The following is a 60,948-nucleotide window of genomic DNA, read 5'->3' on the forward strand; positions in this document are numbered from 1 at the left end:
AGCCGCCTACATGCCTGAGCAGGACACTGTGTCCGTTCATTCAACACACAGACATCTCTTTCTTTTAAGGAGTAATGTTTTCTTTAATCTTTTCCTGATATAAAAAGTAAAGCATGCTCATTGTAAAGCATTTAGGAAACCAAACAAATATAAAAGTAGAAAAACATCATTTAGGTTGGCACCAGAGGGTGGCTTGGGGGGCTTTACCGCAACCTCCATTAGCACCCCCAAAGTCACTCCAAATATGCATGCAACTTGAGGGAAACCTCTGCGTGCCTAGCAGAGCAGCTTGCAGTTTGAGGAGAAAGTCCCTAGCCCCTCTTCGAATGGCTTCTAAAGCATCCATTATAGACTTCCCGCAGGGCCCACTGGCCACAGTGCCACCAAACCTGGAGGTGACTACTGTCTGCCATTTTTGTGCCTGTGTGTTATCTTTTCTTAAATTTATTTTTTATTGAGATACAATTAACAGATAACTATATTGGTTTCAGGTGTACAACATAATGATTCAAGGTTTGTATATATTATGAAATGATCACAATAAGCCTCCTTAGCATCCATTGCTGCACACGGGACTTCCCTGGTGGTCCAGTGGTTAAGACTCCACGTCTAAGATCGTACCTGCCGAGTGCACCCCCCCCCACTGCAAAAAAAATCCACTGGTGCACAGAGTTCCTTTTTTTTTTTCCTGTGATGACTGACAACTTTTAAGACCTAGTCTCTTAGCTACTTTCAAATATACAATGCAGTATTGTTCACTGTGGTCATCATGATGTACATTATATATCTTATCTTTATGTACTATCTTTATATCTGATTTTTTAAAATTTAGGACATTTAGGACATACCTGCTTATATTTTATTTTCCACTCAATGGCACATCTTAACATGTTTCCATGTCACCATTCCTCTGAAACATTATTTATAAAGGCTGCATAGTATTTTATCCATATAAATCTGCAATGTGTAGATCCACCTTCCAGTTTGGAAGTTTATGTAACTTGCTTCCAGGTTTTGCCCTGACGGAAAATGCTGGAATGAACTTCCATGGATCTATGTCTGTGTGCTCCTCTAGGATCTTTTTTTTTTAAAAAATATTTAATTAACCTATGAATTAATTTTTTTTAATTTATTTGTCTTCATTGGGTCTTAGCTGAGGCAGAGGGGGATCTTCACTGCAGTGCACAGACTCTAGTTGTATCTTGCAGGCTTCAGAGCATGTGGGCTTAGTCGTTGTAGCACACAGGCTTAGTTGCACCTTGGCATGTGGGATCTTCCTGGACCAGGGATCGAACCCATGTCGCCTGCATTGGAAAGTGAATTCTTAACCACTGAACCACCAGGATCATTTCTTAAAACAGGAATTACCATCGATAGTACAGATGCTTCCAGGCTCTTTGATATACATGGCCATATTTCTTCTAGCAAGTTGAGGCTCCTTCACCCTTTGGCAAACAATAGACGTGTGGATTTTCCCTCGCCTGTGCCTATGCTAGACGTAAGCAACTGGGTGCCAAACAGTAGGCTGCATGCTGGAGACACCTTAGCAAGAAAATTAAAAAAAAAAGAACTTGGTGTCTGCCTCCCCAGATTTCCTGACTTAGCGGGAGAAAGCAACCCTGATCAAATAATGAATGTAGAATTACAAACTGGGAGGAGTTATCTGGGAGAGAGGAAAGGGTGTGAGGAGAGTGCAGTGTGTGGCGGGGGGGGGGGGGGGGGGGGGCGGGGGGTTGCGGGGTGGCGCGGGGAGCTGGCTTTGGAGTGAGGGAGGCAGAGAGCAGTCAAAGACAAGTTCCGTGTGGCTGAAGCCAAGAGAATCTGGTGGCCGGTGGCCGAATGTGGGTCGAGGCTGCAGGCAAGCTGCTCAGACCAGCTGGGCCATGTATTGACAGATCCCAGGAAAAATTCCAGAGTACTACTAAATAGTTTTAAACACCAGGGTGGTGTGGTCAAAATTGCCTTTTGAGAGTCACTATTTTTAAAATAAAAAATTTAAATAGTGGTTAAAAGAAAAACAACTAACATAAAATTTATCACTATTGGTTAATTTTATTTTTTTCCCTTTTGAGTGGTTATGGTTCAGTAGTGTGCAACAGATTCCCCAAATTTTTCATCTTGCAAGACTGAAACTCTGTCTCCATTAAATATCAACTTCCCATTTCTCCCGCCCCTCAGCCCCTGGCCATCACCTTTCTACTTTCCATGTCTATAAAGCTGACTAGGCATCTCAGGTAAGTGTGATTATGTAGTGTTTGTCTCTTTGTGGCTGGCTTCCTTCACTTGGCACAATGACCTCAAGGGTCATTTATATTGTACCATGTGTCAGAATTTCTTTCCTTTTAAAGGCTGAATAATATTCCATTGCATGCGTATATCACGTTTTGTTTCTCTGTTCATCTGTCAGTGCACACTTGGGTTGCTTCTGTGTTCTGGCCATTGTGAATAATGGGTGTGCAAATATGTGTTTAAGCTCTGTTTTCAATTCTTTTGGATCTATTCCCAGAAGTGGGATTGCTAGATCATATGACTGCCAGGGAAATCCCTCCTATGTTAGCTCTATTTTTAAATTTTTGAGGAACTTTGAGAACTCTCAGGAAGCAAATTCAGCAAGGCTAATTCTCTTGTCTACAAAACAATAGAAAATAGTACTGGATATTGCTGAAAGCTATCAACTTCTTGTATTACATTAGTATACTTTACTAACTATACACACACATGAGTGTCTCCAAAGTTAAAAGAGCTCAATATGAATAATTAAATGTTTACACATTTCAAGAACACCTATTGTATAGACTTGTGTCTTTAAGTGCTTTGAGGGACAATATTTGTTAACCAAATGTTGTTGAGTTCTCGGTCTCTGTGAGGCATCATGGGGAAACCCGAAATATGCCTAGCTTGGGTTTCTGGGAAACCCCACTCTCACAAAGGTGGCAACACCACCCTTTGTTACGTGGTGTGATAGAAATAGAGGTACAAAGGAAAGGTTCTAAGAGTTCAAGGGAGGCAGGAGTCATGGGGAAAGGCTTCCAGGGCGAGGTGACAGTGGCTGTGGTGGGGTTTGGGCAGGTGGAGGGGTAGGGGCTGGAGGGTTCTAGGTGGCTGACACAGGCATGAGAAGATCAATAGGGGGGGATTCTGTGGGTGAGATGGGCGGAAGAGACCCAGAGCTTTAATGCCAGGCTGAAGAATTGGCACTTCTGTGGTAAGCGGGGGTGAGGGGCCCAGAGGGGTTTAGGGGAATGACATCAAGCTGTGCAGTGATGTGTGTAGAGCAGACTGAAAGGGAGAGCTACGGGCAGCTGAGAAATTAGTTAGAAAGGGATTAGGTAATGAGGGTTTGAGTTCAGTGGTATGGCACAGGAGGTGGGGAGTGACAAGGAGGGGCCGGATGGATACTGTGAATGACTTGACCTTAGCTTGTTTTCTGTGGATGTCCCATCCCACCTTTTCTTCCTTCCTCTCTGCTCTCCTCTCCTCCTTCCCTCTTTCCTTTCTCCCTCTCTCCTTCCTTGAGAAAAGTATCACATATATCTTACCTTAAGATAATCAGTCTTCCTTATTTAGGTTTCCTTCTGAACCTTGCATAGTGGCCTACGCTTACCAGAAACTGAATACTTGTTGGATTGCCATTGTTTACTGATTAGAAGTGGGACAGGTGCCAAGGCATGGAGTCAAGTCTGAGTGGTGGGAGAGAGCAGGATGCCAGGGGAAGCTGCTCAGGGTCAATGTCAGGTTGAATCTGAGCTACTGGCAGGTTATGCAGCTGACTTGAAATCTTGCGCTGTGCTGGGAAAGATTGAATGCGAAAGGGAAAAAGGGGTGGCCGAGGATGAGATGGTTGGATGGCATCACTGACTCGATGGACATGAGTTTGAGCAAACCCCAGGAGATAGTGACAGACAGGGAAGCCTGGTGTGCCGAGTCAGACTGAACAACAACAAGAAGCTAGAAAAGAGAGAGATTTTAAGGAACATCCCTGCCTTCACAGACTGAACAACAACAAGAAGCTAGAAAAGAGAGAGATTTTAAGGAACATCCCTGCCTTCACCCCCACTCCAGCTGGGGTGATAGTATCTGTGTTTTAGAGCACAAATTTTGGTCTGGGGTCATATTTTGGTCTGCCACTATCCGAGTACCAAATTAGGTAGTCTTTCTGAGCCTCTGGTGGCTCAGATGGTAAAGCATCTGCCTACAATGTGGGAGACCCGGGTTCAATCCCTGGGTCGGGAAGATCTCCTGGAGAAGGCAATGGCAACCCACTCCAGTACTCTTGCCTGGAAAATCCCATGGACGGAAGAACCTGGTAGGCTACAGTCCATGAGGTCGCAGAGTCGGACATGACTGAGCGACTTCACTTTCACTTTTCACTTTCTGAGCCTCAGGTTTTTTTTCACCTGTGAAAGTGGGATAAAGTGGTATCCTATAAGGTGGTTTTCAAGGCTAAGGTGAGGTTAAATGTATTCATTCAGCACTTGGGGCAAAGAATAGCTATAGTTATGAGTTATTATGATTATTAAGGTTTGGAGAGGGAACATAAATCACATGACCCCTGAGTAACACTATCACGGCTTCCCACTGCACGGCGAATAAGACAGCCTCCTTCCTGGGCTCTGCACTTGGTCAGGTCCCTGCCTGCCTCTTGTCCAACCCCTCAGCTGTGTTCTGCCTGCCTGCCCCCTGAACTCAGCAAGCTCTCTGCTGCCTTAGGACCTTTGCATTTGCTCCTTCCTTGCTTGGAAGGTTCTTTGCCAGATCTTGTGCAGCTAGCTTTTTTCTGGGACAAGGGAGTATGTCTGCTCTGTAATCCTCATTCAAATCGAGATACGGGATCTTCTGGCTTCCTGAGATTTAGATCTCAGCTCAGACATCATGACTTCAAAGCAAATGTCCCTCAGCAAGTCCCCTTGCCATGCCCTCTGGCACACCATCCTGCTTTATTCTCTCTACAGCTCTCACCGTGATCTCCAGTTACCTTGCACACAGTTTATTTCTATAAGACTCTGCTCTGCCTCACCCTCCTGGAGAAAGTACCACAAGAGCAGCCACTTTACTGTGTTTACTTCTCTATCCTCAGCACCTTGAACAGCACCTGGTGCAAGGGAGAGACTCAGCAAATACTTGAATGAATGGCTGGTGTAGAAGATGAGAAAGGAGGGGTGATGGTGACAGGAACAAGGTCAGTGAGGGTGGAGGAGGTGGGGAGGAGGAGTGGCCTGGGCAGGGGAGATCACTTACTTCCAAGACAGGAGGGAAGGGGGAGGGATGAGGGGACCCTGGAGACATTTTGATATGCAGTACAGGGCTTCAAGTGCACTGCTTCGGCTGACCGCTTTGACATTTTCACAAAGGAAAGGGTGCAGTCACCTGCTGAGAGCTGAAGGGCAGCAAAAGAGGGGTCTGGGCTCTGAGGCTAGTGGAGGGTTTTGGAATAATTGTACTCGTTGCATTTATTTAGCACTTATGCACCAGGCACTGTTCCAAGCCCCTCAGACTAGTTAATTTCATCTCATGACAATCCTATGAGGAAAGGCATTATCATTACTTCTATTTTAAGATCTGGAAAGTGAGGTCCAGAGAGGTCAATTCACTTTTTCCCAAGGTCAGACATTTAGGACATGGCAGTCTGGCTGTTGGAGCCTGTGTGAAGAACCTCTGCAGTTCCCTGCCTCCCTGGTCCCCAAGGCATGGGTATATGAAGGATCAGGAGGATATGAAGAGGACTGTGGCCTAAGTGGCACATGGCAGGCCCAGAGGCAGGCAGCCAGCCAGTATGCTGTGCCAGGAACCTAGGAATGGGAGCACAGAGTGAAGGGGACCACGGGGTGGGGCAGGTGGTGACTCAGGGTTAAGCATGGCAAAGATGGAGGCTGAGGCTTTCTGAAGTGAATGAGGGAGGGGGTTTCTGGGCAGAGAAAACAGCATCTGCAAAGGCCCTGGGGTGGGAAAGAGCTTACTTAGCTCATTGGGAGGAGTGAAAGGACAGAGTCACAGTAGAGTGGCAGGGACGGGGGATGGTGACTGGTTGGCATGCAAACAGTCCAAAATGGAGCCCAGGCATTGGTATTTTTTAAAGTACCCCAGGTTATGCAGTCAGTGTTGAGAACCACTGATTTAGACCTGTTTCTAGGTGTTAGTGGTTGGGGGCCTGATTGTAGATGGCAGGGATTATATTTATTGAATTCATTTCAGTGCTCAGCATGGAGGTTTGGGGCCCACACTTTGAGAAACATGGTCTAGATGATTCTAGTAGCCAAGATGGGGTCATTGACCAGCACAGAGCCATGGCTTCAAAGTGTGACCTCATCTCCTCCCAGGGAACCAGGACCGAGGTGAGGAAGAAGGCAGCATCAGTTGGGAAAGGATCAACTTAGGTGAGCAGCAAAGGTGGTAACTGGGCAAGGGGGGCACTTTATCCCAGGCACAGGCAGAGGAAGTAGGGCTAGAAGCCAGGCACTGGGGGTGGGCAGCGCAGGAAGGAGCAAAAGGAAGCTGGCGGTGGGCATGGGCAGAGCCATGGGTGGGGTTCCAAGGTTCAGGGCTCACCGCAATCAGGTGTGACATGCTGGTGATGGCACCTCATTATTCATCCTTTAACTGACACTTCAGTCCCACTCCCAAAAAGATGTGTGGTGAAACTGAAATATGGAAGTATGGAAGGGGACTGGATGGTGTGTCTGTGGTGGGGGTAGGAGGGCAGCAGAGCAGGTGTCAGATTTTACCGAGCCAAGGTTGTTAACATCACATGACAGCGAGAGTGAGAAAGCCCTGGGTAGGGCAGCAGAGCCAGCATCGTGCTGTCTGGCGCAGAGCTTGGGGAGGGGGGATGGGTAGCATCCACACAGCACCCACTATGTGCCAGGCACCACGTTTGCCACTTTGTTTCTTTCTCACTTAATAACGCAAGGCCTGGTGGGCCATAGGAAAGTCTGGCCTTTTTTCTTAAATGCACTGGGAAGTAACTGAAGGGTTTTCAAGAGGGAAGTGATGGGAGTGATGTAGTTAAGTCATACAACACTGGTACTCTGCCCATTCTATTTGATAGGCCAGGAAACTAGAGGTTAGTTAGTCCAGGACCATGCACAAGGAGGTGGTGGCCAAACCCAGATTGAAACCAGGCCCCTCTGAGATAAAGCAGTTAGGGCAGAATGTTAACAGTTGGTGAGCACAGGTTAGGGGTCTAGGGTGTTCATGTTCTCTTCTTCCAGCTTTTCTATATGTTTGAAAAGTTTTGTGAAAAAAAAAAAATTAGAAAAAAGAACTAGGTCTAACTCCAAAGCTGGAGCTCTTTTTTCCCCCAGTATGCCATGCCCTGTCACTAACCTAAGTGACATTAAGTCACTCACTGTCCCCTCTGAGCCTGACTTAGACCATGAGAAAAAACAGGATTGGATTAGACCACCACCAAGGTTCTCTAACACTTAGCAGGAATCTTGCCAGGGCAACATGTAGCTTTACGTTGCTGCTGCTGCTGCTGCTAAGTCGCTTCAGTCGTGTCCCATTCTGTGTGACCCCATAGATGGCAGCCCACCAGGCTCCCCCGTCCCTGGGATTCTCCAGGCAAGAACACTGGAGTGAGTTGCCATTTCCTTCTCCAATGCATGAAAGGGAAAAGGGAAAGTGAAGTCGCTCAGTCGTGTCTGACCCTCAGCGACCCCATGCACTGCAGCCTTCCAGGCTCCTCCGTCCATGGGATTTTCCAGGCAAGAGTACCGGAGTGGGGTGCCGTTGCCTTCTCCGTTAGGTTGCTAGGCTACACTAAGAGACAGGGCTTCCACCTGCCCTGCACTCAGGAAGGCCGCCATGGGTCTCCTGTAGCAGCAGCTGGCAGGCAGTTTCTAACCTCCAGGAGGGTAGTCACTGAGGCTGCCCTGTCACTGCCTGCTGCTCCATCCACTGTGGGGAATCACTTGCGAAAGGAAACACCTTCTTGTGCCAAGGCTTTGGGTGGGGCTACAAAAACCGTTCATGACAACACTGAATCAGCACACACATTTGGGTCAAGTTCACAGAGCAGACTGGAAGAGAGCCCTGATTGAAAAGCAGCCTCCAGCTGAGGCCTCTTGAGTCCTGAAGGGAAAGGAATCAGAATGCCCAAATCCATACCAGAGATTGGAGGCAGGGGAAATAAAGGCACTATGTTCAAATGAGGGGCTTTCTCTTCCAAGTGATAGAGCTCAGATTCAAGTTCAAAAAAGCACAACTAACTTTATGGGCTTTGTCACCCCAAGAGGTACTACAAGTTCAAAACAGATTTTTTTAAAAGTTGCAAATGAACGATGTGAAAACAGGCTCTTTGGGAGGCAAGTGTAAACTACTGAGGCTATGGTGCCAAGGCCAAAGCGGTTCTCCAAAAATGTGTATGACAGAGCCTGTCAGATTCCTGGGGCTGGCGCAATCATGGGTCTGACTCAGTGTGACATTTGTGGCCATCAAGAATCAACATCTTTTCTTCTAACAGTGTTATTTTGTTGCCTGAATCCCCAGGGTCAAAATAAGGATCCTTGGCTGACTTCTGAAAGCACTGTGACTGCTTTGTTCATTTTTGATAATATGTGGTTTCTTCTCCTCTCCAACGGCAAGTACACTGAGAATTCTGATGCTGTTTCAAGATAGGAAATGCCACTCCAAGCATAGCTGGGGGGATGGCAGCAGTCATGTGGGACCTGGCGACATAAGCCTCCTCAGTTCTTCCTAAGATCACACTTTGGTTTTTCACACAACATATATTTATTCAGAAAAAATTTGCAATAAATTATAATAAAAAAGATGACACGAAATACAGAATCCCACTAGCAGCTTTGCTTAGTGACCAAGACATTTTTGGGAAATGTAACAAACCATTCATTACAGGGTAAAAATTAGGAAACAGTGAAAGGGAGACTAACGTGACATCATCACGAGGGGTTAAACCATTTCTTCCCTAAAACGATAGCTGCAGAGTCCTTCCTACCAGCTGGATCTAAACTCCTTACTTCAGAGGCGCTAGGAAGTAGTGCGTTAGAGGCACCTAGGGGTTAGAGAGTCGGGTGCTGGAGTACACAGGGAAACAGATTTCTTATGTCTGCTCTGTTTCTGATCTCCCATCCCGAGAGATTGTCTAAAACCCTTGACCCTGTGTACATCCCAGGACCAGAGCTGGACAGAAGGTGGAGGCAGTGAAGCAACCGAGTGCACCTGCCTTTCGGAGAGTGAGCTGGATGCTGCCCACGGCCCCCACCAACCACAGCCCTGACCACATGAAGGCCCCAGGTGGTAGCTGACCGGGAAATGTGTCTAGGACAGGCACTTCCCTGTCTCTGTGTGACCACCTTGCCCCAGCGTCTATCTATTACCTGCCTCTCCTCAGATCCTTTTCTGACCTACTGGACATGACAAAAGGGTTGTGCTCAGTCGGCCAGCAACTAAGTTCAGCACCCAGCCCCTGACTTATTAGGTCTGCAGCTATTTGGTACCAATAACTTGATTCCTACTTCCATAATTCTCAATCAGGAAAGGCTTTAGGCAGAATATCACAGGATACATACCTTTTCTTCCCCCAAAGAACTCAATGCACGGGAGACAGGGGAGTTGAAGAACCACTCAGTGGCAGTGCTTTCCTGGCTCTCTGCTTCGATGCTCTAGAAGAGTCAGGAGTCAATGCCTAAAACCTTGCACACAGCCTATACACACAGCTCTGGGGTTTCCATGTGAACATGTGACAATGAGTCAACTCAGGGTGGTTTTAATGAAAGAAAACCAGGAGGAAGTCAATTACATCAGGCAGTTTTGCAGTCAGTGGCTGGTTTGCCAACCAACATAGATTAATTTTTTTAAAAAGGGCTGCCCCACAGGAGCTTGAGTAAATGACAAGCTCAGAGGGTTGTCTTGGGAGGGAGAGAAGGTGCTTGCTTTGTCCCACTGCACAGTCTCTTTTACGCAGCACTGGACAGGTGACTGGGAGCTGAGGGCAGCTGGCTGCAGAGCCCCAGTCAGTCCTGATGTGGGAGGGGGTTGACGGTACGTCAGGAGAGCAGAGAGGGGATTCTTGGGGTTATCCTCAATTCCCCTGCTGGGGGAAGGAACAGTTTCTGTAGAGAGGCCCACTTGGAGTGCAGCCTCCATTTTTGACTGTGGTACAAGCGTTGCTCTGGAGCTGGATTTCTAAGTGGGGTATGGGCCCCACAGACACCCAGGGTTGGTTCTCGTGTACAATTTGCATAAGAACCAAAAGGGATAGTAGGAAGCAGGACCTGTCGAACATGAATATTCTCACTCCTGAAACACTCAAGAGTGCTTCCATTCTGTGAGTCTCTCACATCAATGAGATGTCATCTCTAATAGTCCCTAATGTTCTGCTACTAAGTGTGGTCTGAGACGAGAATGTGCTTCCACTCATCATAGATCCATAGAAGGCCAATGTCAGGGATGGGGACAGATACCATTGTGGTAGGAATGCACAAATGCATGTAAAAACCACATGGAGATGGTTAACTCACTGTTGGAGACACCCAAGGAATCACTAGCCTCACCGACTTTCTTCGTCATGGTAGTATTAGTGGAGTAGAGCACAAAGGGGTGACATGGGGAGGCGGTAGGGCCAAAGTGCTTTAGACCAAGGACTACGGACAAGTCTGAGCTACGGCGAGTAGTGTTTGTGGGCCTAGAATAGGTACACCTCAGAATCTAGGTCTCAGGTGCTAAGGACAATCATGATGGCTGGGCTGGAGGGCAACACACACATCCCCAGGTAAAGGAGTGTAAATACAGGTCTCTTTGCCTTATGAAGAGAGAACACAAAAACACCAAAATATGGTTAACTTTGGCTTGGCAATATAAGTCTAAAAGTATCTTGCTGCGTAGAATATGGCAAGGGAGGGGTTAGGAGACTCTTTTCCTTTCACACTAGAAACAGAACTTTTTCATGCCAACAGCCTCGAAATTCTGCAACGGACCCTTCCTGTGGCATGACTTTTGAAATCATTCTGAAATACTCGAGGCCCAAGATCTTCTGCCTCTAGAACCTCGGAGAGTAGTAAGAGGAAAAGGCTTATCATTAGTCTTCATCACTCCCAAGTAGAAAAGTCAGAAGGAACTGGGTAGCACGCTGGCGGTCACTTGGAGTCTGTCTTGCCATAAGGTTGGGTGGAGGCCTTAGAAGGAGACTAGTGAAGAGAGTAGCTAGAGGGAGAGAGAAAGAAAAGGGGAAAACACTCAGTCAGACACAACCTAAGCAAAACCTCAGGGATGGGGGCCAGGGGATGAGGGCAGTGGGAGGAAGTGACTGTTACACGCCTGGACACGAAGAAGGGAATACATGTGTCCACCATCCACAGACAGTCCTGACCAATGCTCCCATGTGGCCATTCCTAGGAAGTGTTCTTACCGATCATGTTGGCGTTGACATTGTTGTACTCGGAGAATTTTAAGAGTTCTCGAAGGAATGCCATCAAATAACGAAAAACGTTTCTATGGCATCCTGGAAGCTGGGAAATCACCTGTTTTTTTTAAAAAAAGGGGGTGGGCAGTGAGGATAACATGGAGGAAGGGAGTAAGAAGAGCTCACAGCTGCCATGAAAGTAGTTTATAATTCAGCCCTTACAGGACCCCTCCCTTATTGACTCATGACCAATATTACCTGTTGAATGGTAACTCACACGGCAGAATGGTCATCCTGTTTGGCCCCTGTCCACTCAATGAGCAGGCCATGTTAACACATAGTCATACGCACGCCCTGCCTCAGGAGCAGATGGGTGTCAGCCTGGTCTCTCCCAACCTCCCCAGGCAGGTGGTGGTGGCATCTGCCAAGCTGAATGGCTTTCTGTGCAATGCCATTTGGCATGGGTGGGAGCACCTCCCGATACTCACTAGTCTGATTCAGAGGTATTCTCAGTTATTGTGCCTCAAAAGCATTTCAAGATTAAAAACAAACACTGAGAAGATAAAAAGAAAGGCTCACGAGTGTCACCCACCCTTCCTGGTCACGTTGGCTAGAATGCCGCATGTGATCAGTTTTACCAATCTTACCCTGGAGAAGAGGTGTGCACCCTACTCAATGGGCTAACTGGAAAAGGGTGGCAAATATAATAGGAATAACACAGCCTACAGTTGAAGGGTCCCAACTCTCAGTGCTGGTTTCCTGCTCTGAACAGATCAAGACCTGTCCTAGCATACAGCTGGTTGTCCAGCTGGCTTTGTAAAAATGAGTGATTTCTCTGTTGGGGAACTTGCCTCAAACACATTCTCAGAGCAACAAGACTCACCTGTCGGCAGATCCGGGGATCCTGAGCAGAGTCGAGGCATCGCTGATAGAGCTCATAACAGATGACAGGTTCCGGCAGGGCTTCTAGGAAAATGAGCAGTGCCTCAGCCACTGAGTGGTTACTGCCAGCTGGATGGCCTTCTGTCAAGGGAAAGAGGCTCCAGGAAAAAGGCCACACTTAGACGCAATGTGCTCCCTCCCTCAAGCTCCCTCAGGGGAGGTTTTCTTCCTCTTATTCAGGGCACCCTGATCCTAATTGGGGTTTGATATTTTAGTGGTCCAGGTGTGCTGCAGCTGAGTTGTTAGAGAATTGATCGAACACTCTTGGGAGGTTTGGCCTGACTCGAGAGTCAAGGGAATGTGGCCTGCAGAATGACAGTTCACACTGGAAACTCATCATCAAGATTTCCCATCCTCCTCCCTGTTGTGTGGTGGCAGGAGTGATCACTTGGCCTAAAGCAGAGCAGCACCACGGCTGTTGGTCATACGTCCCATGCAAATTACAATTCATGGTTATCTACCCTTTGATTCCTTTTAGTAAGCATCTCATACAGAGAAAGCGTGAAAGTTCCTAAAGGGAATTGAGAACTGTATAGTCAAAAGACAGTTACGAATAAAATAAATACGGAAAACACAAAAATCACACGCAGGTGGGAAGAAGAGTTTGGGCGAGTGCACATCCAGCTTCCTAAGCCTTTGTTGAAAAGGATACGGATTGTCTTGGGAATGCTGGTGTCCAGACAATCAATGATCTGCTGTAACTCCTCCTGCATTCCAGGGGTTTGGAACAGATCCTCCTACCAAAGAGGTTATAATGAATGAACAATGCAAAATGACCAGCCCTAAGGTTCTGATGATTACCCAGCGATCAGGAGAGTACCAGGAAGCGAGGGGAAGGAAGAGGCATCATTCATGATGAGGAACAGAGGTGTGACAATGGCACCTTTTCCCTTTATCATCTCTGTAATCCATGTGAAATTTTCTTTCAAACTAGGAGATTATCATCAAAGGTTTCAGCCTGCACCTGACAAGGCAGGGGACTGGATGACTTGATGGGGACATCAGGCATTCCCACTTCCAGGCTCCTGACAGGTACAGAAGGTGGAGTCCAAACAGGGGATCATATCCAAATATTGACACACAGACTGCTAGGGCAGGAGTCAAGGGTATGTCCACACCAAATCTTGTTTTCAAGTTCTGTTACTTTTCAGTAGGTAAGACAACATTATCTTTCAATGTAGTGCCAAGAAAATTTTCTTTTTCGGGAGAATGGGTTGGGGATGGTAGGTATTGTAGATGGGACTGAAAAGTAAGGACAATTTTTTAAAAAATGGGATGGAAGTTTGCTTTGGACTTTGAAATCTGTGATGCCAAGGTGACAGCTGAAGCAGGTGCTCCGGACTCAGGTGCTGAGTGGTCCAGGGGAAAGCGTGTGTGGCCAGGGGACAGGGGAGCTCAGTTGGGCTCTACTCTGCCACTACACTTATGCCATAGTCTTAGGTAAATCCCCTAGCCTGCCTGCTTCAGCTCTCACAGCTATACATGGGAATACTTCCACTTGCCCAGGTGCTCTCATGTGACAGTGCTGTTCTGCAGAAGTGGCTTGGGAAAGTTAAAAGCACTATCTATACTGACACGAGGTACTATCATTTCCCAGTAGACTCGGGTGCCTTCCAAAGGTGCCCAGAGGCCTGCCCTCACTCACCTGGTGACAGGCATATCTGAATAAATGGTCTACCAGGAGCCAGATCTCCTTGGGCACTTTAAGAGGTTTCTCACTGGCACCTTCATCCAAGGGAACCATCTGCAGAAGGGATTTCTCCTAATAGATGAAAAACAGTGAGAGTCAAAGGGTCTCAATAAAAATTCCTGTGTGAAACCATCTTCCCCCAACCCAAGTTCTGCTTATATGGGTATTATCTGATCTTCAGCTCTTAAGACTGTTTTTTTTTTTTTTTTCCTCACTGGGACGCTCCTGGTCAGAAGGCACTCAATATGGATTTCCACAGTTAAATGATCTCCTTTTCTAACAAGACGCTTCATTTGACCGTTAAGCATTCCATCTGGGTTTATTATGTTTCTCATGTCGATGCACTGTGCGCTGTAAATCCTTTCAAGGGTGACACTGAGAACCGGCAATACAGTCACGGTAGAGTCCACACACTACCGGAGACTCACGGACCATTAAGTTACAATTGTCAACAGAGCACTTGGAGAGAGCAGCAGCTACTGAGTTGTTGACTTTTAATTTATTCTTCTTTCAGGTCTTACCACAAATATCAGAGCTTGCATTGTTGATTTAAATGGCGTTCTCTGGTCCTCAAGAATGAAAGACAATTCACATTAGACCTACATGCATGAATATTTCAGGCTTGATAGAAGATCTAATCTTAAGGCACTAAAACTCAAAGTCCTAAGATCCAAAAATAGTAAACTGAACACAGCATACCAAGAGCCGGAAATACCACGAAAAGTCTAGGCTCTGAGTCCAGAAGTTATTCTTTATAGTAACAGCTCAGCAAAGAGTTCTCAGGCCTTTGACTCCATTCACCTAACTTTCTACTCTCTCTTAGATTCTCCTGAAGGAATCTCAGAGGAAAACCCAGAAGTGACATAAGTTAGATCAGTAACTAAACCTGAACTGGAAATGGGGAATAAACTCAATTATTTCATGTTTGTATAGTCAAATATAAAATATATCACAAGGATTTCTGAAATAGGTTAAAAGGCATCTGAAGGTAGCCTTCATACAAAATCTAGTGCAGAAAATGGTGACCAGTTTTTGGCATCTTCCATCTCCTACACCTCTGGTTTAAGGTCACATATTATGTATACTCAAACTTAGGAAGTGCTGTAAATTTGATCCACAACCCTTAGCTGTGTCACTTGAAGGGAAAGAAGAGAAGTATTTCACTACTTCCAGAGAGTGCATACACTAGAACAGACAGAGGGCTAAGAAGAGTATTCTGTTCTTCAACATGCACAGGTGACCTTTTAAAGCTGCTGTGCCTTTCTATGGGCATCAGGAAGAGAAGGAAGCATGACAGTTGGTTAGCATTTAAAATTTATCTTCTTCACATTCATTCTGTTTCCTTTCTTTCCCTGGGAATCCATCACTTTATATTCACATCTCCTAGAGCTGCCAGACCTTCAATCATGGCTCATCCATTAACTTCTTTCTACTTGCAAGTATTAAATCCAGGCATCCACATGACACCTGAGCCAAAACACTGTCCATAATGCACTCTACTCACTTTCTGGACCAAATGTAACACATGTACAGATTCTTCAGCAGAATAAATTATTCAGCACCAATTCATGTACTTTTTAAAAAATCTGACATCCAATTAGCACTTTTCCTGTACTAAGGCATTAAGGCAACACAAGGCACTATTCAAGATGAAAAGACACATGGCCTGCTATTAACAGGAAAGGGTTGGGAAGCAGAGCCGTCTCAATCCTTAGTGGTTTAAAAAGGTTAATAAAATGCCACCAGGTTACATACACCATCCACTATCCATTTTCAAATTCACGTGTGCTAATATGAAATGTCATGCTTGCTGTCTCTGAAGTCTAGAGAAAGATTACACCCAAGAAACAAACTTTAAAAAAAGTCCACAAATGATCCTGAACTCTAATTTTTCAAAGAGAAACCAGGCACGCTGTGTCTTCTTTCAATGGGACACATTCAGTACTTGATAAATTCACACTCTGTAACCTTCGTGCTACTAACTGAAGCACAAAAACAGTATGCCATGCCTACCATCAAAACACATTAAACTCCACCAAATGGGGAGGTCACATTAGATACTGTGTGAAAGTGTTTTAAGAATGGTTTTCAAGCCCATATTTCTCTATTAGATGACCCTGTGTAGAGCTGGGCCACAAGCACCACAGAAGGAGTGCTCACTTGGTTCCTGTACTGGGTATGCAGGAGACCCGGGTTCTAGTCCCCTGTGCTCCACACCCTTGATGTCAGGAGCAGGATGACTTCAGTGAGGTTCTCAACCTTCCTGGGTTGTCTATTAGAATGGAGACGACATCTTACCCTGTCTGAAGGCAGGGAACTCTACCACATGATCCCTATGATCTCATTCAGGTCTAGGATTCTATTCTATGCTCTATTCTTGACCATATCTGTGTATTCTTTCAGTAATTACTCTTATCACTTCCCCCAAATCACTCCTAAAGAACAGAAATTCACTTCTGCTTTTACTATCATTGAAAATGGAGAATGGCTAAGCGGTACCCTCCTCCACCTTATGAGCTTTCATATACATCGAGACAGCTCTTCAGTTACTTCTCATTTCAAAAAACAGTAATCTGGAACTTTGGGTCCTATTGCTTTTATGTTCTGGGTCTCAATGACTTGGCAGGTGTAGTAAGTATCTTTCCTGTACTTTAGACACACTTAAACACAGCTGGCAGAATTTGGGGGGATTCTCATGGAGTCAGAGGTCTCTGATATGTGAAAGCCAAGGGATAAATTCCAAGGACCATGGTTAAATGTTAACCAAGCACAGGGAAATGCATAATCACCAACAGATTGCATTACCTTTTCTAGGAAGCTGTCTTCTTCCTGAGAGCAGAGCAGGAAAAGAAAGTCATTGACAGATAGAAAATGATTAGAATTAACTTACAGAATTAGAAACAGATCAGTATTATTAGAATGCACTAGCTTACTAGATACACATATTTTAAACAGCTTTAAATTCTGCAAATAAATTCTGTTGAAAATGGAACACATTCTCACATACAAATTTCTCAATTATGCATATTCAATTTTGGGCAGTCTGTTGAGACTATCGCTCAAGAAACATACGTGTGCAGTCCTAGACTTTGGTGTCCATTTGCAGATGTCAGCTGATCAGCCAAACGCCCACTGGGGTTTCCTCTTCCTGCGCTGCTAGGCGGCATCTCGCTCACCCTAGTGCCACTTCAATGGAAGAATGTGGTTGTGAGCCCGAGAGCAGCCACGCAGAAGGAGATGGTGAGCATCTCTCCTCTCCACTGCCATGCCTCTCAGCCTAGCTAGCAGTCTCTCTCACTCCTTTCCCCTGCCTGGTACCCTCTCCCTTCCTCAAGGGCCATTAGAGTCCCCAAATATGCAGTCTCTCTGAAATACAAATTCATTTCATTCCAGACCTTTGTGGACCATAAGATTCATCATTATCCCCTAGTGTGTTTTCTTACAGGGCATAACAGAAAAAAAGAGAAGCAAGGAAGAGGGAAGAAGGTTATCTTTTTAATCATCTTTTGTGTTTCACCATTATTACCATCTAACAAAGACAACAGCAACTACTGCTACCACTTAAGGGGTATCTGCCATGTAGCAGTAATTGCAATGGGCTCATATACAGTGTCATTTAGTCTCCACACAAAAGCAAAGTAGATACTATTCCCATTTTATAGATGAGGAAACTGAGGCTCTGGGAGATTAAATTATTTGCCCACGGCCACACTATTAGGTATTAAGTGGCAGAATCTGGATTACAACCCAAGTCTGACTGACTCCACAGTCATGACCACTATGCTCCCTTAGGTAATTCAGAAAAGGATAAACTGATTGCTTCCTAGACAGAGAGGCAGAGGAACTCTTCGAGAATGTATTCTATTCTCTGGCAGGCTGCTGCGGCTGTTAAGTTGCTCCAGTCGTGTCTGACTCTGTGCGACCCCATAGACGGCAGCCCACCAGGCTCCACCGTCCCTGGGATTCTCCAGGCAAGAACACTGGAGTGGGTTGCCATTTCCTTCTCCAATGCATGAAAGTGAAAAGTGAAAGTGAAGTCACTCGGCAGGCTAAAGACAGTTAAAAGGCAGCACGGTTAGTGGAAAGAGTACAGGCATGGGTGTCAGGCAGTCCTGGGTATGAATCTTCATTCTACCTCTTATTCATTTTGTATGGACTGCAGGCAAGCTACTGAACTTCACAGAGCCTTGGTTTCTTCATCTCTAACCAGAGACAACAACATTTACCTCACAGGCACGCGGAAGTGGCCTAAAACTCGGAGTAGGGGAGTGGGGCGGAGGGCGTGCAGTGGTTTTGCAAAAGGCCGGCAGCAGGCCAGGTCTCTCAAAGCTCCCTGCACCTCCCTAACAATTCCCAACCCTGTCAGGGGCCACCAAGAACCTGAATAGAAATCCCATGTCTCGGTCTGAGAGTGAAAGGAGAAATCCTGCTCTCACCATCAGAAATGTGCAGGAGGTTGGAGATGGGGAAGTATGTGTTTGTTCCCTGACACTCCAGCTAGTGGTGCTGAGCACATTTGTCCCACATGACTGTTCCATATGATGGGTAGAGTTTTTAGCACTATTAGCTACATTATGAGTTAAACATGCTTTTGTAGCATATATACAATGAAATATCATATATAGAATGAAATAAAAGTAATCAGAACAATAGTGCTTTATAAAGGATACAAAATTTATAGTATTGTAATTATAATATTTGGAAGTTAATTTGGAGGGCCAAACATCTAAGTTAACTCAATTTTGGAGTACAATCTTTTTTAAAATTTGGAACTACTTGTTAACAAACAGAGAATCTTCCTGTCTGACAGACTTCTCTATCTTCCCTCCCGTGAATATGTGCCATATGATATGATGAGTAAAACCAGGCAGAGTTTTTATATACTAACCTGCCAAACCATCCAAAAGGTCTTCTTTGAGCACGATCTACCAGTGCAAGACACTGAGTTAAATGTCTTTGAAGGGTGGTGGTGGGGGGCAGGTGTGAAAAGTGAGGCTACACAGAGGGGAAAGACATGGTCTTTGACTTGGGTTTGCAACTGAGTTGGGGTAAAGAGGCCCAGAATTTATGGCCTGGCATTATTTTGATTCACCAATCTGAGTTCTCAATAAATGGTAAAAATACATAAACAAAAAATCAGGGTTTGTACAAAGGAAGAAGTCCAACTAGCCCTTAAAAGAGTCACAGGATTTTAAAGGGTAGAGACGAGGTGGGGACATTACAAGTGGCGGGGGAGCAGAAAGGAGCATTCTCCTAAGGCAGGCCTACCATTGCTGCTAATCACTTAGTCCAACTGACTTGATTACTGGCTGCAAAAGGTTACATGTTGATCATATTATGATCAATGTTATGTGGCAGCCAAGCCTGGATGGGAGGGGAGTTTGAGGGAGAATGGATACATGTATATGTACAGTTAAGCCCCTTCCCTGTTCAGCTGAAACTATCACAACATTGTCAATGGGCTATACCCCATACAAAATAAAAAGTTCAACAAGAAAAAAAAAGGGAAAAGAGCCCAGGAGTCCCCAGTGGGAACACTGGCTTATAACAAATACACTGCAAATCGTTCTTCACCCCAGCATTCAGCCTTAGAGGAAATTTCCCAGTAATAAATGCAATGAAAATCATGTAAAAAAGTCATTTAGAGGCAGATTCAAATTTAAAAATAAAAAGCAGAAAACTGAACAGATACTGAAGTTCTAGAAAGGATTCATGTGAAATCTAAAAAGAAACATAAACCTTAAACTTCATAAGATAAGAAATGGGTCATTAGGTCAGAAAGACAAAATAAATGTCTGCTAAAGAGATCACTGGGAACAAATTAATCACCAAGTTGTTATTCATGCTATTTCAGATTTTTGATATTGTTCTGTTAATAGACATGTGATGTGCTTAGTCGCTCAGTCGTGTCCGACTCTTTGCGGCCTCATGGACTGTAGCCTGTCAGGTTCCTCTGTTCATTGGGATTCCCCAGGCAAGAATACTGGAGTGGGTTGCCATGCCCTCCTCCAGGGGATCTTCCCAACCCAGGGATCAAACCCAGGTCTTCTGCATTGCAGGTGGATTTTTTACCATCTGAGTGGCCAGAAAAGCCCTTAATAGACAGGTCCCCAAGCAAATACAGCTGGTTCCCTCATCCCTCAACTTTTTCCATCTCTGTATTTACAAGCCAAACCTTTAGCTAAATCTGATGGGTTCAAGCCTAGTCTCCTTTCCCACTAGTCCGATCTACATGCAAACTAGAATGTCCCTCCAAATGTGTCTATTTATAACCACCTACTAATGTGACCATTTACAACCACATACTACTCATCAAAGACTTCCGATGGGTCTAGATGCCCTCTGGCTCCAGTATAAACTCATCTGTTGACTTCAAGACTCTCCATCCCCCATTCCCACCCTACTTAGCCAGCTTCACACACCAAAATAGGCTGATTCTGAGACTGATCTGCACAGAAATTAGCTCATCAATCAATAAGCTTCTACAGCATATAAGGGCTTGAGTAAGGAGCACAGGAAAGGAATCTATTTGTTAATATAAATTACAAGTTCCACATTCTAAATGACTCATTTTAAATAACTTTCCAAAATATTGACTTACCAAACACATTGGACATGGGCCCCAGTAAAGGAAGTTAATGTTTAGATGATCTCTAACCAAACTTCCTATTAACCTCGGTTTAGAATTTAGCCATATTGTAAATAGAAGTAAAATTTCATCACCACTGAATTATAGGAACCCAATAAACTCTCTAACACTTCGTATTAAATATACAATGAATACATATTGATGAGTATACACTACTTAATAAACCAGAAAAATCTACCTTAATTCTGGAAAAGAATAAAGATAATTATAAAGAGATTATCCTGTTTGTCGCCTGTGCTAATCCTAACAGTTCTAGTAGCGGCAAAGTCACTATCAGGGAGAATGAAAAGGATTTATACCAGTTAGTTTATTCTGCACTTGCAGGGAAGAGCATGTAGCAGAAGAATCTTGGTGAAAATAGCACAGGAGAGTCAACACAGGCACTGAACTCATGTCTAGTTTCACTCAAATTTTAGAGTAAATAATACAAAAGAGGACAATAGGTACCATCTCATGGGATTTGAACTATCATCTTGGGTCTTGCAACAAGCGAGAACAAACTGAAGCATTTCAGATGGTCACAATCAAGCCAAACCAGCATGGGAAGGTATTACAAATGGGGTACAGACAATCTTAGATTTCTTGTTTGTTGCCCCACACTAATATGGATAATTTCCTTATCAATGAGATCCAGGAACTTAATAATAATTAAATGCAACAGGCTGTGAAAAGAATCAGGACTCTAAATCCTACAAAATTAAAGCTTTAAACAGAATAAATTGTGACCACACACATACAATTTAAGAAGAACTCAATAGTTTCGTAAGAAAAAATGATCAGGGTTCTATTTAAAAAACAAACAAACTCTGAACCATGCGTGCACAAAAAGAAGGAAAAAGGCTTCCTACAGAGTCATTAATCCACTAAAGATTTTGGCTACTTCCTATTCATGGTCAAATGTGGCTGAATTACCTGATAATATCTTAAAGAAACCTTCCTTAATGCTGGTTAAGTCTCCTTCCCATCACTTTAATTAAGATGGGACAATTACAGTAAAGGGTAGTATATAGTGCCTAAGCCAACTTTGAGCAAAAGGTTCCAGTTAGAGGGAGTACAAAAGTATAAGTTTAAAAAATCATTTAAAATGGCAGGCCCTTGACTGGACAATTGTCCTGGATTCTTAAAAACCCAACGTCATCAAAAGAAAAAAAGGGAAGAACTGTTCTCTAGAAGAGACTGCAGAGGCCTCACCAAATGTACTGCACGAATCTGAATTGGATCTTGGCTTTACAAAGCTATGAGAGGAATTATTGGGACAAGTGGAGAAATCTGAATATTGACTGGCTAGTTTTCTTAGGTGTCATAATGGCATTGTGCTGATATAAAGTGTCCTTTTTCTCGAGAAGCAGGTCAAAGTGTACACTGGGAAGTGACACATGACCACTTAGTTTTCAACAACATAGCAAAAAAAAAAAAAGGTATATGTCGGTGTATGTGTGGAAAGCATGTGGGTGTGCTGTACCATTCTTTCAATTCTTCTGCACATGTGCCAGTTTCATAATAAAAGTTGGGAACAAGAAAGCTGGGAAATGGCGTTTGGGATGGAGGCAAGGTGGTAGGAAAAAGAAAGGGAAACAACTTCATTTAGATTATATTCTAAAAGGTGAAATAATAAGTCTAAAACACAGAAATATGATGGTAGAAGAAAAAAATAAGTATCATGAAAAATAATACACGCAGTCATGAGGGCTCTAGGGAAATAAGCATAATTCCAAGAAAGAACGCTGTGAATGAGCTCAAGGGTTTTAATCTGCCATCTGAGTCATCGCTACAACAATTCCATGGCAACAGAACGGATCACACTCTGACAAGCCAGCAGCCTACCCGCCGGTCTAGTCCTCCCTGCCAGATGATACAATCACTGCTCCAGCTAAGCCAAAAGGATCAATGTGAACACTGGTGGTAATGATGACATATGGCTGTCACATCATTTAATTTTCTTTGGTAAAAGACCGAGTGTACTTCCCAGACAGGTCTGCACAGAAATATAATATTTTCATTTAGAAGAAAGGTTCTTTTTTTTTTTTTTTTTAGTTCTACCAGTTTATTGCTACCAACCCATCTCCCTCCACCTTCCTCTTGCATGCATGCTCAGTCATGTAACGTCATGGACTACAGCCTGCCAGGCTCCTCTGGCCATAGACTTTTCCAGGCAAGAATACTGGAGTGGGTTGCCATTTCCTTCTCCTAACAGTTGTTACTAAATAATTTATGTTCCTGAAGATAATAAGCATTTCCTCCATAAGGACATAGCTTGGTGTTGGGAAATGGAAATCCTCTTCTTCTCTTTTCTCCAGTTGAGTCATATTAAACTTGCATCAAACTTCAGTGCACATTATAACCATCTGGGATGCAGACAAAAACACAAATCCCCAGACCCTGCACCCTGAGATTCTGATTCCACTGCTGGTGAGGAGGGGGATGGGCCTGCACCTAGGTAAGGACCCCGAGGGGCTCTGAGGCAGGTACCTTGTGCTTCATTATGGTCTTGGCTCCAACAAACAGCCAAGTTTGACTTGGATCAGATATGATGATACAGTGAGAAGCTCTGGACTGCGAGTGAGAAAATCTGGGTGACAGTCTCATCACTAACTTATTCCACTTTGGGCAGGTTATTGTTTCTGTGCCTCAGTTTTCTCATAAGTTTGATGAGGATAATATCGCCCTACCCCTCACTGGACCTCACATACATGTTAATTTATATAAAAATGACTTGAAAATATGAAGAGTGTAACAATTGTATCTCTGAAAAGTGTAGCATTGTATCTCTGAAAAGGGAGGCTTTAATCTCACTCAGTGAACTTCGTATTATCTATTATAGCCATGACAAGAGTCAATTACAGATTACTCTGTTCTCTTTCCTTTTAGGCTTAATCCAATGAAAGGCGTGCTAGAGTAAAGTGACATTCTTATTCACTGCTTGTGGTCCACTGCCCACCTCCTCCCATCAGCCCTGACCAAAGAGAAAGCACAGAGACAAGGAGGACATCACTGAAGCACTGTTAAATTTCCATCTTAGGGAGATTTATGCTTTATGATGCCTCTTACCAAGTCTATGAGTTTGGTAACAGGAACTTCTCGGATTGGTCTTTTCATTCGGCACAAAGCCTCTAAGGATGTACCAAAACAACTTGGGAGGTAATTTCCACTGATGGTCAAGAAGTAATCTTTGCCTCGATCCAGGTGGAGGACAAGAATATCTTCAATTTTATCTTCCCCTGAGTTCAGGATGGTCACAGAGTCCTTGCTGACATACACATCAAGGGAGATATCCACGGTCTCATCTGAAATGTAAGAGATGATAAACAGTAACAGAAACTTCCAGTGGAAAAGCAGAAAGGGGATGAGAACCAACAGAAGAACTGTCCTCTAAAAAAATCATCAAGTGATGAAGGAGAGATGGGACACACAAAAAAGGGAGGAACCCCAATATAATGACAGTGAAGGTGAGAGACGTGTGGTTAGAAAACAAGAAGTTAAACAAAGGGAGGGGATGGGAGTCACGAGGGGACAGTGCATCGCGAGCAGAGACAATGGTAAAGGGGAAACTCACTTGGCTCCAAGTAGCCCTCACAAGGTTCAGCCCGAAGCCATGGCTTGCAGTACTGGCTGTCATTAAGCTTAGGGATGAAAGAAAAATGGCAGGGAACCTGTCCATTGTTGCTGATCTGGAACTTCTCCTTTTGTAGTTGCCGAAACTTCACATTCTCAAACACAAACTGGGGAATAACAGACAGACACAAACATGCATCACTAGTAGGGGAAGAAAGTCAGTTGGATTATTCCATAGAGAATATGAATAAAGAATAAGGTCATTATTAACCATTATTAACTGCTGATGTACTCGCCAAGCGAGCCAGCTGTCCACCGTCCCCTCTCACAGTGGCAGCGGAGTGAGGCACGTCTCACTACTTCTCTAGGTTACTGATTGTTCCTGGGACCCTGAGAGGATAACCTGACCTCAGATCAGGGCATGTATCCCGTGATCAACTTCTGGTTCCTAAGATATGAATTAACCAGTAAATCTGAAATATTAAATAAGAGCAGCTAACATCTGAGGGCTTACTTTGTGCCCAGTGCTGTTTTAACGGCTTCACATGTATTAACTCAAGTAATCCTCACAACTGTCCCTTTATCCAGAAAAGGAAACTGTGGCTCAGAGAGGGTAGGACAGGTGCCTACGGTCATATGTCTACTAGGTTGCAGCGCAGGGTCAGGAACAGAGGCAGTCTGCCTTCAGCTCACAGTCTTCACAACTCTGCTAGTTACACGATTTCCCCTGTGCTGACCACTATGGGCAGGAGACGGGTGGCTGGGTATGCTCACCTCCCTCCGGCTGAGTTCTAAGGAAGGAAGGAAATCATTTTCCATTCTGTCCATGATGCGTACAATATCTTCAAACACTTTCCGGTACCTCCGTTCATCCACAACCTTCACCTGAAAGAAAACGAACCCTCTTTTCAGTCTTGCATGCTCACAGCTCATCTTCCTTCGAGATTACCTAACGGCTTAAAACCAGTCATTATAGCAATCATTTCAAATAAACTGTGGTGCAAACAATTTCCTCAAACACTTTCTGAAATCTCATTTCATTCACACCTTTTATCTGAAAAAAAAAAAAACAAAACAGATAGATCCTTATTTAGTTTTCTGTGCTCTCAACTGATATATCTTGAAGAATCTAACTATTTTTCAAAGGTCAGTAAAACAAACAGAAATTAAATAAGCGTTACAGAATCATACACTGCAAGGTAGAGGTAAGGTTAATTGGTTAACTTCTTGGAAAAGTTACACCTCTGTGCTAAGAAACTTGGCAATAAATATTTAGGAAGAATATTCTTTGCTCCACTGTTAAGTAATTTAGTGGTGGAGAAAATGTGATGACTGTGCTTAAATATTATTTCCAGCACTATACAAATTGACAGTGTCAAAACATACCTGTTTCCAACAATGATCATGAAGCACTGAAATAGCAGAAAATAATTACTAAAGCATTTAATTCTATTATTATGCACAATGCCAAGAATCGTAATATGGATACTCAGATTATATGATGATAAAGGTATGCTAGTAAATAGACCCTACAGCCATTTTAGAAAACAGCTGATACAAAATGTCCCAGAGTAAAAGAGTGACAACAGACAAACAAATCATTTTGACTAACAGATCAAAAAACTCCTATCTGACACAGCACTTTCAGCTTCCTGACACAGCTGTGCCTTTTTTTTTTTTACTGTTAAAACTTTATACAAGTCGATGCTCCAAATGAACAAAATTAACATAGCCTTTTCACTTATTAAGATCCTGATTTCTTTTTCAGAATAGAAAACTTTACAAATTCAATTTAAAAAAACAGATTGATGCATACAGTAGAGGCTATAAGGAAAGCATGAAAAATAATAAAAGCTGAGCCAAGTATCTCAAATATCTCAAAGATTTTTACATATCTGAACCATACTTAGAGAACTGAGGGGTAACCCATCATTAGGGTAAGAGGAATTTAATACTTCTTAAATTCTTCTTCAACATTTTCCAAGTTTTATTTCAAAAAGTATTCTACATGCGTCATCTTATTTTCACAACAACCTGTGAGGTGACCAAAGCAAGGATTACTGTTCTCACCATTGAAAATCTCAAGGTACAAAAAAATCAACTAATTTGCTCACTGCCAGTTAACAGCAGAGGTGTTATCTGAACCTCTAGCATAAGACCCTTTCCAACATACCAGGTATGTGACTTGGGTAGGTTTTAAAAACACAGATGCCTCAGCCCACAGATCAAAATCTCTAGAGGACAGGGTCCATGCATTTTGAAGCTCTCAGGCAATTCTGAAATCCACCAAAGTCTGAATGCAACAGATCCCATTACCAATTGCAGGGGTCGGAACCCCATCTCAGCTTAATCTCAGCCAGCCCACAGCAAGTCTTAAGTTAATTGGCCCCTGAGCACTTGGTCCCTTTGTTAATAGTCACTGATGCGAATGGTGGTAAGAAACATAATGTGGTTCTTAAAGCCTCTAATCATAGCATGCCTAAGAGTCCAAAATATGGGGTGGTTACCCAATAAAATCAAAGCTCTTCTCAGAGCATTATTACGATCAAAACCCTTAATGCACATGAAGGGTAATGAAGGGAAAAATGTCATCACAGAATGTCACCACTTAACACACCCATTTTAGAAAAATAAATTACCAACAAAATTAGAATTAAGAAATAAGTACAATGAGCTAGATCTTTATAGAAAGACATGGATAGCATCCTAGAATATACCACTGAATTAAAAAATAGTAAGTTGTATACCGACACATATAGGATAAGACCATTTATGATATATACACAGCAACACACAAATAATACCATATTGGGTATGGGTAAACAGAAAAGCAAATGCAAACACTGAGAACTGTGCCAACCAATATATCAGCCAGTAGCCACATGAGGAAATTCACATTTAAATAATTCCAAATTACATAAAATCGAAAATTCAGTTCTTTCAGTCACACTTCAAGTGGTCAGTAGCCACCTGCAACTAGTAGCTACTGGACTGGACAGGATAGATTTAGAACATTTCCATCATCATAGAAAATCTATTGGAGAGCGCTAGTCTAGAAAGAAAAGAAATTCATAAGGGTAGTTGGCCTTGCAAAAGTGGGAGTGGAGGCTAGAACAGGTGAAGATCTCAGCTTTATCTGTGAATTTTGCTTATTTTTATTTTAAAGAGAAAACATGTTTGCATTTCTGTGTAATTGAAAAAGTATTAAAAACTAGAAAGGCAGACCTTTATTACAGATATAATATATTTTACACAAATATACACAGAAAGCATGGAAAAACTGTAAATATCCTGCTAGGAGCTTGCATTAATATGTATGTGTTAGTCGCTTAGTTGTGTCTGACTCTTTGTGACCACAATGACCATAGCCCGTCAGGCTCTTGTGTCCATGGGATTCTTCAGGCCAGAATACTGGCGTGAGCAGCTTTTCTCCAGGGGATCTTCCCAACCCAGGGATCGAACCCAGGTCCCCTACCTTGCAGGCGGATTCTTTACCATCTGAGCCACATTAAAGATACACAAAAATACACAGAAAGCATGGAAAAATTGTAAATATCCTTCCGGGAGCTTTGAATTAACATGTATGGAGTATTAGAAATATTCTGAGGTTCTGAAAAAAATATACACAGAAAAGCTAAGCATAGCTAATGACACTAAAAAGGTTAGTGTTTGGGAGGAAGATATCATTTTAAAAATGGATTAAGAGAACTCAAATGAAGAAAACATGGCAGTCTACAAGTCTAAGCTAGAAATTAAGTGGGCAAAAACTAGTATCTGAAGGTATATGTACTCAGTAAGTTCTTTGGACTTCTGGAGGCCTTGCAGGGGTAGTGGAAAGATCATCTGTAAGTTTGGGAATTAGACAGGCTTAAGATTTGAATCTCAGCTCTTCTTCTAGCTAAATGCTTTTTAAGGAAGTTTATTTAAACTCACTGGTTTTTCACTTGCACATCTGTTAAACAAGAAATATTTAACTCAAAGCATTGTTGTGAGGAGCAAATGAGATGTGTATAGATTGCCTAGCATGGTGTCTGCTACATACTAGCTACTATTTGAGTAACACATACTATTATTATTCATTATTATTTTAAAATATCAAAATGGACGAAAGTCAAGTCATGATTGACTCAATAAAATTTAGAATCTATTCTAAGACCAAGAATTAAATTTCTACATAAAGGAAATGCTCCAAAGTCATTCCCCTCTAAGACAGGAGCTAGATAAGACATATTGCTGAGAACCAATCTCAGAAGTCAAAAAAAATTTACATATGCACAGAGGAAAGAAATCCACCCCACTGTGCTCTTGGCATGTCTGAACTCATTAATCCTCTTGAGGAGATACCATTATCCCCATTTTATAGAGGAAGAAGCTGAAGTACAGGGATGTTGCATAGATTTTCCATGGTTACATTTAGAAAGAGTTTGAGCTGGGATGAGAGTTTAAGCAGCCTAGCTATAAGGTCCATTCTATCAAGCACTGCCCTATACAGATTCTGTCAGATCATATGACCTCAGGTCTGGAAAATCCACATGGAATAATCTAAATGTACTAGTTGTACTAAATTAACTCAACAAGATCCCAGAATATAACCTGTGTACTAATAATACACACCTAGAAATACAACAGGAAAACAAAAACTTTACTCACAACGGAGACAAGACAATTCAAATATTGGCCATTATTCCAGCCCAGGATGCAACAGAGTTAAAGAGAAATTTAAAATCTGTGCTCCTGAGAGGGGAGGAGAGGGTGAGATGTATGGAGAGAATAACATGGAAACTTACGTTACCATATGTAAAATACATAGCCAACGGGAATTTACTGTATGGCTCAGGAAACTCAAATGGGCTCTGTATCAACCTAGAGGGATGGGATGGGGAGGGAGATGGAAGGGAGGTTCAAAAGAGAGGGGATATATGTATACCTATGGCTGATTCATGTTGAGGTTTGACAAAAAACAACAAAATTCTATAAAGCAATTATCCTTCAATAAAAAAATAAATTTTAAAACAACAATAAAAAAAAACCCCACGCTTCTGGATGGGAAGATTTTAGTATCTTAGTTAGCAGGACTGACAGTATGCCTCTTAGAGTTAGATACAGATGATGTATTCTGACCAGTCTGTGCCTCTTTGCTTCTGCTGTCCCCAGCCCTCCACCAGGAACCTCTCTCCCAGTGCTTCTACTTTTCACTGTCTTTCTGATGCAAAGCTATTCATAATCCTTTAAAACCTGGCTTCAAGCTCTTCTTTATGTATAATAACTTTCGGAGGTGAAGGGTGCTACCAGACATTATGCAGCATGAGAAACATCTGTGTCATTAAAAGGCCATATGGACAGCATTTAGGAGGGTCAAGGGCTCTAACTTCTCAATGTTGCAAACAATTATTCGGTTATGAATTGAAAACGTTTATGGTTCACTGAATTACTGATCCATTCTGAGTCTAAATAATGCCCTAAGAATAGATACTTAACACACAAACAAACAACTGTGTGAACAAACAAGTGTTTACCCCAATATGGAAGAGGGCGCTAACAGGCTTGTGGTCACTGGTTTTCAGTTCCATGTGACTCCGGTAATGAAGCTGATTAACATTAATGCCTCTCCAGAGAATTCGGTCACACCAGGCTGGCACCCGACATTTCCCACTGCAAAAAAAAAAAAAAAAAAAAAAAAAAAAAACCAGCAAGGGATTAGAAGGAGAACATACCACACAAGAGTGGAATATCTACCACACTGGTTCAGACCTGAGTTCGGCCCCCTTGTTATCTGCTTCTCCTTTCCTAACGACAACTATTCCCTACTCTATTGCAAGCTCTGTGAAGGGACTGTCTTGTTTGCCACTGAATTCTCAGCCCCTAGCACAAGATCTGATGAAAGTAGGTGCTCAGTGAAGTGAAGTGATGTGAAGTGAAAGTCACTCAGTTGTGTCCAACTCTTTGCAACCCCATGGACTATACAGTCCATGGAATTCTCCAGGCCAGAATAGTGGAGTGGGTAGCCTTTCCCTTCTCCAGGGGATCTTCCCAACCCAGGGATCAAACCCAGGTCTCCTGCATTGAAGGCAGATTCTTTACCAGCTGAGCCACAAGGGAAGCCCAAGAATACTGGAGTGGGTAGCCTATCCCTTCTCCAGGGGATCTTCCCGACCCAGGAATTGAACCAGGGTCTCTTGCATTGCAGGTGGATTCTTTATCAACTGAGCCATCAGGGAATGAATAAACAGTGCTCCTAAGGTCAGGATTTACATTTTCAATAATGTTGCCCCAGGGAAAGTAGAATAGCACCTTCTTAAAATAACCTCAGAAGGGTAGGATTATATTCAGAATACTTTCCCTTTGTTTGCTCTATCAACTGCAATGACACTTCACAACAGATAGACAACAAATGAACTCTAAAAATCCAGTCCTATACTTCTAGAGTGGGTTGAATCAATGGAGATGGGTAATAGCAGAGGTTTCTTCTTCTTTTTTTTTTTTTCAGAGGTTTCTTTAAACCTAGACTTTTATGGACAAGTCGAGCTTCTAATAAAAATGAACTAAAAAACCTAAGCATTCAAGTTTGAACACATAACAGCCTATAAGAATACCAAAGGAAGGGAAAAAGCCTATTCATCATTCTATTAAAATAAGCAACACTGTACACCTGATCCAGATGGGGACAGAAATAAAGTTCATATCAGTAGCTCTTCAGGTGACTCTCAAGTCAGGCAAGTGGAAGAAACAAAGCAACGTGCACAAGATCTGTCAGGGTCACTTTTCACTTGCTGAGCAGCTCCCTCCCTCAGAGGACAGGGAGACAGGCTCCTCCCTCCCCACACTCCAAGTCTAAAGAATCTGATGATGCCTGGGAATTCTCTTTTTCTTTCAAACTTCTGGGTTCAAACAACTAGGAAACCATAGTGAATGAAGAAACAGTAAGAAGACACACAGCCACCAGGCACACACCGACAGGGGCACTTTACTAGGGGTGATCAGGAAATCAATAGCCCCTCACTAGACAGGATTCTCAGCCTCCTCTGGCGGTCATGCAGGCCAGGCTCAGGCACTGGTATTTTTAAAAGTCCCCCAAGAGATTCTAGGGTTTCCCTGGTGGCTCAGTGGTAAAGAATCCACCTGTAATGGAGGGGATGCAGGAGACACAGGTTTGATCCCTGGGTCAGGAAGATCCCCTGGAGAAAGGAATGGCAACCCACTCCAGTATTCTTACCTGGAAAATCCCATGGACAGAAGAGCCTGGCAGGCTACAGTCCGTGGGGTTTGCAAAGAGTCACACAGCTGTGCGCACACACGCACACACACACACACACACACATACGAGAATCTAATGTACACTCAGGATCAAGAATCACTGTGCTGGAAAAACCTTTCATGCTGCTTTGTTTTCATATCTGGTATCGTGAGTTAAAGAGATGAAAAAGTGTTTGGGCATAGAAGCAGAATAGGGCACTAGGTAAGGAAATAGGGGCAAGATCAGGAAGGCAAAAATCAAATAAGCAGTCTGCTGAGGTGAGAGAATAAGGCGCTGCAGGCAGCTCATAAAACTTCAGAGCAGTTCACACCCTCTTAAGGTGAGCTCCCTAGAGAAGGAAATGGCAACCTACTCCAGTATTCTTTCCTGAGAAATCCCATGGACAGAGGAGCCTGGTGGAGTCGCAAAGAATCGGCCACAACTGAGCAAAAGCACAAGCAAGCAAGGTGAGCTCACCTGTGAGTACACAGGAATTAAAAACTCTTCTTTAAGAGCCCTGAGCCATTACGTTTTTATCTCTGCTTCTGGCAAGACCCCAAAACTTCCCAGTCCCTCAGCAATTCAGAGGGACAGAAGTAAGATCAGGTTTTAACCTATTCCATAATGAGGTTCTTGTTATTTTACCTGGAATCCCATCGGTCTGTTTTAGAATCATACTTATATGTGGGGATAAACTTGATTTCCCCTTCCATGAAGTCAGCAAAAGCTTTTTTCTGTGTGCGTTGAATATTTAGCTAGAGATAGAAAAATGTATCATATAAGCCAAGGTAACACCATCTTAATAGAAGTGATAATCAGGTTGATCAGCTATTTTTCTATGCATCTAGTTTCTGTATCTTTTGCAATTGTCAGAGTACATAGATAATATTTCTGTGCCTTATGAATTAAATTTTGACATTCCCACAGCATCTAAACTCACCCACAGACAGGATGCTCATATAAGCATGTCACTAATTTTTTATTGCTAATGGTGGTCAGGGTACAATGGAAAAATGAAACCTGAACAATCATAAGTTCCCTGAAGTTAGCATGTTTTTTTTTTAAATTTATTGAAGCATAGCTGATTTACAATGTTTTCTTAATTTTTGCTGTATAGCAAAATGACTCAATTATACATATATTCTTTTTCATATTCCTTTCCATTATGGTTAATAACAGGATATTGAACATAGTTTCCTGTGTTATACAGTAAGATCTTGTTTATCCTATATATAATAGTTTGAGTACAGCTTTTTTTAAAAAAGCACACAAATGTTGACTGGATAATTCCCAAAGCCAAATTCAGTAAGAGTTAGAGATCATTTTGAAAACTATCCTCACTCAAGTATTTTACCAGAATTACATAAGATTCCAATTGTACCCCCTTTGGAGGCAGGACAGAGGAAAAAATGCAAAGAAGTTAGCTAGCCAACTTCAATGTGAAGGTAGACAGGGTGAAGATAGGCTTACTATAAACACCATTCTACTGCAAAACATCAGAATTCTGACCATATCTGAAGGTTAAAAGCCTCATATTAGGATTAAAGACATTAAAAAAATAGACATTCAAGTCAACTTCAGACATTTTCTCCCCTCAATAAGAAGCATTCACTTTCAGCAGCAGTATCCATATGCTGAACTAAAAAATTCAAGTCCTGTGCCAGGTTCTGAGGCAAATTGCCAGAAAACTAGGTTCCTCAATATTGTTTTATATAAATGCTACCATATCAATGCTTCCCTGACAAGTTTTAACATCTATAAAGCAGCTAGTCTTAACTTCTCGATCAGTTCCCATTAGACCGCAGTTTGTGCTATTTGTCCCAGACAAACTTCTCTTCTATGCTCCCAATCCCCTCATAGGGCCTCCCTCTTTTACCTCCAAGCTGTTGCTGAGCCTGCCAAGTAATCATAGAGCAGCTTTCCCTGTTCCATCTGCCAAACCACATCAACATAGCTGAAGGCCTGTTTCCTCCAGGAAGTGTTTTCCAATTAACCCCACCCATTCTCCAACTCATTTATACAAAGCTCTGAAATCTCTTCTTGATAAAGACTTAATGAATAAATGTTACATTGACTATTTATCACTAATATTATCTCCCCTCCTCCCATCCAAGTACTTTGTAAAAACCTTGTGTGTATTCACTGCTTCACTAGTCACAATGTTTTCCCAAGACAATGAGACCTTTCCACCTACTTCTAGATTAAGACACACTTCCCATGGGGCTTAACAATTTTATCTGCTATGTAAGAAAGAACCTATAAGATAAAATTTTACTTACCTGGTCAAATTTCAAGAGTCTCTGAAGGTCATTCTTATTAATAAGACTCTTCACTTCACTGGCATCAGGCATGCAAAGCCTGTAGTTCAAATCTCCCAACCAGATGACAACACTGAGGATCAAGCAATATATGAGTAAGAGTAGCAGTAATTAGCATAAAAGTCAATGAGAGGAGAATGCAGAGAAGGAAAATGGGTAGATTACTGATAAGCATTCATTTATCACTATCTGACAAGGGGTTTGAGTGCTAACTATCCTTTGGGGATGAGTACTATCAACGCCTGAGAGGGTCAAGGGGATGAGAAAAGAGGTGGGAGGACGGACACTGCACGCATGAGGAACAAAGATGGAGAAATATGGGGTGTGTGTGGGACTCGGTAGCCAAGGAGTTAACTGCCTCAGAAAAGCATGTAGTTTATTTGCTGGACTAGCTTCAAAATTTCACCTGGCTCCTTGCCAGGTCTCTAGGGGAAGAGAATCTGAACATTTTCTGCCTCTCCAAGCTCTGATGTTCTACAGGCTCTCCACAAGGGTCTGCACAGTCTGAATGACACCTCTCTCAGGCGGGGCCCACCAGCGAACAGAGGTCCAGGGCTTTCTGCTGTTGTCAGTCTATCTACCCCTGCCCGGGAACCACAGTCCAAGTCCCAGGAAGGAAGGAGACTGGCAGCCCACAGGGGCCACAGGCTCCCAATCACAGCAACAGACCCCCAGGTGTGCTTAGAGCGCCACAGGGGAGACCCTGAAATGACTGCACCAAAACGGGCTATTTCAAATTCTAAATGGGTCTCCTTGCCAATCTTTGATGCAACATGAAATTTAAGGAATCCCAGGTAAATAAATTTATGGAATCTCAGGTCAATTTTATGACCACTGATGTCAAGGCCTTGCTTTACCACTGTGAAGCAGAATTCCATATGATCCTAAATGTTGAGACAATATGAACAGGCCAATATCACTATCTTGCCCTACTCTTTCCTCAATTACCCCACTCTCTATTGATTCTAATAGCCCTCAATTTATCTTTTGTTTTCCTGCTAATTCCTATCTCAAACCACTTATTCCAAGTCTCATCACCCTCTCAGAGTTTCAATTACTAGTGTTAATTTCCTCACAGCTATTTTCTCAACTGATTCCTTGAGAATCCATTCCTCAACTGATTTTTGTTTCTGTTCTTATTAAATTCCATTATTCACTAACCTTTCATATTAACCACTGGTGTTTTTAAATCACCATGGCCCCTTTTCTGAATGATTCACAGTCAGTGAAAAGAATAATGTAGACCTATGCTTACTGGCTTGGAAAATAATTCACAAAAAATAGGATAATACAGTCCTATATACTGAGTATGTGCGTGCATGTGCACAGATAAAAGTCTAGAACAGCACTATTCAGAAGAAATCGGATGCACATTACAAATGTAATTTAAAATTTTTTAGTAGCTGAATATAAGAAATAAAAGAAACAAGTGAAAATAACTTTAACAACAAATTCCATTCAACTCAATATATCCAAACTTTTGTCATTTCAACATGTCATCAATATCTTAAAAATTGAGATAGTTGACATTTTCCCCCATAATTTCAGTGCATAGTCTATGCTCACCACACATCTCAGTTTGGACTAGTTACTTTCAAATGCCCAGTAGTCACCTATGGCTACTGGACTGCCATACTGGACAGCAGAGATCTAGAAGGATACACACTGAATTGTCCACAATGGTTTTCTCTGGAGGGAGGGACTGGCTGGGGAAAGCAGAGATAAGAAATGATGGATTTTTTTCCTTTCACCTTTTATTATATTTATAATAAATATTTCTATTTTATAATAAAATATAATGAAAACTGATTATAACTGACAGACCCCCTCCACCAATACTCAGATGTCCGCTGATAGAACTAAGCTTTCCTCTGATAGCAAATCTAATTTCCCTGACTCATTGCATCTGCTAGTTCTCAAAACCTTCCTCTTCTTTGTGAACCCAATCCCCAAACAGTAATCTCTCACTCTGCACATTTCTATAGTTTCTCATCATGGTTAGTCTCTTCTCAGCTCCGCTACTCAAAGGCTAAAGAAGACTTAACCACTCACTCATGTTTCATGATGTTCAGCTGTGGGAGGGTCTGATTTGGGACCACAAAACTCATTCGTGCGCAGATGTCCTTATAATCTTGATTCCTTCTTTCAAACTCTTCCACGTGGGCAGCCAGGTGGGAATTGACAATGCAAAAGGTAGTGTTGTGAAATACAAACCTCACAGCTACCCCACCTTTGTTTCCCTGTTAGCAAGAGTAATTATTCACAGTTAGTACAAAAGACACAATGAGCACCTGAACTTCATATGGACATGAAATCATAATCAAGCTCAACTCCAGATTAACTCACCATCTTTCCCATGATTCCAGTTCCAACAGTTTCTGTAGCAATATCACGGATATATCGCAACTGATCCTTTCTGGCAAATATCAGGAGCATCATCCCAACAAGGCGGACTAGCTGAACCTTTAAGTTCCAGGGAATTAGAAGAGGTTTGTGTTAATACCACTCTTTGCACATCTCTAACTTCCCACAAGTAATTTTCCACCAAGAAGATATAATCATGCCTCAATTTGAATCTAAATCCTCTAATTTCCCAATGGACCTCATAAACAGGCAACAAAATTTTTCCAGGAAAGCGCTAATCTGGCTCTGACCAGTAAAAGTCTACAGGGACAACAAGTACCCTCAGCTCTAGATTCATTATTTTAATCACGTTTTAGCCTACCATGAGTAAGCAGTATTTAAAAGTTGAATAATAAAGACAAAGCCTCTATCCCAGCTTGTTCCTTTTGCCTCTCCTTCCTAGTAAATTTCCTAATAAAATGTATAACAATCCTATTGACTTTGTGAACTAGAAATATGTCTGAAATATGTATTAGTCTATATGAGAGGAATAACATCTTCAGCAGTCTTATCACCTACATCAGGTGTAAGAAGGGGCAGATGAAAATTACTCAGACAGATGACTCCTTTTGAAGGGCTTGATATGGTAGCTGAATAATTAAAATAACTCTTTTGGTAGCCTCTACTATGTGCCTTCTAAAGACCAACAAATTGGGTCACCTTGCTAAAGTCAACTCTACTCTTGACTTACAACCAAGTTTTAAACTCATTTAAATTCCACAACACTCCTGTTCTTGCTACAGTTCTAAAGCTTACCCAATGCACCCACATGCTTCAAACTGCTTTTCTGTAAAGCATCCAGTTCTGACCGTGTAAGCAAACAATTTCAATCTTAAATTCTTGTTGCAAAAAATCACTTATATGTCATTTGAGTTAATTATTGCTATCAGTACAGTAAAATTCTTCCTTTCTCTTAAAACTTAGCCAAGCAATGAAACTATAGAATTGAGAAGCTTAGGGAATTTTTTTTCTAGGAAATAGGAATGAAAAGCATTAGTCTGCCCTATCCGGTATTACACATGGGGGAGAATTCAATTAATCCATTCTTTTGGAACAAGCTATAAACAGAGTAACTTCCAGTGAGTGCTATTTAGTCATATACTAAAAAAGATAATTAAATGCAGCTTACTTTCTTATACTTGGCTTTGGAATGCAAACTCCTCTCTACCGCCAAGGACCACTCTTGTTCTTTCACAGATTCAAAGTAGAAAAAGGCTTCTGTGCTCAAGTCCAGCTCTTGGAATCTGAGAAAACAAGAGGATGTGAGATCTACATCCCATAATTATCTCTGACTACCTCCTGTCCCATTTTCTGAGACATTAGGTGAAAAAAGGAATGTGGGAGAGAGGAATTTTAGAGAACTGCTCTACTGATTCAAGTGATCAGTAAGGACAAGTAGTTTTCTTTTCAAAAGACTCCCCCACAAGCATATGCATAGGTCAAGCAAAACACAAAAAAACTTCCATAAGGGATAACAGAGCTTTGCTTATATATCCTAGGAATACTCACTATTAGAATTAACCTCAGATCTCAGTTTCTATGAAGAATATAGTTTTCTATGGGTTTTGAGAGGACTAGATGCTTCCTCACACCATTTTAGATATCTGTTCCTCTATGATCTCACAAATTTGACCCACAAGTTAGCTCTCATATATAGTCTACAGTAGGTTTTTACCAACAGTGGGGAAAAAAGGGCAAAATGTCACATAAAGTAACACCAAACATATAGCCAAAATGAAATTCCAGATATGTATTTTACCCAATGCAGTAGATATCAGGAGGATTCAGATCACAGTTCAGCCAAGGTTCTAACCCACTATCTGGAGACTGGCCATTCACGTTCCACGTTCCAACAAAAAATCTAATACATAATACCAAAAAATAATTTAGAAACAAAGGTAAAGTATGAACTAAAGAAAGTTCTCTCATTACTTCTATACAAGTGTATATTCACAATAAGCCAGTGCAATTTCTCAAGCTGCTTTGCCACACATACCAAAAACCCTTCTTGCCTGTAGAATGCAAAGGCAGTGGGCTTATTCCCTCTAACTTTCACAGCAGGTAAACCTACAGAAAGGAATCAAGTTTCTATTTAAAAAACACAAATTTAATGGCTCTACCACATTTCCTTCCTCTTACGTTCCATCCAAACATATTTGAAGGGAGAGCTTCTGGATGGGAAAGAGGTATCTTCACTCTGTAAGGATGTCTAATATGGATAACTGTTCCATAAGGAACCATAGTTAAATCCAAAAACTCACTTCTTGAAGGATTAGAAGGACATCTGTGGAGGAAATTCTGTTGAGACAGATATAGTATTAAGGGGGAAAGCAGAAGGGAAAACTCATGACTGTCTTAACTGTTTACATACAAATATAAGCATCCTGGGGAATCTGAAGAACTGGAGGCTTCAGCACAGGGATATAGTCATGACTGAATTAGAATAAATGAGGCATAATGGGATAGCAGATGGGACTGGAATCTTGGACTAAAAGAGTACATGCTGTTCGCAAATAACAAAGAAAAACGTTGCTGCTGTGCACATCGAGATACACGGCACACTACACCACTCCACACGCCACACACAGTGAATCCAAGAAAGAGGATACCAACAAGTAAAAATGAAATGAAAAATATAATAGAGGAAAGAATTCAAGATAGGCCTCCCAATCAAGAGGATTGGGTGAAACTTCGTTTAGTTAACTTACCAAAGTAGGAAAATGAAAATTAAGGTCTAGCGGTAACAGTTGACTTAATTTGCCAGTACTGGCAAGAAGAAATTCAGCAGGTCAGATAGATAAACACACCTGCTTATGGAATGTGCTAGGAGACAATTCTCTAGTACATGTGAGCTTGATTTCGTTCTCTAAGAGTGGATAGTATTAGTAGATGTGGTATCATTAGTAATTAGAAAATCCAAGGGAAATTGTAGCATTTGCATTATTGCGGATATGTAGGTTACTGACCGCAAAAAGACAAGTGCTTGAATCAGCTCACCATTCTTTTTTATTATGCTTTTATTCTGAAATAAGCTAATTACACTAATACCTTAAATACCAAAAGAATATTTTTTTCTATACCAACTAATGTAACTAATGTTTCACCTCCTTAAGTAGAAGAGAGACTAACCTGAAAGTCTGAATGTTGACATATTCTTTTTCTCGCTTTGCCAGGATGTGTTTGATGAGACCCTCCCGCTGTCCAGACTGGGTGTTTGGTACAAAGAGCTTCCGCATGGTGTTGGTCACTTTGGGGGGTTCCTTGTTAGAAGCTTCTTTTTCACGTGGAAGCCTAGCAAATAAATGAGCAATTCAGAAGTGAAACTGCCTTCACCAGGGAAGTCTCACACATGGGAAATCTGTTTCAACACAGGACTTACATTCTATTCACTGAAGGGGGTGGGGGTGGAGGTTCCCGGTGAACCCCTATAGGCTGATTCTGCAAATTGATTTTCTTGTCCAAATTCATAGATGAAAAATTATCCTCAAATCCAAGAAGCCCTGAAGGATGCAAAACCCAGAGTCAAAGCGGGGGAAGATAACATCCAACTTGTTCAGGATAGATAGGACTTTGCTTTGGTCAGCGGTTTTGGTCTGACCCCTATTTGCTCAGCGGCATTACCAAACAGAAAGGTATACGAACAGTGATAACGTAGCTAGGGGAAGAAGCACATTTGTCCCTGAACCACTGACATATTAACTAGAATGATAAACATAACCAGTAAGTTACATTAACTTGGAACGTGACTAAAAGAGCGAGTATTTATAGACTTTTAGCACAATGCCTGGTTGATAATTAGGGATTATATCACTATCTCATTTAATTGTCACAAAGACCCCCATGAGATAGGTGCTATTAAAAAATCTTCCTAAGTTACAGAAAAAGAAACAGAAGCTCAGAGATGTCAAAGTAACTTGACCAAGGTCATATAACTAGGAAGTCAGAGAGCTGTGATTCAAACCCAGGCAGCCTGCCCCTGGAGTCTGCATTTTTTACCCCTCTGCTAAGCTGGCTCCAAAAGAGCTAATGTGCCACAGAAAGTAACAGGACTGAACATGAGGTGGTGAGTACAGACTCCAAAACCACTCCACAGGAGAAGGTATCTGACATTGACATTACCCCACACTATCTTATCTGCCCAGATAAAATCTACTGACTCTGCAATCATCATAGCAACCAGGGGGAAAAAAAGAATCTTTTCAGTACCTGAAAAAACAGAAGAGTTGTCCTTAGTGTCTAATTTCTGGTACCAGCTGGATGACTCCTTTTGGTCTGGAACAAGAAGCTGTGACTGAGCTGGAGAGATAGGGGTCATAGAGTGAAACAACCATTCCACTGAATGGAACTTACCATAACCAAAAGAGGAGCCTGGCAGGCTACAGTCCATGGGGTTGCAACAGTCAGGCATGACTTAGCAACTAAACCACCACCACCACCAAAGGCCATTCACTTAGCACCATTCCTGAACACAAAGGAAGAGACTAAGAAAATGAGAGCAGCTCTGGGACCATCTGGGGCTGGAGGAGGATTACTGTCTGCAGTAAGCTGGCCATGGCAAGAAACAGAAGATTCTGGAAACTGACTCAGGGTCCTTAAAGCTGAATAGACTTACCCTAACCTATCCCTGGGGTCATTCTTGAACAACAAAAAAAAATCACCTATCAAGGCTCCATGGGCAAGGTACTCTGCTAACAGCCACCTGTCTCTGTATGCATGTCCCATACAAATAGAAAGAAAACTGCTGAGGTTTGAGTCACCTTCCTGAGCAGCAAGGACTTCTGAGACGAACTTCACACAGTGATCCTCATCAGGGATTTCAAAGCGTCGCTCTCTGGTCCAGTCCCCTTGAATCCGAATTTTGCAGCCACCTAAAAAGAATAGAAATCCATATACATATAATGTTTTCTTGGGATCATATTTTCAACTTACCAATTTAATAGAAGAAGATCCAGATAGCAAACATTCCAGACCTCTAATGTATGAAGCATACCTATAAGATCAAGGGATTCGTTGTGGTGGTGGTATTGGGGGTGATGCAGAGAAAAATTTAATGTAGGCTAATGAACTGTATAAATGAGCAGCCCAATATAGTGACATGATGCATAATAAAATCATAGTTTCCTATATTCTGATATGTTGCTCACATGTCACTGTAGGAACCTTCAAATTCTAGCAAAAGATCAATTCCCCAACCACCTCCCTCACAGCTCCTAGCTGGAAATTCCTACCACTTCAAATCCAAATCACATAATATGAATCTCTGAAGTGTGAAGGGAAAAACGGAAATAGGATGGTTTGTTCCTTAGGTACAGACTGTACTCAGGCAACTGAATTTATAAGCTAAGTAAAAAAGAAAAGCATAATGGGAGCTGCTTGAATTATTCTGAAAAGAAGCATCCATACCTCATTTACCTCCAGTAAAAAATCTATGTCTTGAAAAAACTCACAAAAATAATATAATGACCCATGTCCATGAGTGTTCTGGTTCAAGTATAGCCAATTGGAAAACAGTGTAATTAGAAGCAAAGTTACCTAGGACTTCAGTTTCTTATGTATATAACATACTGTCTCCCCTTTTCTAAAGCCTTACATTTACCATCTGTATCAACTGTCTGGCTATGGTGATCCAGGAAACCCAGGTCCTTGTTTATATTCTTATTTTAACTGGTTTATTACACATACTGCTTTCTCATGGCCCTAGAAACTATAAGCTCTTTGAGGGCAAGCGACAGGTTTCACATAAGGTTTACCCAACACAACACTCTCAATGGTCTCCCGGGGTTGTCTGGGACAGAAGGGCTTCTTAGGACTCAAGACTTCTAAAGCTAAGACCAGGAAAGCCCCAGGCAAACTGGGCTCATCAGTTACTTTATTGATAATAATGACATCAGACTTCACAGACAGAAGGCATTTAATGACTATAGAACTGGACTCTTTCACACTTGCAAATAACAGAGATGGGAAAATGAAATGAAAATCGTAGTATCTTATGGTAGAAATCCACTTCTGAGTCTTTGACTCTTTCTTTGCATTTCTTTACATTTCTATCTACACAGATTTAGTGATCAGAAGAAAGAAATAAACATAGAGGATTAAAATGGGGGAAAAAAGCACGCAAGAGGACCAGCAATAAGAAAATTAATGAGGCTGCCACTGTAAGGAGAAAAAAAGGGCATGAATAAGGACTGTCAATTACAACTGCCTTCAAGATACAGGGAAAACCTCCTTCAGGACACAAATAGGCCTCTCTTTCTCTGATAATTTATATTAAAAGTAGAAAAAAAACTTAAAAAGAGCAGCTTGTATCGGACAGAAACTTAGAACAGGAACATGTGTTCTCTCTGTTCCAGGATCTTGAAAGATACATTTTAGCAAGTTTAAAAAAATAAACTGACCCATTTAACAGAAGATTCCAGAAACTGCTTACAAAACAAAAAACACTAGATGCTCTCTCACCATGTTGCATGGGAAAGAGAACAAATTACCCCCTCCACCCAACTGTCTTCTCTCTTCCCTGCCAGCCCTTCTGGCCTCTGAAATCAGCTAACACTCCTCTTTCCTCAACTTCTCTGAATACTCCCTGAATCTCTCAGTAGTTCTCAACTCAGGGAGCATCAGAATTACCAGAGGCACTTTCAGGAAATACTGACACTTGGGCCCCACCCCAGGCCAAGAAAACAGAATTTCTGGGGGTGAAGACCAGACACTGGCAGTTTCTAAAAACACTCCCCCAGGTGATCTAGTGCATCCAGAAAACCAGTCACCTGCAAACTGGCTGGCCCCTGAGAGTAGCTCCCCCTGTGGCCCTCCGAAGTAGAGGCTATTTATAGTCTCTCACACACTATGTAATTTAAGACTGGTGTCCTTATTTGTCCTAATGCCATCTCCAGACCATTCCCTCTCCTCCTCCCTCAGGAAAAATCCCTTCTCCTTTGAGGCTCACCCACTGGACTATGCCAGCGCTTTCCCTTCCCTCCTCCATGAGATCATGTACCAACCTCCCAGAAATTTCTGAATCCAGGTCTGATTCATAAGACTTCCTCTCAACTCACACTTTTGCTTTAATTTTGCATCCCTTCAAAATTAGCACCAAAAACTCAGTCAACACCTTCAACTTCCTCATCCAACGACCTTGCCCCTCCACCTCAGCCACCTACTCCCTCAGTCTTACTGGGACTACTCAGTTATACCCTGGATCTTTTGTCACAGAAACACCATCACCTCATAAATCTTTAATTCAAATACCCACTCTGAACTCCTTGCCGCTTACCTGCTCTTAGGGGAACCTCTGACACACTGATCCCTTCACTTTCTCAGTATTCATTCACTCTCTCTTGCTTTCACTACCCTCCCCCACCTTTCTTTGTGAGGGCATTAACCCTGCAACTGTGCTTAAGAAATTTTCTCAGCAAGAATATTGGAGTAGGTTGCCATTTCCTCTTCCAGGGAATTTTCCCGGCCCCAGGATTGAACTCATGTCTCCTGAAGCTCCTGTAATGGCAGGCAGATTCTTTACTACTGAGCCACCAGGAAGCCCTTCGCTTTCCTTTTTGTCAAACAGAAGCCATCATTTCACTCAGTTGCAAAAACCTAGAACTGCCTTACCACTCACTGTGTTCTGGCTAATGCCTACCTGGCTAACTTTCAACACTCAGAAATCCAACTAACTGCATTCTCTGTACTTATATCTGAGGGAGTAAAACCAGATACACAAGCACACACACACTCCATTATAAATTGACTGCTAACCTCAACAGGGCCCTGTATGATAGGAATCAGTCTAAGTTTCCATAGTCAACTTGTCTCCCACTACTCTTTGGAAAAACAATTCACAACTTCACTTTTATCGTCAGTCTTTGAATCCCACTCTTCTCAAGCTCTTTTCTTCCAAGCAGACTGCTTTACCTCATACTTCAAAGGAAATGGAAGCCATCATATAAAACCTACCTGTATCTCTATTCATCTTCTTTCCCTTCTGGTACAAGGAAGAAGATCAGAGGAATTACAACCCCTTGGGTTCTCTCAGGAATCTTACCCTCTCTATCATTCTCTAGACACCTCCCCTCAGTATCTTCAACCTCTCCCTCATAGTCTCCTTCTTATCAGCATTGAAATAAATCGTGCTCTAAATTCTCATTTAAAACAAAAGACCTTCCTGGACCCCATATCCCCCTCCAACTCCAGTTCATCTCTACATTCCCCTCTGCAGTCAAGCTTTGAAAGACACATAGTTAAGTTACTACTTGCTCACCTTCCATTTTGCTCTTTAATCCACTCCAATGTGACTTTGGCTCCCACTACCCCTCTGAAATTGCTTTGTTAAGGTCACCAATAATCTCCATATTGCTAAATTCAATGGATATTCTTCAGTCATATTATCAGATCTATCAGCAGAAATCAACAGTTGATCCCTCCTTGAAATAGTCTCTTTAAAAGGCTTCTATGACACCATACTCATCTAATTTCTCTCTCTCTTTGGTCACTAATTTTTAGTGCCCTTTGAAGTATCTTCTCCTCTACCCAAACTTTAAAAAGTAGAGTGAGTTCAATCCTAAACCTTTTTCTTCACTCTGTATCAGCACTGTCCAATAGGACTTCCTGTGATGATGGACATGCTGTATAACTACACTGTGCAATATGGTAAACAATGACCCCATGTGGCTAATGAGTACTTGAAATGTGACTAGTGCAACTGAGGAACTGATTTTCTAATTTTGTTCTAATTAATTTAAATAGGCACATATGACTAGTGGCTACTATAACTGATAGCACAGCTATACAATACAATTACATCATCTCCTATGGTTTCAAATACCCTCTTTGTGCTAGTGACCCAGACCTTACTTCTGAGCTTCAGATGCATACATTCAACTGCCAATTTATCATCTACACTGAAATGTCTCAAAGAAATTTCAAAGTAAACATAGCTAAAACCCCAGGAAAACTCATTCCTCTTGCAATGTTCTTATTTCTGCAAATGGTACCACCAGCCATATTCATGCCAGAAACCTAGGATTCATCCTTGACAACTTCTCTTCAGCTTACCCCCTACCCCCACACCAGCCTCTGTTGATTTACTCTTCAAAATCATTTATCATATCTGTCTACTTCTCTCCATTCTTACTGGCACCATACTCTCTAGCACTCTAGCTTAAACCACTGAAAGAGCCTCCTGGCAACCCAACACGGGCATAAAATCCTTCATATTCTTTCAGTTTTTAAACTCTAAAAATCCAGATTCCTCATCATGGCTTACAAGATTCTACTGGATCTGGTCCTAGCCTGGCCTACCTTAGTGCCTGAGACTTATTTCAGGCATCCTGGCCTTCTTTCATTTCAAAGAAAGTATCAAGCTACTTCCCAATTTGGGACCTATGCCCATGACGTTCCTGGAATCTTCTCTTCCCCATTTTCACCTTTTACTTATCCCCTCTGGTCTCAATTTAAAAGTCACTTCTTCAAAGAGGCCTTCCCTGAGGACCTTGACTAATTTAGTCTTATCAACTCTCTGTATTTCTCCCTGATAGTATTTATCAAAACTGCAACTATCAGGACTTCCCTGGCAGTCCAGTGGTTAGGACTCCAGGGTTCTGCTGCAGAGGGCCTAGGTTCAATCCCGAGTTGGGGAACTAAGATGCCACAAGCTGTGGGTGATGAAGCCAAGGGGAAAAAAACAAAAAACAAAAACCCTGTAACTACGTAACCATACATTACCAGTTTAAAAGCTGTTTCTTGCACTAAGTTTCATGAAGTACCATGCCTATGCTGCTTTTCCCTGTATCCCTAGAGCATAGTGCCTGGCACATAAGAGGTATTCATAAGCTTATGGAAAGGATTAACGGATTACAGCCATCAATGTGACACTAGTACCAAATAGCACAGAAGCAAGAACCAAAGCAGGAGCAGCAACCTTATCTATGTTATTTTCTACCGATTGTGCAGCACTTAGAATAGTGCCTGGCAAATAGAAGGCACTCTACAAATATTTGTTGAAGAATGAATAAAAGAGGGCTCAGTATTAGGGAATTAGTATCATACTGTCCATCAATAGGTCAAAAAAGGAAGAACAATAGAATCATCTCTATACATACTAAAAAGACATTTGATAAAATTTAATATATATTCATCATTTTAAAAACACAAAGGACTTCCCTGGTGGTCCAGTTGTTGAGACTCCATGCTTCCACTGCAGGGGGCATGGGTTCAATCCCCGGTTGGGGATCTAGGATCCCACATGCCCATATGCCATGGCCAAAAAAATTAAATAAACTCATACAAATTTGAAATATATGCAGTTTCTTAACATTTTTTAAAAATAAAACTATCAAATCAATAAGCAATAATGTCCTCAACAGTGAAGCACCACTTGAGGCATTCTCACTGGAATCAGGAGCTGAACATAAAATGTCATCATCATCATCATTTAACATTGACCTCCAAATTCTTGTTGGTGTAATGAGATAGGAATCAAAACTAATAGCTACTGCTGCTGCTAAGTTGCTTCAGTTGTGTCCAACTCTGTGCGACCCATACATGGCAGCCCACCAGGCTCCCCCGTCCCTGGGATTCTCCAGGCAAGAATACTGGAGTGGGTTGCCATTGCCTTCTCTAGGTATAGCTACTACAAAGACACAAAACTATTATTTGCAGATGACTAGGGCTATCAAAACCAAAAAAGAAAATAAAAGGCTCCCCCAAAATACAATTCTGTAAAGTGGCTGGATAAAAGATAAATATCTAAAAGTCAACAGCTGCTCTGTATACTAGTAGTAAGCAATAGAAGAGAAAAAAGCTTCCAAAAAAAAAAAAAAAAGTTCCACTGACAACAGCAGCAAAAAAAATCCATCAAAAAATACTTAACCTACAAATATTTGCTATCTATGAAGAAACCACAATATGTTACTGAGAGATATAAAGAGAACCTCGGTAAGCAGAGATATACCATGTTCCTTGACAGTGACTGAATTTTACAAAGGAGTTAAATTAACAAAATTTGGTGCATATCTATGGTGAAATGTTAGCCATTAAAAATCATTTAAACTATTTTAAATGATATGGGAAAGGTCACAATATCTGTTAAATGAAAATGCAGGATAAAAACTATATATTAGGATTCCAATTATGTAAAAATATAAGTAAAGGACTGGAAAGAGATACTTAAAAATGTTAATTACAGTGGTGATCTCTAGGTCACAGGAGTGTAATTTTAATTTGATACTTTAAACTTTCCTGAACTTTACAAATTGTACCTAATGAAGGATGTATTGTCTCTATAATCAGAAAAAACATTTTAAAATGTTTAATACCAACATCCAGACAGTGGGAAAACATAAAGTTTCAGTAAAATCAGCCTTGCTTAACAAACCCAAGGTCTTCTCCAGCAACATATTGTGTGCTCTAAAGGTTTATATGTGAAGCCTAAGGATCAAGAAAAAAATCTAGTTTCAGTACAAATATTAATAAATAGGCAGAAATGAAGGATTTTTTTTCAAGTGGTTACTTAACTCCTTCCCATATAATCTAGTAACTTGAACTCTGGACACAGCAACATATGGTTAATTTCCATGTAGGAGAGGCCAACTAAACCAACGTCATAAATTAGGTGTTTGTAAGAAAAAAGGCACAGCTCAGTTTAACTTTTCAGCTATGGAAATACCTATTTCCATACTAAGAACAGGACATTTAGGTATCTAATTTCAGAAGATTTCAGCACCAATGTGAGTCACTGCTGAACAAACTTTGCTCACATTTTGCTTTATTAGTATTGCTCTTACCTTCTCCTTTTTAAGTACAGTAAGACATAGATATTAGGTTACTTGCTTTCCTGGATATCTGCAGTAGAAGCTAGAAGTTGGATGTGCTTAGCCTTTTAGGATCAGCCCTTAAGACTTCCAAAATTTATGACCAAAGGAAAGAATAATAAAATCCAAATCAGAAGAAGTACCTAAACTGTGTAATACAAAACAATAGTGCCAAGGACAGGGACTATATCTAAGCAAAATTATGTATGAACTGATAGCCCCAAGCTAAGGGCCAAGTCCCAGGCATCCAAGGACTCAACCAAGAGATAAAGCACCCCATTTGATTTGGATTCATGTCGTCATATACTCTTTCCCACGGCAACCACAGAGTAGATACAGTAGCATTCAAGTGCCCAATTTTTCCTCCCCATGTTAACAAAGCACAATTTTAAATGATAAATGGAGAACAGCTTGCACAGAAAGTCTAAGATGATTTGTTTCAAACAGATAAAAAATGCGAGAACGGAAACAGTGAGAAGGAAGACCATGTTCTCTCTGATAAAGAAATGCCTTGAGAAGACGGTCTTAAATAAAAGACCAAAATTATTTTAAGAAAAAAAAAAAAAAATCTCCCTGGTACAAAAGGGACTCTATAGCCTCCCAAATAAGATAATAAATTAAGGAAAACATTATGATTTAACATGTAAAAATCAAAAGTAGGTAGGGGAAAAAGGCTTAAAACAGAACAGCAGTTAAAAAAACCTCATAAACCTTTTGTGCCTTAAACACTCTACGGCCCTTCCTACAATTTCCTACTCCACAGGAATGACTTAACTGATAGCAACAAAAAACTGGTATCTCAAAGAAGTTCAGCATCAGAAAAGCAGATCACGTTTTCAACTTTTTAAAGACTCTTGCCAGCCACCTGCTTTTTCTTAAGCTTAGGCTAAGTGTTTTGGGGAGGCAATACTAATTTGTATGGCTGCCTTATGAAAATAGAGAATACAGGATAAAATGGTAAGATAAAAGTTGTGCGAAAAAGGTGTCTTACATACAGTGGGTCTTCAAGTACATATTTGTTGAATGAAAATCAACTCCATTCAGAAAGATACTTACTGTTTGAAGCTATGTCAATTAAAAGAGTTTCTTCTGCTTCTAAAGGAAAAGAAGAATAGGATCAGGGAAGAGAAAACCATTCATTATAACCCAAAGAAGTACAAACCTAACTACTTCTTTCAATCACCACTACTAGGTTTTAGAACACATTAAAAACAATCCTTTGCTTTTTTGTTTAGCACTTTTAAAGGGGGATTTTAATAGCACTGTGTCCTAAAGATTATAAGCAATTCAACTAAAACAAAAATGCATTGAACAAGTAATCACATGGAATTCCTCAAAGCAAATCAAGCAATGACAATAGTAGGGAATATAACATGTTAATTCAAGTGAAGGTGAGTTTAATTCCCCTCAACTATAACACACTAACTTAATATAATCTAACTGTATCATTTAGATAATTCTTATAAAAAGCCAAGAAAGTGACCCCAAAAGCCTAGAGGTAAATTACTTTCTTAACTCAAATCTAGTCTCTGAAAATTTTCCAATGACCTCATTACCTCCACCCCTGCCCCATACAGGAACAGAGAATACTTGAAGTTATCTTCAGGCTACCATTAACACTTGTGGGTCTAAGGCTTACCACACCCAACAAGTATAAAACGGGTCAAGTTCAAAGTTCTATTTTCTCTCCATGGCTCACCTAGACTTCCTCCCTTACCTCTAGTGTCTAGATCCAACTCATCACTTCCTCTTGGACTTTCCTGGATTTGGCCATTGGCACCTGTCAGACCCTCCTGGCTGGTTAATCTCTGGGTACTCCCTCTGGGTACTGACTCCTTCCTGGAGGAGGAAATGGCAACCCACTCCAGTATCCTTGCCTGGAAAATTCCATGGACAGAGCCTGGCAGGTTGCAGTCTGGGGTCGTAAAGAGCAACTGAGCACGCAGGCACTGACTCCTTGGGATGAGTCTGGATCCACCTTGGCCAGGAGTAGTCTCAGCCTTTTCTAGCTCCCTCACTTGCCTGGATTGTAATGTGGCTCCATTATTCAGGTGCAACAGAAGAACTGATAATGCCCCAAGTTGTCTAATATTAGAGAATAGTCTCAATACTTTTACTAGCATGATGAATGAAGCAAGGGACAACAGTGCTTCAAGACAGAGGTATTAGTTCACAACTGCTCTTTGGTAACTTTAATTCTTTAAAACCCAAGTACTCATAGATTTTTCAAGATAGATGTACAGGTTGGGAAACAGAAAGGATGTGAAAACTCAAGGAGGTATCTGTTCCTTTTGTCATGAGGATTACTGTGTGCATGCACACAAATTTTCCCAGATTCCAACCTAGCAATCTGCCATCTATTTCTTATTAAAGACAATACCAAGAGAAACAGGGTAAAAGAGATTCTAGAAGTAGCACAAAGAAGGTATAGAGTTAATAGGATACTAACATCATTGTCTTTGGCTTTTCTCCTCCTTAAAGGGCTGAGTACGTAACAAAAAGCACTATGCTATCAGAAGTGAGGTGACCACAGTAACTTATTTCGGCATGCAGGTGCCTCCTTCAATGTCTCTCTTACACAGGGCAGGCTAAATAAAAGACTTCATTCTACTACACAATATGGTTTCTATTCACAGTGGGTATTTTTAATTCTTAATACATGCTCTCTTAAAAAGTCATGCCCACTTAGTATTTCTACTTATAGGAATAAATTCTAAGGAAGTAAGAGACATGCAGGAAGATTCATTATTTATACTAACAAAAAATAACTCAAATGTCAAACACAGGGAATAACTACAGTAGAGGTCACTCATAAAATTGAATAGTATACAACTATTAATAGCATGTCAAAGCACTCAAAACATGATAGCAAATGGAATGGACAAAAAACACATACATATGAGCTCCACCGACCCTAAAAGTTACATGTGTAGAAAAAAGAAAACAGGTATTTATCTCTGAAGGACGTTGAGTTTACTTATTTCCTTTATAATTTTCTGCTCTTTCCCAGCTTTTTACAGTACATATATTACTTTTGTGATCAAAAAAGTTGCATGTAGTTTAAGAAAGAATTTATGCAAGGCAAGATTCAAGTTTTCCAAGAAGCTGTAGCCGACACAGAATGCCTGTCTGATAAGCCAATGGAGCCACCGGAAACATAATGCATTTGTTCTCTAATAATCAATTTCCTTTCTAGGGCAATGTGAAATGACAGAAGCAACACCTCCTACACAACCCTCCCAATTTTTTGAGTCTCATTGTAGCAGATGAAACAACAGATTTTCTGTTCCCTTTCCCCAAATTTGAAGGCAGGAAGCCAAGTATTTCCTCCCAAGAGTTGATTTTCTTATGATTCACCAATGTCAAGGTTTGAGAATCAGCACAATTGAGTGTAAAGTACTACAATCTGGCAAGGCGTGTTGCCAAATGTTTTAATTTAAAATAGTGTGGGGAGAAAGTGCTGAATGCATGTGAATCGAAGTGACCTTGATAGTTTACAATGAGCAGTTTATCAGTTAAGCCCAAGAATGTGATTAAAATCTACATATAGGTTCATCAGCATAAAAGACTACCTACATAGGTAACAGACCACATCTATCTCTAACCCCAGCCAGGGTGGCAGGTGAGAATATATATATTTCAATATAATCCTTCAGTACTCTTAGACAAAGAATTTATCATCTTCTCAATGGTAGATTATTTACAGAGGGTAATGCATTTCATTTTATGTGCAGTGACAAATTTAAAGATGTATGATATTATACAATGAGATAACGACCAAAGGAAAAAACATTATAAAACTAACTAAGCTATTAAAGCTAGTACCTTGAACACATCTGAAGTGGCTATTTATAGGAATGATATCTTGAACATGCTGTTCCTTCTTGTGCAACTGGATTATTAGCCTAGGAAACAGAAGAATGAATCAACGAATAGATACTGAAAAACTAAAAAAAAAAAAATTAACAACAAAATACATTGCTGTATTGTTATACAAATTTAGTCTGTATTTATTGGACTTGTTGGATCTTGTTCCCTGGATCTGAGAATCATGGTAGATATTGCTTGAGGTCTAAAAGGATATTAGTGATGATCAGTACCTGAATACCCACAGTTCAGTGCCATGGAGAACACAGTCTATGTCCTAAAAACAGTTTACAATTTTAAGAGCATGAGTTATAGTGCACACACCTTCAGATTACGCATACCAGAGTGAAGAACTAACAGTTAGGTGTGAAGACCATGAGAGAAGGGACTATGGCTGTCTTTTCACCACAGTATTTCTAGCACCTAGTACAACACCTGGCATGTAGCAGTCCCTCATGTTTGTTGAATAAATGGATTATAAATTTCATCAATTAGCTTTCTGATTTTATTCCCATGGCTTTTATCAAAGAATGATTCTATCTTTTCAAATAAGTATACAGGTTCGTGGAGAAGTAAGAGGAGGTGCCCAGCCAGCTGCATCAGTCAAAATAATCCAGTGACCAATGAGGTAGCAGATATCACAACCAGATTGCTTTTATATCCCTGTGTTTTTATCATGGTTTACAATTTAATGCTAGTATTTCTGGTAAGTATGACTGAACTTGGCCCCTCAGTATGAAACACAAGATTTCCAAATTCCTATGTATTCCTGAAATATTAATTTTCACTTACTACTTAATCTTAGTGGTCCAGAATCAAGGTGTAACTGACTGGTAAAAGGTCATCCTGAACATCTCCTAACTTCCCCCAAATCACTCTTTAGGTGGTTCTTTGAGCCAGGAGCACTATTCTTTTCTTCTGAGACCTAGCTCAAACTATCAACTCCCCTGTGAAACTCCTCCGAAGTAACCTCAGGCAGAACTAGTGGCCTCATGCCTTTGCTTGTCCCTTAAATATAGCACTTAACAGACTCCATTGCAGTTACATATATAACTATATACATACATACAAAAAACTACATGCGAATCCCTCAGATTTGAACTCCATGAAAGCAAAGACCCTATTATATTCAGTTTTGTCTCTTACCTAATAGATGATCAATAACTTTGGTTGAATAAACATTTAATTAAGCTACAAAGAGAGGTGAATTTCTAAACATACTTGGTCAGCTTTTGACTTTAGAAGTCATTCTTTAGAAGGGCCTAATTTCTATTTTGTTGTCTTTTGGGGGCTTGTCATTTTAGCTTTTTGATTTTTTTTTCAAATTGGTTAACTATGAAGGGGTAACTTGGGGGAAAGAAATGCTTAGATAGAAGTAAGGGAAATAAAAGTACTAATGCCGTTTTTCTGCTCTGATTCTACTTGCCTAACTTTCAGGGATTTATAGTTTAAGGTGATTAGAAAGAAGAATATGGAGGCAGGTCCTTCTCAAACTGCAAAGTTCATGAGTTGAGTAGAGTCCTATAAACCCAGATGTAGACCAGAAACTAGATAAGACTGACAAAATAATGGTCAACGAGAAAGAGCTTACTTTAAGGAAAATGAACACAAACCAATGTAATTCCCAAGTAAAGTAATACAGAAATGATGTTGAACATTAACAGTAAAGTTTCAACTGGATTGTCTTGTTAAAAACCAACACAAAACAGACAACACGGATGGACCTTGAGAGCATTATGCTAAATGAAAGAAGTCAGACAGAGAAAGACAAATACCATATGATCTCATGTGTGAAACAGAAAAACAAAACCCCAAAATACTGAACTCAAAGACCCAGAGAACAGATTGGTAGCTGTTAGAGGCAGAGGATGGGGGTGGGTGGGTGAAATGGGTGAAGGGGGTCAACAGGTACAAATGTCCAGCTAGAAAATAGTTAAGTCCTGAGGCTGTAATGTATAGCATGATGACTATAGTCAATAATAATGTACTGTATATTTGAAAGTTGTTAAGAGAATATGTCTTAAAAGTTCTCATCAAAAGAAAAAAAATGTTGAAGGAACTTCTCTGGCAATTCAGTGGTTAAGACTCTGTGCCTCCAATACAGGGGGTGCAGGTTCAATCCCTAGCCCTGGAAACAAGATCCCACATACCATGTGGCACAAAGACAGAAAAAGACTTATGGTAGTGATCATTTTAAAGTATATACAAATATCAAGTCATTATATTGTACACCTGAAACTAACATAATGTTATAAATATCAATTTAAAAAAGAAATGCGACCCCCCCAAAAAAAATCAAAAAACATAAGCTGGGAATTCAAGTCAAGTCCACAAATATTTCCCTAGGAAATACTCTGATTTGTTTAAGGAAGGTTAAAGATGAAACAACAGGTTGCATCATAATCTATTTACCTTGAAAAAAAAGAATGTCAGTGTTTGATTCCTTGTGTGCAATAAAGTCGTTTTCAATTGTAATTTTAGTCTCTCAAGTAAATTTCTCCTATGGTTAACAGCAGGAACTACAAAACTAAAGAAGGCACCCAAAAGACACGGATTATACAGATGATTTGACAGTATTAGGTGTCTCCAATAATGTAATGTCTCCAATAAATGATTTCAAAAGAAACTTCTCAGATATGATGTAATTCTGAGATGTTATATGGCTTTAAATCTCAGCTATGTTACTTTCTGACTGTGAACAAATGACTTAACCTCTCTAAACCTCCATTTCTACACCAAGGAAAAGGGGATGACGATGATAATATTACAATTTCACAGCAATCCTCACATGAGAGTTAAATGAACTAATTCATGCAAGTGCTTAGAAGAGTACCTGACACACACCAAGCCATTCAGTGTGACTTGTGTTATACTCATAACTTATACAGAACTGTAACATAGAATTTGATTTCTCTAGGGGGGAAGATAAAAATAATCAGGAGAGCAAGTTTAAAAGTGCTTCCAGTATATGAGACCAGATAGAAAGAGGTGTTTCTCTCAAGGCCAGCCGCTTGTTCCCTTATCAGCCGAACAGTTCCAAACCTACAGAACCAAGGGACCAGATCCTGGGATGTGGTCATCTCAACACTGTAGCTATTTTAATTTAATCCTCATAATTTAAAGAAGAGGAAACCAAGGCACAAAAATTTAATGGTTTGCCCAAGGTTCACATCTTCCCATTCTATTCTTGCCTTTGGAAGTGGTACTGGTGTTCCACTTTTCAATTCACTTTTCTGTTGAATTTACTTTCATTAAACTGGTCTTCCAGTTTGATGAAATCTGGGAAAAATAAAATGAACTTATCACATCAACAGAACTGACCAACCAGAATCTAGGGAAGAGCTACTTCCATAGAACCAGCTGACATCCAGTTTGAATGGCACCAAGAGTTTCAGAATAGGGCAGGCTAGGCTAATGGAAATTTCTTCTCTGTAAACTAGACAGCATAGACAAAGATTGAATCTGGACAATCTAAAGGCAGGGGCTGAAAAAAATTGTTTTTAAGCAGAATTCATTGTTGGGGGATGGCAGGATTTAAGTGATTGACAATTCTTCACTGATGTCAAGAAACCAGCCAACAACTAGGGGCGGTGGCTGGGGCGTAAAGGGATAGGGACCTACCTATATAGGATAGTCATCAGAGATACTTTAGATGAAACATTAGTGGCAAGGAAGTGAGATCAGCAGCTATAGTGATGGCTTATCAAAATCTTTTGATCAATCAGTCAACAGTCTTTACTGAGCTCTTATGTCCAAGGCAGAGTGGAAGGTAACACACCCTGATGAAAGGCCAAAAGTCGTTTACATTTCTATACATGTCATTACTTTTTCTAACAGTCAAGTCAGTAAGTGAAGCAGTTACTGGCCTACACAAAATCATGACTGAATTAATGAATATGCCTTCAAGCAAATAGAATAAAGGGGTGGGGAGACTGGAGGAACCAGTTGAATGAGATTAAGAGAAGGTTAACAATGAAGCGTTTTTACAACACTTTTACTTCTTTGTAAACCACTTTCATATTTATTATTCTCTCAGTTAACTCCAAAGGCTATAAGGTAAGGCAGTTCATGTTTTTATTAAACTGATGAGGACACTAAGACCCAGAAAGCTTTATTGACCAGCCCAGGATTACACAACCCATGTCAGTTGCAGGGGCAGGAACTAAGAACCCAGGCTTCCTGCTTGCCTGCCCATTGAGCCCTTTCCTGAGCCACAGGCCAGAGCAAACTTGGGGAGAAAGCCAGGTGGTTAGAGCACTGGCACCTCACACCCGGGCCGAACCTGTTGCCCACGTGGCCTCAGTGGGAGGAGGGTGCGTGGCTTGTCGCGGTTTGGGGTTGGGAGGTAATGGCAGGCTCCCCTCCTTTGTGGGTATCAGGTGGTTACTTACTCATACTGCCCGTTCCTCTGGACTAGGGTCAGCGCGCAGGGCTCCCGGAGAGGACCCTTCATCTCCATACCCTCGATAGTATGCGGGCGCTAGTCAAGGGTCTTCTCTACAAGCGCGGCCCAGGAGGGGACCCGAGGTGCAGGGTGGCGAGAGGCTCCTGCCCCTCTGCCCACCCTTCCTCCCCAGCATCCGAGGCAGCGCCTCCCGCGCTGGCCCCCCTCTCCCGCTCGGCTCGGCTTTGGGGCCCGATTGCCCCCTAGCAGCCCCTCCGCCGCGATCCGCAGTCCGGCGGACCCCCACCCCCGCCCTGCGCGGCCTCCCCTCCCCCTTCTCTCAGGCGGATACAGTAAGGGGCTGGGCTCCAATCGGGAGCGGCGGCTCCATCCCGGCGGCTTCCAGGCTCGGCGGGGCTGCGGACTGCGGGCTGATCCGACGATACTGCCTCCCGCGTCCTCACACCCCTCAGCCTCGGCTGCGCGTCCTTAGAGAAACAGCTCCGTGCTGGGCGCGGGCAGCCCGCAGCCTGGAGCCCAGAGCCGGGAGCCGGGAGCCTGACCCGAGAGAGAGCGGCGCCTCCCACCCCCGCCAGTTTTCCAGGCCGCCGCAGATTCCGCCCCCTGCGGCCAACCTGCGGAACTGCAGGCCAACCCGACGGACTGGGGGCGTCTCCCCCACGTCCAGCAAGGGATACGTTTTCAAGGCTGTCTGTGACGCCAGACTTGTTTTGGGGACTTTGAAGGTTGCCATAGAAACAAAGTACAGTCATACCCATCAAATAACTCAAAGGTGTTGGGGCCACTAGGACCCACATCCTCCATTCAAAATATCCTTATTATGGTTAACAGAATGGACCGTGCTGGACCTACCGCTCAGATGTCCTCCCACCTCACTCCATCCTTCCACCCCCTAAATCGGAAAAATCCCCAGAGATCATACCTTTGCTTTCTCTGTCCCCCTTTAAGCTCACTTGTAAGCAGGCAAACACCAAATGTATTATCCCTGGCCCACATCCCTTGCCTAATATAACTCATTGTTAGCAAAGCATTGGATGACAAAAACCCACGGTTATTTCACACAGCGATGCAGGTTTGACATTTCAAAGCCATGTGCTTGCTTGTGTCTCCTGCATTGCCAGGCGGCGCTAGTGGTAACGAACCCACCTGCCAAAGCAGAAGATGGAAGAGACGCAGGTTTGATCCCTGGGTCGAGAAAATCCCCTGGAGAAGCGCATGGCAACCCACTCCAGTATTCTTGCCTGGAGAATCCCGATGGACAGAGAAGCCTGGCAAGCTAGAGTCCATAGGGTTGCAGAGAGTCAGACACGACTGAAGCGACCTAGCACGCACGCACCTGGGAAGCCCCATATGCTTGCTTCCTCTCTCCTGATTGCTCCGTATCCAATCAGCCAACAAATCTTATTAATATGTTCTTTGGAATTACTTTTAGATTCTTTGTTTTCTTGCCATTCACACTGCCATCACTGGAGTGTAAGCCCTTGTGCTATCTCATTTGACCATTTTACTCTGTTGACAGTCATAAGAATATTCTTCCTAGAGTAATGTTTCAGTTGTGTTATTCTTTTGTTCAGTGGTCTTGTATGGATGTGAGAGTTGGACTGTGAAGAAAGGTGAGCACCGAAGATTTGATGCTTCTGAACTGTGGTGTTGGAGAAGACTCTTGAGAGTCCCTTGGACTGCAAGGAGATCCAATCAGTCCATTCTAAAGGAGATCAGTCCTGGGTGTTCATTGGAAGGACTGATGCTAAAGCTGAAACTCCAATACTTTGGCCACCTCATGCGAAGAGTTGACTCATTGGAAAAGACCCTGATGCTGGGAGGGATTAGTGGCAGGAGGAGAAGGGGACGACAGAGGATGAGATGGCTGGATGGCATCACCGACTCGATGGACATGAGTTTGAGTAAACTCTGGGAGTTGGTGATGGACAGGGAAGCCTGGCGTGCTGTGATTCATGGGGTCACAAAGAGTCGGACACGACTGAGCGACTGAACTGAACTGAACTGATTCTTTTGTTCAAGACTCTATGCTGCTGCTGCTGCTGCTGCTTCTGCTGCTAAGTCGCTTCAGTCGTATCTGACTCTGTGTGACCCCATAGACGGAAGCCCACCAAGCTCCCCTGTCCCTGGGATTCTCGAGGTAAGAACACTGCAGTAGGTTGCCATTTCCTTCAATGCATGAAAGTGAAAAGTGAAAGTGATGTTGCCCAGTCGTGTCTGACTCTTAGCGACCCCATGGACTGCAGCCTACCAGGCTCCTCCATCCATGGAATTTCCAGGCAAGAGTACTGGAGTGGTGTGCTCATTGCCTTCTTCACAAGACTCTATGATGAACTATATATCAAGACTGACTTTAAACCTGTATTAATTAACACAGTGTGGTATGGAAGTAGAAAGACCAATGGAATCAAATACTGAGCCCCAAAACAGGTCTACACACATATGGAAAGTTGATACGTGGCATATTTGACTTTTCAAATTAATGTAGGGAAAATGGATTATCTACTAAATGGTGCAGGGAATATTGATAATCCACATGGAGAATTATAAAATTAGATCCCTATCTCACACCATAGAGGGGAAAAAAGTCAATTCCCTGTGGGTTAAAGATCTAACTGTGAAAAGCAAATCTTTACAACTTTCAGAAGAAAATAGGAGAATATCGTTATGACCTAGGGAATGAGGATGATTACTTATGACCCTAAAAAGGAGGAAGTAGGGGAATTGATTGACACATTTAGCCACATTAGATATCAAAATGTATGCACTTCAAGATAACATGAAAGTATGAAACATGGCAATATCAGAATATAAAGGACACATATACCTAGTTACAAACAAATTGCGCTGCTAGACATTTACTATATGGTTAACATGTAGCTGCTCCCAAAGAAGAATGTACAAGAATGTTCATCTGAGCATTTCTTTTTTAAAAATATAAAGAAATACAAGTGAACCTATGGTCCATTCATACTGTGTGAAATACTATGCAGCTGCAAAAATTAAAGTGGTAGGTCTCTAAATACTAGCTGATTCAGAAGGCTGGCCAGTATATATTGTTGGGTGAATAGAATAGAACAGGCAAAAAAAAGATAACATGAGCAAGTTAAAAGACAAGCCACAGGCTGGCAAAACATATTTTCAGTAACTATAACTGACAAAGGATAACCTATGAGGTTCTACACTCTAGGTGTCATAACCTAACTCACTCTCCTACCACTCACTCCAACTCATTCTGCTTAATTACACTGTTCCATGTTATTCCTAGGATTTGCCAGGTACACTCTTGCCTCAGGGCCTTTGTACTGGCGGTTCACTTTGCCTGCACTCTTGGGCTTCTTTGGTGTCTCAGATGGTAAAGCACTTGCCTGCAATGTAGGAGACGCAGGTTTGATCCCTGGGTTGGGAAGATCCCCTGGAGAAGGGAATGGCAACCCCCTCCAGTACTTTTAACTGGGAAATCCCATGGACAGAGGAGCCAGGTGGGCAACAGTTAATGGCATGGAGTTGCAAAGGGTTGGACACGACTGAACAGCTAACACTTTCAGAGAGATTTGCCTGCACTCTTAACTTCATCAGGTCTTTGCTCAAAAGTCACTTTCCAAGAGAGGTCTTCCTAGACAACTTTACTTGAAACTGCAGTTCAGGGGCTTTCCTAGTGGCTCAACGATGAACATCTGCCTGCCAATGCAGGAGACACGGGTTCGATCCCTGGTCTGGGAAGATTCCACATGCCAAGAAGCAACTAAGCTCCTGTGCCACAACTTTCGAGCCTGTGTTCTAGAACCTGGAAGCCGCAACTACTGAGACTTTGTACTACAACTTCTGAAGCCTGCATGCCCTAGAGCCCATGCTCTACAACAGGAGAGTAGCCCCCACTCATTGCAACTGGAGAAAAACCCATGCAGCAACAAAGGCCCAGCACAGCCAAAAATACATAAATAAATACATTTTTTAAAAAAATAAAAATCATTGTGTGAAATTTTATAAAGGGTTTTTAAAAATTGCCATTCAACAATTTCCTTTCCCACTTCCACACACACATACCCCCTATCTCTCTTCCCTGTTTATTTTTTTCTCCTGAAGATTTTTCACTATTCATTAATTTATTTTACTTATCAATTGCATTTATTGTTTACATTCCCTTATCAGAATGTGAGTTCTGGAAGGGCAGGAGTTCTTATATTCTTGCATTCCCAGCACCTAGAGCCATTTCTAGAACAAAGTAGATGCTAGAAAAATATTGATTAAATGAATAAATGAATTTGTATCTTGAATGTATAAGAACCTCTACAAATCAGTGAGGAAAAAAGAAAGAAACCTTGTAGAAAAACTGACAGGGACTTCCCTGGAGAGCCAATAGTTGAGACTCCACGCTTTCAGTGCAGAGGGCATGGGTTTGATCCCTGGCTGGGGAACTAAGATCACACATGCCTTGCATGACGCATGCCTTTCCCCAGAAAAATAAGAAAAAGAAAAACTGACAAAATATATGAATAAAGGGGCTTCCCTGGTGGTTCAGTGGTAAAGAATCCACTTGCCAAGCTAGAGACTCGGGTTCGATCCTCAGTCAAAGAAGATTCCACATGCGGTGGAGCAACTAAGTCTGTGTGCCACACTTACTGAGCCTGTGATCTAGAGCCCAGGGGCTGCAACTACTGAAGCCCTTGTGCCCTAAAACCCATGCTCTGAGACAAGAGAAGCCACCTCAATGAGAAGCCTGCACAC

At 41.9% G+C, this 60,948-nt stretch overlaps 1 protein-coding gene across 2 annotated transcripts; it reads right to left on the reverse strand.

Annotated features, from left to right (window-relative positions):
* Nucleotides 1-8,722: 8,722 nt before the first annotated feature.
* Nucleotides 8,723-56,566, reverse strand: OCRL (OCRL inositol polyphosphate-5-phosphatase). 2 transcript variants are annotated; one of them, XM_052662954.1, is made up of 24 exons: nt 56,552-56,566; nt 56,207-56,277; nt 51,774-51,853; nt 49,005-49,043; nt 40,905-41,015; nt 40,354-40,443; nt 39,527-39,647; nt 39,277-39,438; nt 37,907-38,008; nt 37,277-37,391; nt 36,091-36,207; nt 35,797-35,984; nt 33,706-33,817; nt 32,072-32,181; nt 29,709-29,844; nt 24,967-25,077; nt 24,194-24,359; nt 23,689-23,924; nt 16,797-16,820; nt 13,947-14,063; nt 12,954-13,038; nt 12,243-12,370; nt 11,366-11,477; nt 8,723-11,160 (listed from the first exon to the last, which is right to left on the reverse strand). In XM_052662954.1, exons 2-24 carry the CDS (start codon nt 56,272-56,274, stop codon nt 11,036-11,038), a joined length of 2,655 nt encoding a protein of 884 aa, XP_052518914.1. In that variant the 5' UTR covers nt 56,275-56,277; nt 56,552-56,566; the 3' UTR covers nt 8,723-11,035. The 2 variants fall into 2 exon arrangements, with proteins under 2 accessions (XP_052518914.1, XP_052518915.1); XM_052662955.1 differs by lacking the exon at nt 56,552-56,566 and having other exon boundaries at nt 24,194-24,260; nt 56,207-56,281.
* Nucleotides 56,567-60,948: the final 4,382 nt, after the last annotated feature.

Source organism: Budorcas taxicolor, chromosome X (assembly GCF_023091745.1).
Source record: "Budorcas taxicolor isolate Tak-1 chromosome X, Takin1.1, whole genome shotgun sequence".
NCBI classification, from domain to species: Eukaryota; Metazoa; Chordata; class Mammalia; order Artiodactyla; family Bovidae; genus Budorcas; species Budorcas taxicolor.

Coding starts and splice junctions, on each gene's coding strand:
- OCRL (XM_052662954.1), bottom strand. CDS start 56,274: ATGGAGATGAAGGGTCCTCTCCGGGAGCCCTGCGCGCTGACCCTAGTC. Junction 40,444..40,904: donor AGTCCTTGCTGCTCAGGAAG/GTGACTCAAACC, acceptor CTATCTCTCCAG/CTCAGTCACAGCTTCTTGTT. Junction 29,845..32,071: donor ACAGACCGATGGGATTCCAG/GTAAAATAACAA, acceptor TTTTTTTTGCAG/TGGGAAATGTCGGGTGCCAG.